We start from the raw sequence: 72,089 nt of genomic DNA, 5'->3' as shown, positions 1-72,089 counted from the left end.
AGTCTACAAGCTCCTTTCAACAACCAAGGGAAAATACACCTAGGATCTATCATCATTTACTTAATATTTTTGTGTGTTGTTTTTAATTAAAAAATTTTTTTTTACCTTATTAATTCCTTTTCTTTCTTCAAAATGACAAAACAAAGGAATTCACCCCCAAAAGAAAGAGCAGGAAGAAACAACATCTAGGGACTTAATCAAGACAGATACAAGCAAGATGCCTGAATAAAAATTTAGAATCATGATAATAAGAACATGAGCTAGGATTGAAAATAGATTAAAATCCCTTTTTGGGAAGATAAAAGAAGTAAACGTTAGTCAGAATGCAGTAAGATATGCTATAACTGAGCTGCAGTCTTGAATGTATGTCACTGCGGCAAAGATGGAATAGGTAGAGCGTGAATCAGTGATATAGAGGACAAACTTATGGAGAATTATGAAGCAGGAAAAAAAGAGTGTGACAAGGGCAAAAGAGTATGATTTAAGAATGAGAGAAATCAGTGACTCACTAAAAGGGACAATATCAGAATCATAGGGGTCCAAGAAGATGAAGAGAGAGGAAAAGGGGTAGAAAGGTTATGTGAGCAAATCATAGCAGAAAACTTTCCTAACCTGGGGAAAGACACAGACATCAGAATCCAGGAAGCACAGGGGACTCCCACTGTATTCAACAAAAACCGACCATCAAGAAGACATATCAGAGTCAAATTCACAAAATACTCAGGCAAGGAAAGAATCCTGAAAACAGCAAGGGAAAAAAAATAGTTCTTAACCAGCATGTGAAGGCAGATCAGGTTTTCAGCAGACCTATCCACAGTAACTTGCCAGACCACAAAAAAGTGGCAGGATATATTCAATGTGCTGAATTAGAAAACTTTGCAGCCAAGAATTCTTTATCTAGCAAGCCTATCATTTAAAATAGAAGGAAAGATAAAATGTTTCCCAGACAACAAAAATTAAAAGAGTCTGTGACCACTAAACCCGTCCTGCAATAAATTTTCAGAGGGACCCACTGAGGAGGAAATGAAAAAAAAAAAAAAAAAAAAAGAGGAGAGAGAGACCAAAAGCAACAAAGACTAGAAAGGACCAGAGAACACCACCAGAAACTACAACTCTACAGGCTGCATAATGGCAATAAATTCATATTTTTCAGTACTCCCTGTAAATGTTAATGGACTAAATGCTCCAGTCAAAAGACATAGGGTAACATAATGAATAGGAAAACAAGACCCATCTATATGCTGTTTACAAGACATTCACTTTAGACCTAAAGACACCTTCAGATTGGAAGTAAAGGGATGGAGAGCCATCTACCATGCTAATGGTCAACAAAAGAAAGCCAGAATAGCCACACCTATAGCAGAAAATCTAGACTTTAAAATAAAGACTATAACAAGAGATGAAGAAGGGAAATATATTATAATTAAGGAGTCTATCCAACAAGAAGATCTAACAACTGTAAAGATTTTTGCTCCAATGTGAGAGCACCCAAATGTATAAATCAATTAATCACACACATAAAGAAACTCATTGATAATAATACCATACTAGTAGGGGACTTCAACACTTCGATGACAGTAATGGACAGATCATCTAAACAGAACATCAATAAGGAAAATATGGCTTTGAATGACACATTGGACCAGATGGACTTAACAGATACATTCAGAACATTTCATCCTAAAGCAGCAGAATACACATTCTTCTCCAGTGCACAGGGTACGTTCTCCAGAATAGATTATGCCCTGGGACACATATTATCCCTCAACAAGTACAACGGAGTGGGTGTCTCCTGCCTCCTGGCTCCTTCCAGTCCATCGCCTTGCTGAGGCTGATGGACTGACCTGAGGTGCAAATCCGCAGAAGCTTAGACACATAATGCCTGGTCTACTCCAGACCCATTTTCTCCAGAAACGTCACTACTCTTGCATTTTTTCCTTGAAAACTCCCAAAATATGGGTAACTGAGGTTGTAAGTGGAACTCAAAGAGGAAGAGAAATTGCTCTCTCTCTCTGCTCAATATCTTGATCTCAACCCCTTGTCTCCACCAAACATCCACAAAACCAGAGCCTAAGTCTTCAGGCAATGGAAAGAGGGTGAAATCTCAGGGAGACTACCCCAGCCTTAAGGAGACCGTGAGTATTTCCAGGAACCAGGGGAGAAGAGGGGAAAAGATGAAGTTAGAGGAGCAAAGGTCCCTTTTCTTGATGTAGACAATTTCCACCATGATGCAAGGGACTTGGCCAGGAGAATTTGAGCAGAAACTTCTCAGTAGAGGCCTACGACGGCCTTGGTGGCCACAAGAGGGCGGCAGAGAAGGGCTCTCCCTGCAGAGCCAGTCCTGGGCCCTGGGTGCTAGTATAGGGCTGGGCTGCCCAGCCTGGGGGAGTCCTTGGCTCCAGAAAGAACCCAAATTTCTGAATTCAGGAAATGCCTCTTACTGCATTCCCACTGGCATCCCTTATTGTCTTTGGTCCCTGAAATACCATCACCCATACTCTCCTCTTCCCTTTCCTGGTCCCCTGCACTCGGGCTGCTGACACAGAAGGGCCACCCGGTTTTGTTTTGTTTTGTTTTGTTTTGTTTTGTGGTTGCTCAGCAGATGACATCCCAGCTCGCAGAGGTGATGCATCACCGGGTCCACCTGATAACTAGAGCCAGAACTGGAACCCAAGTTTTTTGAATCCCAATCCGGGGGTCTTCCCATTTTGTGCTGACTGCTGCTTCTAACAGAAAAGCATACTTTGTATTCCCAGTGGGAAGTCAGCTCACAACCCTTGTTATAAAAAATCCATGTCAAAGCTACACCCTTTCCCATGTGATACATGTTTACACTCACGACTGGTGCACACAGGACTGTTAACCACGAGCACAGACACATACACCACGAACAGCGTGCTGTGCACACCCTCACCCTCAGCACACACACCCCTCTGCCCCGCAGAGTCCCACAGCCCCTGCCCCCTCTTCCTACTTCCTGAGCTGCAAGAGCAACTTACACTCATCATTTGCTCTTTGTCCTGTCTTTCCAGAGGCTCTTCAGAGTTAAGGGCAGAAATGTACTTTCCCTGTACTAATCCTGGTCCCTCCCACCACACCCCTGACCACTGAGGAGGGGCCACCCGGGGTCCTCACCTTCTCTTCCCAGGGATCCTTTCTCTCAGGCCCTCACTGCTCTTTGCCTCTCCCATCCCTTTTCTGACCTGTCTACTCCTCCTCCAGCTCCTTCTTGCTGCCATTGACCCTCTTTTAACCTTAGAAGCAGGGTCTCCTAGGGTGGTGAGCACTGAAAGGAGAGAGAAGGAAGGACAGGAGGGACAGAGAAGAAAACCTAACTGCAGACCAGGGGACGGCTCTGTCCTGCTTCCTTTACCCTCAGCTGAACTTCGGGTTTGAATATGACCCCGTGTTCTGGCTAGCCTTACTTCCTCCCCTCTCCTGGGAGCTAAAGAGCTAGCAAATAGGATAGTAACAGCATTGAGTGCATGGACTCAATGGATTGGAGCCAGTTAGGGGTGGGCACATTTGCCAACTTGTGAGCTGATGGGCTGCAGGTGTGCATACAGCTGTGCCACATCCACCCCTTCCACGTGGCCCCCACTCACTTGAACTCCATGCTATTCCCCAATCCAGGACTCCTTCCTAGACAACAAGATGAAAAAAACATGCCAGGCTTTCAAACACCTTATTCCAACCTTCCTCCCATAGGGGAAACCCGAAAAGACAAAATCTCCCCTTCTTTCCATGTCACGATGTGCCTCCTAATCCACTCTGGTGTTTGCGTTTTCCCATTGGACCTTCTGAGTGCAGCTCCCCCCTCCCCACATCCCCAGAATGGAAGGGGGCCAGAGAGAGCCTCGTCCTTGCTAAGGACTGAGACAAATGCCAATCACCTCAGGACCTCTCAGGGTGCCCATTCTTCTATGAATTCCTGAGGTCAAAACCATTCTGATGTTTTCAAATACATAAATAAGCATATCAAGTGCAGGAAAAAATGACAAGGCAGCCAGAGGAGGAGGCCAGGAGTTGTCTTCATCTTCCTAGAATCAAGCTCCATGGGGCTAGAACCACACACAGAGCTTTACCGTTTAATTTAACTCCGTATATGGGCTGCAGCAATGAGGCAGGGGAGAAATGGTGCCTCAGAGGGAGGGTGCCTGCACTCAGCCCCCACACTGCCCCCTCAGAGCCAAGGCTGCTGGCTAAGATGTCCAAGTAGTGACGGGAACAGAGGGAGGGATGGTCAGGAGAATTCACTGATTCTTAGCCCAGCAATAAAGGGTGGTGGACTGGGTGGGGGGTGGAAGAGGAGGTATCATCAGGGGGGCTTATGAGGCACTGAGATTTTGGTTCTAGAGAGAAAAAAGCTCCAAAGCGTCTCTGGGTGAGACCAGAAGCACTCAGGCTTGTGGTGACGAACACTGCCCCCATCTCTCTCCCCAAGGTGCCCCCTCTACAGAAGAGAATAACAAGGGTCATGCTTGGGACTCAGCTTTCCCTCCCCTCAGCACCTGTGAATCCTGAAGCCCAAGCAGAGAGAGTTCTCCAGTGTGAACCACAGTCTCCCATGGTCTTCATCTCCACAGATCCAATGGGACGGGGAGAGGAGGAGGTAGAAGAATCTGAGGCAGAACTGCCAGCCCTCAAACCTCCCTCAGAGGCACCTTCCCCTGGCCACCTTTCCCATCTGCAGTTCTTCTAGCTTATGGTGGTTCTCTGCACTTCCAGTGCTCCAGGCAGGACTGCAGTTAGACCAGAGAAGGGACTTCCCCGATTAGCATCTTGCCCATAGCCACACACATGCTGGAGTAGGTAAGGCTGAGGCACCTGGGCTTTTCTGAATTAGCCTATGAGCAGAGCCTGATGAGTCCAGGGAGCCTGGGAAGAAGGGGGGCAGCTCACTGGGAGGGGGAGCTTTGTAAAAGTTGTGCACTGTCATAAGCAGTGGTATCGGAACACACTGTGGGAATTACAGGGAAGTTCTTCTAGGGTCAGATATCACCGTTTCCTGCTTTAGTTTCTGATTCTTTCCTATCTGGACTCTTTTGTGGAGGGAGAATTTGAATAGTGGGACAGAGTTTCAATTATTTCTCTCCATCTAGATGTGTCCTTCCTACTTGACTTTCCTCCCCTGCTTCCACTCTTAGGTCAGTCAGGAATTCAAAGCCTCTTTGATGAAATCTCCAATGTCAATGAGCAATTCTGAGGCTGCTCCCCTCTAAATGCCAACCAGGCCCTCTCCCTTTGCCTTCTCCCCAAGGGCCCCAACCCTGCAGTTCTCAGTATGGCCACAAGGTGGCACTGAATGCGCCGATGAACCAGAACTAGGCCTGGTGCCTCACCAGAGCCAGGACCCTCTCCTCCACCCAGATCTCCACCCACCCATCTTCCTCACCAGGCAGGAGGTCAACCCCAAGGGTCTCAGAACAGAGGGAGTTTGCTGAGAGAACGCAGGCTTTGGGGACAGGCAGTCTGTGTGAGGAGGGAGTGGAGAAGGAAAGGGAGGGTGGAAGAGAAGCCTGAGAGAAAAGAGGTCTGCAGAGACCCAGCCAGGATGCAGGTGGTCAGGTGGTGTGAAGTCCAAGTTGAGAAATCACAGCGGGACTGCCTGCCGCTCCCCACACCTGGCCCAGCCTCCCAGGGGCTCCAGGGCAGCAGCCTCGAGGGGCCTGTTAACTGGGTCAGAGGCAGCCAGGGACAGGAGGAGGCTGCAGCCCCGGGGGTGAGGCCTAAACCCCACTCTCTTCCCTTCCCCTCTGGGCCTCCTGCAGAGAATATGCTGTAAGACAGGCCCTGAGACTGGCATCCTCCCTTAGCTGAGGGGGTGTCCCCCCCCCCATCCACCTCCATCCAGCCCGACTCAGGATGCCAGGACACTGACCCAAAGAGCCCAGGCCCTGTACCCCCACCTCACCAGCCACACGTCCTCTCTTCAGCCCGGGCTCCCAGGTCTCTGACCCCTCACCTTGCACCTCAGGCTGAATGCTCCATTCTGGCAGAATCTTAGGACCTCTTTGAGTCACCTGGGCCTTGACAATCAACTTAGTAGTCTTTAAGCTTTAGGCAGGAACTTTAGCCACATGATTGATTAATGTTTCCTGTATACCTAGAGATCATGCATTCTTTCCTGGAAAACAAGAGAACACTTATGCACATAATGAAACAGAAGCCAGAGAAACCAGGCACTTGTGTTCAATCCTCCACACACCTGGCACAATGGAACCAGACCCCCTTGCACTACCTCAGTGTTATGAGATAATATCAGTAGCTGGTACCATTGGGTCTGCATGTAATCAAGAAATGTTAGGGACCACTACCCTCCTTTAACTGATTAATGGCCCTAAACTCCTTTAAAGACCCACCAGGCCAGGCAAAACTGTGAGATTTCTTTCAACAAGAGTCTGCCTTCTCCCCTGGTGACCGGAGTCCTGAATAAAGTTCATATTCTTTCTAGTCAAAAGTCTTCCTGGGGTGCCTGGGTGGCTCACTCAGTTGTGCCTCTGACTTCACCTCAAGTCATGATCTCAGGGTTTGTGAGTTCAAGCCCCACGTTGGGCTCTCTGTTGTCAGTGCAGAACCTGCTTCAGATCCTGTCCCCTTCTCTCTCTGCCCCTCCCCCCACTGTCTCTCAAAAATAAATAACAATTAATAAAAATAAAACCTCATCTCTTGGGTGTTGAGTTTTGAGGTGGTGTGCAGCTGAACGTAGATGTAGTTAACAAATTTGCAGGAGCAGCCAGAGCCATTGCCCCTGTGGCTTCCAATACCCTGGAAATCCAAAGATGGAGCAATTGACCTGCACCAGGCCAGGGCTACTTCCTTTGTCTCCTAGGCTAGTAACTTGGAGGACTGCAGGACGTTAGCTGTTCCGGGCTAGTTGCTCTCTAGGAGCGAATCTGGGCACAGCTGCCTAGGTACTTTGTCTCTGGAATACCCCCTGCTGATTCCAGACCTATGCTAGCTGCCTATGTTGTGTTTTGGTTGGAGTGGAAAAGGCAGGAATATTTGGAACCTCCCTGCTGACTCCAGACCTATGCTAGTTCCCAATGTTGTGTTTTGGTTGGAGTGGAAAAGGAAGGAACATTTGGGGAAGCTGAGGAGCTTCTGCACCAGGTAATGTCCTCGGAGTGCACGCTGATGCAAGTTTCTCACTCATGAAGCACTGTAGGTTTTTGTTTCATTGTCCGTGCTTTTCCTATTAGAAAGGCATGGCTTTTAGGAGAAACTAAAAGAGACTTGAATGATGGTCAATGTCTTTGGAATTTGGAACAAATCTGTTGTGGTGTTTTTGTGGGGGGTTGTTGTGTTGTGTTAAATGTGTGCATGATGGGAAGTTCTACCTCTACCCTACCTATTAGCCCACTGTACTGAATTAGGAATAAGTAAAAGGAATGTAGGCAGGAGCCCGTGACTAAGAGAAAGATCATTTTTATTGTAACACCACTTTGCCTTGAATGTTAGGCTCAGAGATAAGATGGCTATGAAATGGCTTTCTTGGATCTTTTCCTCCCATTGGGTTTCCTCCAAATAGGGGCTTTAGTTTGGTTTAGTCAGTGGAACTCTGACTTTGGTAGAGAAACCAGAAATAGGGAACCATTGGCTCAGTAAGACAAAACCCCTGTTTTGGGAGGAAAAACAAAAGCCAACAGAGGTAATCTAGGCTTCATTGTTTCCACTATGTTGATTCTGAACTTTTGCTCAGGAAGATGGGAAACTTCCTTCTATTCCCAAAGAAATTTCATTAGGACGTATTTAAAATAAATAAATGGTGTAGAGGATTGAAAAGCAATCAGAGAAAAAAAAACCACCAAAATCAACCAACCAACCAACAACAAGAACAATAACAAAAACGTGCTTTGCAGGAGGGACAGACAGGAGACCAAAAGAAAAAAAATATATTAGTCCAAACTTTGCATTTGCCTCTGACCTTTCTGGAGGCTCCCTTCACCTCTGCTTCCTCCTCCTCCTCCTCCTCCTGGTCCTGAACCAGCATGGCTGCAGCTTACATAACAGGCTCCTCTGCCATCCTCAGTGCCTGGGGCAGTGTGGGTCCCCACTCCTCCTACATCACTATCAAGGAGTAAAAAGCACCCCAATCTGTTGGGCCCCTTCCTTAAAGGGTTCAAGCTAAATTCCTCCCAAATCAACATGAAGGGGCCCCCAGACTACCTTGGATTTAAATTGCCCACCTCAGTATTTCTCACAGGTGCCCCATGTAAAATTTGACAGTGGGGGAAAAAATTGAGCTTTAGCGGAGACAGGTGCAAAATATTCCATATTACAGCTAATTTAGTATTTTGATGTAATTATTTTTTATTTTTTTTACTATTGCACCTTTATTGTCTCTTTATTTCATTTGTTAATTACAACAACTCTATAAAGGAAAGTGCAAAAATTGTGTACAACTTTGAATATCGATAAGGTGAACACACCTAAGTAATTATTTTTTTAATACTTTACTTTGAAGTTAGCTAACATACTGTGTATACCGTGTAGTCATGGCTTTGGGAGTACAGTGTTCAGTGTCTAGATCTTTTACCTCTTCGGTTAAGTTTATTCCTAGGTATTTTATGATTTTCGGTCCATTGCAAATGGGACGAATTCCTTGATTTCTCTTTCTGTTGCTTCATTATTGGTGTATAGAAATGCCACAGATTTCTATAGGTTGATTTTATATCTGTGACTTAGCTGATTTCATGTTTCAGTTCTAGCATTTGTTTGGTGGAGTCTTTCAGGTTTTCCATGTAGAGTAACATGTCATCTGCAAAGAATGAAAGTTTGATTTCTTCTTTGCCAACTTGAAGAAAAGTGTCTTTTATTTCTTTATGTTGTCTGATTGCTGAGGCTTGGACTTGCAACACTACAGTGAATAACATTCATGAGAGTGGACATGCCTGTCATGTTCCTGACCTTAGGGGAAAGCTCAGTTTTTCCCCATTGAGGATATTAGCTGTGGGTCTTTCATATATGGCCTTTATGATCTCGAGGTATGTTTCTTCTATCCCTACTTTCTTAAGTTTTTTTTTTTTTTTAAGAAAGAAAGGATGCTCTATTTTCTCAAATGCTTTTTCTGCATCTATTATGAGGATCATGAGGTTCTTATCCTTTCTTTTATTAATGTAATATATAATGTTGATTAATTTGTGGGTATTGAACCAGCCCTGCAGCCCAGGAATAAATCCCACTTTATCATGCTGAATAATTCTTTTAATGTACTATTGGATTCAATTTGCTAATATCTTGTTGAGAATTTTTGCATCCAGTTTCATCAGGGATATTGGCCTGTAACTCTCCATTTTAGTGAGGTCTTTGTCTCCTTTGGGAATCAAGATAATATTGGCTTTATGGGATGAGTTTGGAAGCTTTCCATTTCTAGTTTTTGGAACAGTTGGAAAAGAATAGGTATTAATTCTTCTTTACATATCTGGTAGAATTCCCCTGGGAAGGCATCTGGCCCAGGACTCTTGTTTTTTGGAAGTTTTGATAACAGATACATTGCTGTTCAAATTTTCTATTTCTTCCTATTTCAGTTTTGGTAGCTTGTGAGTTTCTAGGAAATTGTCCATTTGTTGCCCAGGTGGTTGGCATGTAATTTTTCGTAGTATTTTCTTAAAATTGTTGGTATTTCTGTGGTGTTGGCGGTGATCTCTCCTCTGTCATTTGTGATTTAAGCTACTTGGGTCCTGCCTCTTTTCTTTATGGTAAGTCTGGCTATGAGTTTATCAATTTTGTTTCTTCTTTTAAAGAACCAGCACTTAGATTTATTGATCTATTCTACTGGACTTTTGTTTTGTTTTGTTTCAATATCCGTTATTTCTGCCCTGGTATTTACTGTTTCCCTCCTTCTGCTGGCTTTAGGCTTTATTTGCTGCTCCTTTTCTGCCTTCTTTAGGTGTAAGCTTAGCTTATATATTTGTGACTGTTCTTGCTTCTTGAGATAGGAGTGAATTGCAATGTATTTTCCTTTTAGGACTGCCTTTGCTGCATCCCAAAGGATTTGAACCGTCATGTTTTTGTATTCATTGACTTCCCTGTACATTTTATTTCCTTTTCTGATTTCCTGGTAAACCCATTCATTCTTTAGTAAGATTTTCTTTAACTTTCCATGTATTTGGAGGTTTTCCAAATGTTTTCTCGTGGTTGATTTCAAATTTCCTAGTTTTATGATATGAACAAATGAATGGTATGATCTAGATGTTTCTGTACCTGTTGAGGGCTGATTTGTGACCCCATATGGTATCTATTCTGGAGAATATTTCATGGACACTTGAGAAGAACATTAGGGTAAAATGTTCTGAATGTAAGTCCATCTGGTCCAGTGTCTTTCAAAGCCATTGTTTCCTTGTTGATTTTCTGCTTAGATGATCTGTCTAATGCTGTAAATCAGGTATAATGTCCCCTACTACTATTATATTATTATTGATCAATGGGTTTCTTCATGTTTGTTATTAATTGAGTTCTATATTTGGGTGCTATCAAGTTGGTACATAAATATTTATAATTTTTAGATTTTCCTGATGCATAAACTCCTTAATTATGATATAATGCCTTCTTCAACTCTGGTTACAGTCTTTGGTTTAAAATCTACTTTGTTTGATGTAAGTATGGCTACTCCAGCTTTCTTTTGAACTCTATTAGCATGATAGATGGTTCTCCATCCCCTCACCTTCAATTTGCATGTGACCTTAGGTCTAAAATGAATCTCTTATAGGCAGCATATGGACGGATTTTGATTTTTTTATCCATTCTGATACCCTATGTCTGTTGATGGAACATTTAGTTCATTTACATTAAGAGTGATTATTGAGGTTGCCTGTGTGGCTCAGTCGGTTAAGCATCCGACTTCGGCTCAGGTCATGATGTCACGGTTCTTGGGTTCAAGCCCCGCGTCAGTCTCTGTGCTGATGACTCAGAGCCTGAAGCTTGTTTCAGATTCTGTGTCTCCCTCTCTTTCTGCACCTTCCCTGCTTGCGTTCTCTCTCTCTCTCCCAAATAAATAAGCATTTAAATTTTTTTAAAAAAAGAGTGATTATTGAAAGATATGAATTTACTGCCATTGTCTTACCTGTAGAGTTGTCATTACTGGTGATGTTCTCTGGTACTTTGTAGTCTTGGTTGCTTTGATTTTTTTTTCCTCTCAACTCAGAGTGTCTCCCTTAAAATTTCTTGCAAGGCCGGCTTAGTGGTCATGAATCCTTTAGTTTTTGTTTGTTTGGGTAGGTCTGTATCTCTTGTTTTATCCTGAATGACAGCCTTGCTGGATAAAGAATTCTTGTCTGCAAATATTTCCCATTCAGCATAATGAGTATTTCCGACCACTCCCTTCTGGCCTCCCAAGTTTCAATGTACAGGACTACTATGGATTTTAAAAGTCTACCCCTGTAGGTTAAGGACATTTTATCCCTACTCCTCTCAGAATTCTCTCTTTAGATCTGTATTTTGCAAGTTTCTCTATGATATGTTGTAGTGTTGCCCCGTTTATCTTCATTTGAGGGAGGTTCTCTGTGCCTTTTGGAAGTGAGTGCCTGTTTCCTTCCCCAGGTTAGGGTAGTTCTTAGCTATAATTTGTTCAAATAAACATTCTGCCCCTTTTCTCGCCCTTCTTCTGGGTATCCCATAATATGGATATTGTTTCATTTCATGGAATCAGTTAAATCTCTAAGTCTCCCTTGTGATCTAATAATTTCCTTTTCCTCTTTCTTCAGCTTCGTTATTTTCCATAATTTTATCTTCTATATCACTTATTCTCTCCTTTGATCTCCAATCCTTGTTGTCACTGTATCCAATTTGATTTGCATTTCAGTGATAGCAAGTTTTTAAAATAGTTTATGTGGTTTTTTGATGGGGGGGGTGCCTGGGTGGCTCAGTCGGTTAAGCTTCCAACTTCGGCTCAGGTCATGATCTCACGGTTCGTGGGTTCAAGACTCGCGTCTGGCTCTGTGTGACAGCTAGCTGAGAGCCTGGAGACTTCTCCGGATTCTGCATCTCCCTCTCTCTCTGACCCTCCCATGCTCACACTGCCTCTCTGTTTCAGAAATAAATAAAACTTTAAGAGAGAGAGAGAGAAAAAAAAAGAGAGAGAAAGTGAGAGTGGGGGAGGGGAAGAATAGAGAGAAAAGGAGGGAAAGAAAGAGAGAGTCCAAAGCAGGTTCCACACTCTCAGTAGAGATCCTGACGTGGGGCTCAGATTATGATCCAGGAGACCTTTACCTGAGCCAAAATGAAGAGTCAGACACTTAACTAACTTCTCACCCAAGGCCCCTAGTTCTAACAATTTTTTTTCCTGACTGGTTCTTAGGCATTTGTTCTCTGCATCAAGGTTTCTCGGGTGTCTTCTATGCTTTTTATCAAGCCCAGCTAGTCGTCTTACGACTGTTGTTCTAAATTCTTGAAGTTGCTTACATCTGTTTGAGAAAGTCCCTGTGTGATTTCTTCTTGACCTATTTTTTGGGGGAAGAATTCCTTTGTCTTGTCATTTTGGCTAAGTTTCTGTGTTTTATGTACTTCAAAAGCTTGTTATGTTTCCTACAACAGAGAGTACTACTATATTAAAACTGGGCCATACACTGTCCAGACCCTGGCACTCCAGTAAGTGTTTTGGTGTGAATTTTGGTATTGCATTTTGGCTGCTCTCTCCCGTTGGTCAGTCCTCTGCAGAGCTCCTCCTTGCTTGCAGTGGTGATGTGTTTGCATGTTTAACTAAGTGTGCTTTGGTTTGTTTGTTGAAGTAACCCTGGATAAAAGGGGTGAGGATAAAGCCTGTTCCCCCAAAAAATAGGAAAAAAAGAAACTGGATAAAACCAACCGGAAACTGTGAACCTGACTCCAAAGGGGAGGGGGGGTGGGAGAAGAAAGAAAAAAGAATTGCAGGTGTCATTTAGAAGCACTCCATTTTCAGGACACTTGATGTGTGGGAGGTGATGACTGTGCTGGTCTGGAAGAGAGGCCTGCTGCATTGGCTCAGAGTCAGTCCTGTCCCAGGAAATAAGCCTTTGCCACATAGGGACAAGGGTTTGGTGCATGCAGGTCCTGACTCCACTGGGGGTCACTGTCTGCTCTCTGAAGTCCTACCATGGTGGTGTTAGGGGGGAATGGCACCACCCCTGTCCCTGGTTCCAGTCTGGGAATCTCGCACCTCAGTGTGACACTGGCCCTGTGCAGATCCAGTCCCCTCCTCCAGAGTAGAGCTTCTCCATGCTGGAGGTTCTCTGTCCCTGAAAGAGCATCCCATGTGTGAACAGTGTTTGGAATGTATGGAGTAGCGCTGCTAAAAGCATCAAAGGTTATATTCCCCCTGAGTGTGCCTCTGTTCCCTGTTAATGAAAGGCTGGCACATGCAGGGAGTTTTGTCCTTGGGGAGGCATTACATCCTTTTCCAAAAGTGCTCCATGAAAGGGACTGTTTCTGTCCCAGTGTTTTCCAGAGATCTCTACACCAACGTAGCACTCTGGGGCCAAGTTCCTCCTCCCCAGGAGCACAGGCAACAGTTCTGCTCTGGAGAAGTTGCGCAATTTCAACATCTCAGAGTTTCAGCTCCAAATGCAAAAAAAAAAAAAAAAAAAAAAAAATTACTGGGACACTCAGGAGTTCTCACTCCCCAGTCCATGGCCCAGAAAGGTTTTCCTCTTGTGTGAACCTGATGCCACACTTTCTCAAACCAGGTCTCTTTCTCTCGCTTTTGTCTCTCCATGGAAAGGTTCCCTTCCCTCTACAAACTGCCGTTTTTCTAGCTCCCAATTGACTTTCACATACTTCACGCCTGCCAGGCTTTCTCTTCCAACTGTGGAGATCCTTCTGCCGCTCAGCAGATAGGTGTCCTGGGTTTTCCAAGTGATCTGACAGCTGTTTGAGGGAGAAGCAAAGCACGTGTTCCTCCTACTTCTCCACTATCTTAACTCCTCCTCTCATTCCTTCTTGATTCAGAAATCTCACTCCATAGCTCGATGCACAATACACAATACAAACCTGGCTCATAAATTCCCTTCAACTGTGAACACACATCCCTCACAAGAGCCTCATTCTTTCATGACTCCTAACAGTCCATGTAGCCTAGAATTACTGTCCCGTTTCTTTTTGAATTCACCTGTCCCTCTTCCATTTCCCAAATTACTCCATAGGCATCCTCCTCCAGGAAGCAACTCTTGCCTACTACCTCTTTCTCAGTTTCTACTCATACCATCCACCAAAGTAATGATATCTCAATACCTGTCCAGTTACTAATTCCTCCTACTTCAGTTCATTTTTTCTTCCCATTTAGGGTGTAAATTATTTGCCCAAAAGAACAGAAGATGCTGTCACAAGATTTTGGCACCTGTTCCTAAAAAAATCATCTAAAGGAATGGGTAAGTATAAGGGCAATCCTGCTCCTGGCAGGCTTCCCTGGGGTCACCTATTCTCTGTTGAAAAGAGGAAAAATTCCACAAATGAAAAAGTAGCTTCCCATCCCTCCTTTCCAGGGAAGTCATCATACATAAATACAGTAGAAAAACACTAGCTCTCATAGGCAAACCATAAAACTGTTCACGAAAATTCTATGTTGTGCTCAAGCTGAAGTCAGTCTCATCTTCAGAGATACCTTGGAGTCACATAGATTAGTTTGGATCCTCTATCAATTTTGGTATTTTGGCCCATCTCCAAGTCCGATGAGTACGGATGGAGCAAGACCAGGGGAGGTCGTGTCAGGGATTCACCCGCCCCAGGGCTGTTGCTCTTTGAGTGAACATCACTGTTCTTACCACTGGGTTAGAGGAAGGGCGTCTACTCCTTCTCCTGAGCAAGACTCCACTCTGATGGCACAGACAGGGCAGTCACCAAAAATCAGGCTGAGTCACACAAAGGCAAATCTAGAAGTGCTGAGGTAGAGTTGTAGATGCTGGGTACAGATCTAGATACACTTCTAGATATTGTTCTGGATGGAGAGAAATGCTGTTTGTCAAGGCAGTGTCCCAGAAGATAGTTTTAAAGGAGCAGCACAGTGGTAGCCTGAAAGGAAGGAGAATTTCTGTACCAAAGAAATGTGTAAAGCCCTATTCAATGTAACATGAATTATTAAATGCTCATTGTGTGCCTGGGCACAGGTCCATGCTCTGGGGGAGTGAACAAGATACACTCTTTACCTATGATCTACAATCAGAAACAATATACAAAAATAAAGACACTCAGATAACTGTGGTACTTTGGGTTTTTTTTAATTTCAGCTTTATTGAGGTACAATTGACATATAAAATTTAAATTATTTAAAGCATACATTGTGGTAATCTGGTATACATATACATTGTGAAATGATTCAAAATGATTTTCCCACTCTTATAGGATTAACAATGGTATTTTAAGATAAATGTTCATCACATGAACGTGTTCTAAGGGCAACTTTGTATCCTTTACTTTATCTTTCCACGTGGAGCCTTGGTTTTGTATATGTGGTCCCAGGACCAGCAGCATCAGCATCACCTGGCAGCTTGTTAGAAGTACATGTGTGGGCTTCACCCAGACATACTGAATTCCAAATGCTGGGGCCAGGGCCCAGCAATCTGTGTTCTCACAAGCCTTCAAGGTATGGTGACACCTGATGAACATTGAGAACCACATAGCGTACTATTCCTGGCCCCACCCCACCACTGCCCCCTCACTGTGACTTTGATTAGTGAGTTAAAGAAACAACAGGAATCATGCCCAGCTCAGCCTCTTCTTCCTTTTTTTAATTGGTTTTCCTTTTTTATCCAGTGCCAAACTGACCAAAAATACATGCATTAAAACCTGCTCATACATAAAAAATCTAATAAATGCAGAATCCTATCCATGTTAACTTGTGGGGGTTTCTTAGCACTACTTCTGATGAAGAGTATGTCTGTCTAATTTAGTGATTCAGGATTTGCAAGCCAATTGGGCTTTAGATCAAGAGCTAACAGTTTAATCACCTGTCTCTATGTCACGATTATCAGTTGGTTCCAAACATAGGAGCGAGAAATGGGGTGTTATTTATTGGATCTTTTTAGCTCCAACATGGGTTGTAGTGAAAAGTGGGCAGGAGGCAGGTTCAGATTGCCAGCAGTAGAGAGACCTAGCAGAGAGAATAACTAGACACAAGAACCAGACAAAATCCTAGAAATTTATAAGTGAACCTAACTTTAGAAATAATCAGTTCTCACTTCTCATATTACAGAAAAATAAGCAAAGCACTGAGGGAACCAAGAGGCTTGCTCAGGGTCACATTGCTAGTTAGTGGTGAGAACAAGAGCAGAGCCCAGGACACTTGGCTCTCAGCTGAGCATTTTCTGATCAAGTGGACCAAAGCCAACAGCAGTAGAGAAAGTTTCTTGTCCAAGTATACAGATATCGCCAAATAGAAGAAACATCCCCAGGGATTTTCGGCAAGGGTATTGGGTTCAAAACCAAGTGTTTTGTGCTCAGAGGAAAGCTCTGGCTCCAGTCCACCTGTGCACATTCTGTTACCCCCCCCCCCACACACACACAGCCAAGGCTCAGGCTACACTGTATGTTCAGTGTGTTCTGAACACTGCTTCAATTTCTTGTGCTTTTCCAAGTGTTGTTCTCTCTGCCTACAGTCTCTCACTGCTGCCCACATGTGGAAAATCCTAATACGTCCTTGTAGAGAGCCAACTCAAATGCCATTTCTCTACAAAATACCTGATTTGACCAATAAACCCTCACCACTGCACCAGCCAGAAATGATCATCCACCACTCTGATTTCCCAGAACACATTATTTGTACATGACTTATTATGACAACACTTCCTACTTGTGTTACAGCTATACTTTACACCTTGTATTAGAATATAAGCCCTGAAAGGCCAGGGGCCATATTTCATCTTTTTGTTTTGTGTGTTTGTTCGATTTTAGTTTCTTTTTTTATTGTTTTTGTACAAGTATAACTAGCATACCATGTCACTATATTATTCTAGGTGTACTATATAATGCCTCAACAATTCCACACATGTCACAGTGCTCATCAAGATAACTATACTCTTAATTCCCTCATCTGTTTCACCCATCCTTGTACCCACGTCACTTTAACAACCAACAGTTTCTTTGCTGTATTTAAGTGTACGGAGTTGTTTTTATTGCTTGTCTCACTTTTTCCTTTTTTGCTGTTGTTGTTTTATTTATTAAATTTCTGTAAGAGTAGAACCATTCGGTGTTTGTCTTACTCCAAACAGACGTATTTCACATAGTTTTATCTCTGTAGGTCCATCCAATTTATTGCAAATGGCAGAATTCCATTCTTTTTTATGACTGAGTACTATTCCATGATAGATAGAGAGATGGATAGATAGATAGATAGATAGATAGATAGATAGATAGATAGATAGATATTACATCTTCTTTATCCATTTATCTATTAAGGGACATTTGGGCTGCTTCCATGTCCTGGCTATTGTAAATTATGCCACATAATAATGGGGGTGTATGTGTCTTGTTGAATTCATGTAACTAAAAGGCTTTTGCCCTGAAAAGATAACCAGCAACAGAAGAGAAAAGCAACCTACTGAATAAGAGAAGATATTTGCAAATAATATATCCAAAAAGGAGTTGATACCAAAAATACAGAAAGAATTTATACAACTCAACATCAAAAAACCCCAACTAATCCACTTAAAAACTGGGCAGAGGCACTGAATACACATTTTTCCAAAGGAGACATGCAGATGGCCAACAGACACTTGGAAAGGTGTTCACCATCACTAATCACAGGGAAACCTAAATTAACACTACAATGAGGTATCACTTTGAATCTGTCAGAATGGCTAAAATCAAAAAGACAAGATAAGCAAGTATTGTCCAAAATATGGTGAAAAAGGAACCCTCATGTACTGTTAGTGGGAATGTCAGCTGCTACAGCCACTATGGAGAATAGTATAGAGGTTTCTCAAAAATAAAAGTACCTATGATCCAGTAATTCTGTTACAGGTTATTTTTTAAAATAATCTATACACACAACGTGGGGCTCAAGGTCACCACCCTGAGAGAAGAATTGCATGCTTTACTGACTGAGCCAGCCAGGCACCCCACAGCTACTGGATATTTAACCAATGATATCAAAAATCTTTTTTCTGGTTTCTTTTAATAATAATATTTTAAAGCTGGTAAGCAACTACGACACGATTCAACTAGACAAGTCAAAAAAAAAAAAAAAAGGGAGGGTGGAGAATGAGCAAAACACATCCTTCTCAATATACACAAAGTTCTATTAGTGTTTCCCCACCAACATCCCATGGGAAGCCTACCATCCAGTAGGATCAAGAGTACTCGATTATTGGGGTGCCTGGGTAGCTCAGTCAGTTAAGCGTCCGACTTCGTCTCAGGTCATGATCTCACGGTTCATGGGTTCGAGCCCTGTGTCAGGCTCTGTGCTGACAGCTAGCCCAGAGCCTGGAGACTGCTTTGGATTCTGTGTCTCCCTCTCTCTCTCTGACCCTCCTCTGCTCATGCTCTCTCTCTCTCTCGCCCAGAAAAAAAAAAAAAAAAAGAGTACTCCATTTTTATGCAGGGGGACTTGACTGCATTCAGGTGTGATGATGTCAAGCTGAATATGTACTGACACAGCTGTGTTCTAGTTCTACACTTTTGGCCCTAATTTAAATGGGGTCAGTGACCCAGCTGTGCTGGATCCCATAGGCAATGTAGGTAGCAAACCCAATCAACATCCAGATACCAAATAGGGCCCAGGTGCCAGATGTCATTTGCATCATAAGGCAAACATTCACAAAGATGCTCAGTAGTGGGAGGACAGGCAGAGCAGGGACCTTAAAGGGAAGGGGACTGGAGCTCTGTGGCTGTCTCCAGATGACCCCAGTGAGCCCAGTGATGAGCACCAGGAGCAGCACAAGCACTGAAATCCACACTGGGTCTCCAGAAAGCAGATCTGGCAACTGGGTCAGCACCAGGCAGAGAAGAATGATCAGCAGAACAAGCAGTGAAGAGCAAACATAGACAACCCGGCCAGAGAGTGGAGTAGGGTGGGAGCTGCCTGGAAAAAGTAGTCCCTGTAGAGTCAGCTTCTCTGCTACATGTCTATTCTCCTCCTGCACGTCTGCTTCATTTGTCTCATTCTTCCTCCCAGGCTGATACCTGATGATGAGAACACAAAGCGCAACCAAGGAGTGAGAAATCAGGGATCCAACTGACCCGAGGTCCAAGATATCAGTGACTCCCAAGAAGGATACAGTGACTGTAATAATTCCAAGAAGCACAATGGTCATGATAAGAGTGTTTCGGAGATAAGAGGCAGTGGAAAAGAAACGGAACAGGAGGCCATTCCTTGCCATCCTGTTTAACTCCCTAATTATCGGCTTCCATAAGCCCCGAAAGCTGTTAGAAAGAATGTACAGGAATGCTAAAGCTACAACATAGTAGGCAGGGACCCAGCCAATATGCAGAAATACCTCAGGCAAGGTGCTCCCAGGTTGGAGCTGGTAGTAAGGCACCATAAGTGTAAGTGCTAAAGAGACACCAAAATACACCAGAAAGCAGATGAACAGTGCAATCAAAATGCCCCTGGGGATGGAATGCTGGGGATTCTGGGCATTTTCAGTTTTGGTAACAATATAGTCAAAACCAATAAATGCAAAGAAATAGGTAGCTGCTCCATGGAGAATCCCTTTGAAGCCAAAAGGCATAAATCCTCCAGTGCCGAGAGGGCTCAACATAGACGTGTCATTGAGTCCAGCCATTATGTAGTCCTCTTCTGTGAGCTTCCAGTTGTGCAGGTGCCCCTTAATGAAGCCAGAGATGATGACAAAACTGAGAACCAAAAGTTTCACCAATGTAACCACTTTGGCAGTTGTGCTAGACCAAAATGATCCAATATACCAAACATCCCTGAATTGCATGAAGAATAACATAACACCCAGTACAACGAAATCTAGGTATTCCCGAACGACACTGGGAATGTTCTCTGAGATGGTCTCTTGCAGAGTCTCAGAGAGCCGGTTCCCACGCAGGTTGTCAAATGTTAAGATCCATGTGTTAAGCACAATGGCTATACCAACAACATAGGAGAGGATAAAGCTCCAGCCACTGATGAAGGCCCAGATTTCGCCTATAGTGACATAGCTGTAGAGATATCCAAAGGCTGAAAGGGGAAGACGGACAGCAAACTCTGCATAGCACAGCACAGCCAACATAGAAGATATGCCGGCCACCAAAACAGAAATCACAAAAGATGGTCCTGCTTGATTTCTGACCACCTCAGAAGCCAGGACATACACACCTACACCCACTGTGCGGCCCACAACCTCAGTCACTAAATCCAGAGTGTTCAGTGTTCTCTCTGGGTCATCCTCAGCCGCTGGTGCCCTCAGCGTAGGTCTGCGCACAAGTTTTTGACCGAATCTGTGAAGTGCTTGGCGCAGCATTCTAGCTGGAATCAAAGAGGATTCTGGGATCAGAGAGCTCTTCCACACCCAGGGAGCAGAGTCTGGGATCAGGTTCAGTGAGGCTGAGTGAAGCCAAATTGTGTTTGAGCTGCTGAGGTCCGTTACTCAAGCTTCAAAGCTGCTGCTTTGTATTTCATCTGGTATGTGATAGCTCTTCATAATGCCTAAATCAACAATAAATATTTAGCGAACAATGGTGTTCAACCAACTAACAGAAGTTCACAACCACAGCTCAGAAGTCCCATGTCACCTGTTGCAGCCCAAGTAACATAGAAATTGCTGCAAAAGATCATAAAAAAATCAACACTGCCCCCCCCCGAAAAGTGTCAAATATGTCCCAACATTCTCCTTTTCACACACCACATGACAAAATCCCATTTGAGTTTATCTGAATCCTGTAGCTTCATGGACTAATTAAGCTGTAGGATACAACAGGGCATGAATTTCTTGCGTAATAATTTACACACGGGATGTTTGTGTGGTGCTTGAGCATAAGTTATGACACATTAATTCATGGACTGGAAGGCCTTCTTGTAGTTACAGAGCCATTTTTTAAATATCATTTGATTTTAAGATACAAATATTGGTCCCACTCTCTTAAAACTCTTTACTCCCAAATCAGTACCCAACGTCAGATGGTCCCATTTCTCCTCACTCTGCATGATTCATTTAGCGGTATTGATGCCAAGGAATGCACAGTCCAACCCATCCCTTTACCCATCAAGGCCCACAGGGGGTGGTGTGAGAAGAGAGGAAGAGGGAGAGAGAGGCAGGGCCTTCATAACTCCCTGCAAGCACTAGAGAAACCAGGCTGTTGAGGAAACACTGGAGAAATAGGTGCATAAGCCACCAAGTGTTCACTATTAAGGGAGAAGAGCCAGAGAGGCCACTTTGTGAATTCTGACATTCAGTAAACCTCACCGAAAGGAACCAGACAAAACTTACTACAGTTTGTATGTCCACAGTTATGGGAGTGTGATGGGTAGGAAGGAATGCAGTCAGTCACCTAGCTCAGTCGCTCACAGCCAAAACAATTCCTTCTGTCTCCTTCCACTCTGGGTTCCAGGAGAGAAGATGAGCTCGCTTCTGCAGACAGTCTCCTCACTGCCACACTGTGCTCTATCAACACCCTGAGCCACCTGTGATGTCAGCTGCCAGCCACCTGGAGACTGTGCCCTGTTCTGTGAGCTTATATTTAAAAACAAGAACTTGTAACTCCCTATTAATATTCCACTATAGTTATTTTTCACTTGATCAAACCATGGTCTTAATATGCCAAATACATTTTCTTAATGAAGGAATCCTGCATGTGGTTCTTCCTCCCCCCTCCTTTGCTACTACTATTGAAATGGCTCCCTTTATCAAATGGAGCAAGACTTTGGGTGAACAATTCATAGCAATGCCCCAGAAATGAATAGAGGAGAACAGAGAAAACAAAGTCATGCAGCCTCCACTCTCCTCACTACTTAGGCTTTGGTTTTCAGAAAATTTTAGGAAATGTGGTCAGAAGTTTTTAAAGACAGAAAGATCAAGTCAAAATTGAAAAGTCTTATCAAAAGGAGTCCTAATGTTATGGGTCAAAGCTTCTGTGTATAAATTCATCTAGACTCCTTATGTGCCACCCATCTGTTACAATGTTATGATTTACTAAAAAACTCACAACGTAGAGTCAATACTTAACTCATGGAATCTTTCTACACTGTAAATGTCATTAACATGTTCCCCACCCACACTCGGCCTTCAAACCCTTCAGTGGTTCCCACTGCCTCTCCTTCATAGTTCTTCCTTCCTTCATCATCTGCCTGTGCTGCTTCCTCCAGCCTCATACCCATCCAGTTCCTGCTCTAGCTGTGAAATTCCACACTCACCCTGTTACCTGTCTCTAAGGCCCTCTTAGAGGGGGCCCTTAGAGCCCTTCACTGAGCTCACCCCCAGTTTCCCAGGAACCTCCCCGACCCTTATCCTGCCTTCCTATGTGCTGTAACAGCACCTGACTTACCACATGGGCCATTCATCCTAATGGATCAGAATCCAGCTCAGCTGCCAGTGTCCTCTATCAAAGTGTGAGTTAGATGCTCAATAAATACTGAACAAATACACAAACTGAGAATGGAAACCTGAAAGAGAACATGATTCAGAATTCCTATCTAAATGATTTTGAGATACATGCTTTGTAGCCAAACAATATTAATGATCCTGATTAATGTAAAGATATTAATTGTATTACTGTCCTTGTAGAAGGCAGGCAAAATGAAAAGTGTGAAGGAAAACAAACGGATGAAACCTTGATGTACATATTTCATGGCAGGTATAAGCCACACAGGGTGACAAAGAATTGTCAGACTTTTTGAAGGCATCATAGTCAGGCCCCAAAATGTAGGTAGGATGTCCTAAGGCAGAGGTTCTCACTTCGGGGACAGAAGGAGGCATAATGAAGACACTGGGGAACATTTTCCAATTCAGATCCTGTCCCTCTGAAGATTCTTGTCCACTAGCCCTGTCCTTCCCATGGCTGCTCTAAATCTCCCCAAATGATAAGAAACTGTCCCCAGTGTCAAAGAGAAGAGATTATGAAAGCTTCCTTCATGGAAAGCAGCACAGTTTAGCAGTTAGGAGTAAGGTTCCACTTGTACCCAGTTCAAGTTCAAATCACAACTCAACCTTATACCAGGTATTTTGGACAAATTAGTTACCCTATTGGTGCTTTTCGTTTCATTAACAGTCAAATGAGAGTAAAAGTACCTCACAGGATAATTGTGAGACATTAGAGAAATGATGCCTATAAAGTTGTTGGCTCAGTGCCTAGCAAACCATGTGTATTAATATAATTACATAATGATTAATATTGGAATCTGATCCAAATTCCCAAACTTTGAAAATCAATAGTCCTACTAAAATTTCTAGCCCCCAAATCATCTATTAAAATTCCAGCCTGTTAGTTAGCCTGTCCTCATGAGACAATGAAAACAGTTTTATCCATGTATTTTGCCTTGAAGTGCTAAGTACCCTAATTAGACACCTTCCTACATGGAGGTCTTAGGCTTACTGGGTTAGTCTTTGGCTTACTGGGTTAGTCCAGGAATCAAGAAAATGCAAGCCTCAAACATCATCATCGTCATCATCATCATCATTAATATTCTTGCCTATGGATGTCTCATCTTATCCATAGAAGAAGCAGTGCTGGGTACTATAGTGCTAAGAGCAATGAACATTATGTCAGAAATTTTTGATTTCTGCCTTTGCTCTTCCACTTCACTATATAAACCAGGATAATTTGCTTGATCTCTCTAAGCCTCATTTCCTCAACCACAAGGAACCTTACTTCACTTCCCTTACAGGATAACATAAGAATTTGATGAGAAGATACAAAATATCACCCACTGCTGGTGGGAGTGTAACTAGGGTCATCATCCTGAAGCACAATCTTGGCAGAATTAAGAATGCACACATACTCCCAACCCGCAATCTCTCTCTGAGATATACACCCCAGGGAAACTCTCCCCTGAGTCTATTAAGGAGTCTTACATGAGCATGTTCACCACAGGACTGTTTCTGAATTTTCAGCTGTGCCAGCCTCTGTTATTAAAGGCATGTATAGGTAAAATGTGCCATCTGTGCAATGAAATATTACACAGCAGTCCGAAATAAAAAGGTAGATTAAAGATAACAACATGTTAAGTTGCAAAGGTAGAAGTAGGATGAGGTATACAGCACAGTTAAATTTATATGCATTTATAATTTTTTAATGTTTTATTTATTTCTGAGAGAGAGAGAGAGAGAGTGAACAGGGGAAGGTCAGAGAGAGAGAGAGGTACAGAATTTGAAACAGGTTCCAGGCTCTGATGTAGCTAAATTCACATACACTTATAAAACAGCCAAAAAGTGGGGCGCCTGGGTGGCTTAGTCGGTTGAGCGTCCGACTTTCGCTTAGGTCATGATCTCGCGGTTCGTGGGTTCGGGCCCCGCGTCGGGCTCTGTGCTGACTGACAGCTCAGAGCCTGGAGCCTGTTTCGGTCTGTGACTCCCTCTCTCTCTGACCCTCCCCTGCTCACACTGTCTCTCTCTCTCCTAGAAATAAATAAAACATTAAAAAAATTAAAAAAAAAAAACAGCCAAAAAGTGATGGTTATTTGTCAAGGTTACACTATTACCTTTAAAAAAGGTCACATCATTCTCTGCTAAAACCTTCCACTGGTTTCTCTTTTTATTCAGAGTAGAAGCCAAAGTCTGCCTTTGCAATGACCTACAAATTCCTACAGTATTCGTCGCTGGCCCACCTACTACTCAGTCTCTGTTTCTCTCTCTTCCCATTTACATTTCTCTAGCCTCCTAACCATTCTGACCTCCTAACATACCAGCTAGACCTTACCTTAGGGTCTTTTACTTGCTGTCCCTATAACCATACCATTTCTAGCCCAGATAGCCCCATGGTTACTCACTTCACTTCATTTGGTAAAATAGCACATGTGTAGCACAGCCTTCCTCAATCACCACATATAACACTGCAATCTGCTCCTCACCACCCACAACACTTCATCCCCATGCCCTCATTGTCTTCATAGCACTTGTCACTATTCAAGGTACTATATGTTTTACTTAATGGTTTATTATTTGCCTCACACCAAAAGATGTAAGTTCCAAGAAATCAGGACATTTTTATTGTTTTACTCTTGGCCGTATTCACCACACTACAATTATGTATTTGTAGACTGAATGAATATATCTAAATACACATAGAGAGCATGGATTGGAAGGGCATTTGTTAAATACACTAAAGCAAGTGCCTCCAGTGAGGACGGGAAGTGAGAATAGAGATCAGGAAGAAAGGGGTAAAATAAAATGCATTGCAAAGGGGCCTGTCAGGAAGCAAAGATGCTAACAGTCCATGACTGAGGGAGGGGTTGACTCCACTCTGTGCACTTCAGATTCAACAAGAAATTGTATGAGATAATGTGAGTCTCAAGCCGAAGGGTAACTGGATCCTGTAATTGTCGGGACATGGAGAATACAGAGAAGCAACAACTGCTAGAAAGAGGGTGGAGAACAAGGGAACATGGGGCACCCCTCCTACCAGTTCCCGCTGAACCCATCTCCCTTTTCCCAATTCCTCTTTTCCCTTCAGCTCCTTCAACTGTCTCTGGAGGCTCCTTAGTGGGCACTAAGGATGCAGGTACCTCATTTCTTTCTCTGGGGAACCATCCCCAGCTACCTACCTCCCCACAAAGACATGACAGTGATTCTTAACATTCCTTGAATTACAGAGCCCTCTGAGTTTGGCCACCTCACATAAAATGTCCTACACCCTCTTGACGTCCATCCATGGAGCCTGAGCAGGAATCCCAGAGGAGGATCATGTGAATGGCAGGGTCAGAGATGGGTAATGATTTTGAGAATTCTGTTTCATTCAAATGTTTTATACGGGGTGGTCCTTTTTCTCTTCCTTCTTTTACTGGAGACGAGGAACACTGGGCCGCAGACAAAGTATGAAGATACCAGAGAAACAACCCAAAGAACAAAACATCTGGGAATGAAATAATCACATTTCATGATTCCAACATAAGCAGGCAGAAGAAATAAAAACAAGCAAGCTTATCGAAGACAAAGCAAACCAATGATTGGGAATCCTAAGACAGCCTAACACAAATCCAGCTGATAACAATGCACAATAACATCATCTCCAAACACTATTTTCACAAATTCCCTTTCTCTGTGCGATAATCTACAATTATTCCAATAGTTGAGATTCAATCCAGACTCCATGGCCCAGCTGTCAGTACCCACCCTATTCTCCCCCTACCCTCAGGCCCATCATCTCCTTCCTAACTCAGCACTTCACATCCTGACTTACCCTTCCTGGGACGAGCCCTTAGCCTGCGTAAGTGTCTGCCTTGCCAGGGATGCCCTCCTCCCTCCTTTCTGTCTAGTCTTGGTGCTCTAGGTCTTCTCAGTCCTTTTCTACAAATGTCCCCTTGTGTTTAGGAACCTTTCCTAAGTCATCCTGACTGCTCCCCATCTCCAACCTTCCTCCAATTCCTATCAGCACTTATAGACCATCCTGATGCTCAGCTAAAACTAATTTTCTCTTTCTGTCTGCTGGTGTCTGGGAGATGTCACTTAAATACCTTTATAATCTAAAAGTTACCGGAGATCAGGATCTATATACCTCCTCCTTCTGGATTCTACACTCCCACCTCCGAACTCACTACCCAGGAAAAGGATCTGCAGATATTTGTACAAAGCAACTTAAGAGGCATTTAGGACAGAGGAAATGCATTTATAGATGTAGTGATAGACTACTATATCTTGAGATTCTTAGAGGAAATTTGTTTTGTTGTGTATTTTGCTTGTTTATTTGGGTTTTTGTTTTTGTGTTTGTTTTTGAGGGACAGAAAGTGCCAAACAGTGGTGTAAACTGCAGCTAAAACAGGTACAATCATCTATTTCAAGCACATTTCCAGGGTGTGGAGGGCTCTGGGTCTGTGAGTCTCAGTCTCATTCGGAAACAATTTTTCCCAAAGGAGGTGCTTGGTACTGAAAGAAATGCAGAGGAGAGCCAGGGAACATGAAGCCAGCTTGTATGAATTCCATCATGCCCTCACCTCCCCCTTCCCTCCCTCTCCTCCGTGTATTCCTCTCAGTCTCTGAGCTCCTTCCAAACTCCACAACCAAAGTGCCATCCCAGGTCTCCCAGAACAACTCCTGTCAAGTCCACCAATCCACCCATTGAATTGCAGGCTGTCTTCCTCTCCCAGCCAGCCCCAACCACTCCACTTTGTCCTGGGGGTCATTGCGTTCACTCTTCTGCCTCTAAGAAGGCTATTGCCCTCACTCTGGATGTTTCCTTTTCAAAATAATTTCCAGCGCAGTAATTTCTACTGTCTCTCCTGGTTGGGTGTTAACCCTCTTGCCAATCAGGAAGTTGGCTTAGTGTTTCCCCCTGAATAACCTCAAAGAGAGTTTGGATACTACTTGCTTTGCTGGAAGTTTGATAAAGACTTGAGAGGAAGGCTAATGAGTCTGTTAAATAATTATTTTGCTTCTCAAATTTTCAGAGGAGTACACTTAAATACAACATCTGCAGAGATCATATCAATCCTCAGTATCCACGCATAGATCTTTTTTTTCTAACCTCAAAGTATATGAAAACTCTCTACCTCCTTAAAATTTACGGACAATGAACACTCTGGAGCTAATCAAACTAGTGGCTCCAAAACAATAAAGTATAAAGCTTTTTAGAAAGCTGAGGCTCCTCAGAGTCTCAAGTCCTAATGCAGGCAGTCTGGCTAATGATGTAGGGGGCAGTCATGAATACCGGAGTAGAGGCTTCCAGTTCAGGGCAAGAGTTTTATGTAAGTGTTGTGTAGGTGTACAACAGATCCAAAGGTGAAACAGTTCACAAGGCATATGTAAAGAAAAACAAAACAAAAGCCACCATGAACACTGGGTCTGAGTCTTATACCCAAGAGAAGAAATTACTATTACTTTCATTTGGCAAAATCAAATGAAAAATGAAAACTTTCCAATTTCTCTTACTGTTTGGCTTTTTCTTCAAGTCTGTGTCCAATCATGGGCTTTCATTTATTGGTTCAACAAATATACTGATTCTCATTTATTCAGCACTGCAGATAAAGCAGAAAAAGCACAGAAATCCCTCCGCACAAGTTGGTTACATCCTACAGTTGAAAGCAAAGAATCAATAAATAAGAAATATGAATATATATTGTTTGGATGGGCAACCAGTGCTGCAGAGAAAAGAGAAGCAAGAAAAGCCCAGGATGTGCTCAGAGTGTGTGTTGTAATTATAAAATGGGGGATCCAAGACAGGCTCAGTTCACACTGTGTGCAACTGTCACCACTACAACACTACACCTCTCAAATCCCATCCCAGTCTGCCTGAGGCTGAATTCCAATTCTGTGAAAACCTATCCTAATGCAAATCAACACCCTCCAGACTAACTGTCAGTAAACCAAATCCATCCACTCAGTAACAGGCAATAATCTATGTAAATGTAGAAAAAAACATTTTTGCTTCCTTCCCATAATATCTATGTCTGCTATATGCTGACACCACACTAGTATCATTGGACCATCCATGGGTGAACAATCAGATAGCCAGGGCTTCTCTAGAGGGCATATGGACTCCATATAATCTCATATTATCCTGGGATGGTTGTGAACAAGGCGCCCTTTCTTAGGCCTTCTGGGATACCTGCAGAGAATATAGAGTTAAGTGTGACCCTCCTCATTCACGATTTGACATATTTACAGGTTTAGTTTCAGTCAGAATCTAGTTTCGGAAATTCTTAACATTTCTATTACACCAAACAAGATGGTCAACCTGACAAATCAGAAAAGCCTGAACTTCTGCTTCTAGAGGTCTTCAGAAACCAGACGGGCTACCAAGAAGAATCAGAATTAGATTTTCCAAGCAGGAATCAAAAAGTGATCCGGGAAAATCCCGGATCGGTGTGCAATGAAGGGCTGGAAATTGATGTGATACGTCAATGTCAATGGTAAAAATCAATTTCTTCTCTGCTTCCCTTACATTTGACTACTCTTTCTTCCCAACTCTGAATCCTGTCAACACAGATCACCTAATAAAATTTCTCAGGAGAAAGCAGTAGAAGGAAAACCATCCGCTTGTCCACCATACGTTCCGAAAACCAAAAAACAAACACACAAAAACCTGCAACGTAGGATGGCCTTTGTCTACAATGAGCACTGATACACAATCATATTTTTCTATGAAGTCAGGCTAAGCATCTTTGTCCCCCCCCCCGCCCCCAATCCTTCCTTTCCTTGTAAAGTCAGATTCCAAATATCCATCTCATGGTCCCACCCAACACTATATCCTGTCTCTGCACTCAGACTAGCAGTTGTGAGTGGTCAGAGGCTATGGCTGCTTCTTCCATATATCTCCCCTCAATATATATCCCCAGTAATACACTGCATACAAGGTGGCTTAGGAAAGGCTGACTCTCTCTGGTCACCTTACTTCATATCTTCGAATAAGTTCTTTTGTCCTCCATGGAAGTACTCGGCTGTCTCTTTCTCTCTGTCCTCTCTCAACACACCACACTCGGTTCCCCTCATAGCCCTAGGTGACTATTCCACACTGCCATCATGTCCCTTGGAAAGGTAATTTGTTTTGCTTTGCTTTGTTGTAGGATAGACACTAGATCATCTGAGTCATATGAAACTTGTATCATGCCTCAAAGTCCTGAGTTCCTATTCAAATATAGATCCATATGACTTCTCCCTGAGGACTCATCCTCTGTACCCCAGCTGAGGCAACATAATCTACACCACTTTTTAAGGGACACTCTTTATCCCTCTTCCCCAGTTCTTTCTTATCCCCATTCTGTTCTGTGATTTCTGGGATAACACCAGGATAAAAAGAATGAGGATAAAATACAAATATAAAGCAAAAATCATATTTGTCAGTTTAGTGTATACATGTGAAGGAAATTGGCCTTTCCACATGATTTTGCTTCAACTAAGGTTAAAATGAATCTGCCTTCTAGAAGAACATAACACCTATCAGTTGATCATGGAGAGAAGTTGCCCAAGAACTAACTGTTGGAGGGACCAAGAAAGACAACCTAGAAAACATCATTTGCCACATATAATCAATAACACAGGTTTTGAGCATGGATAAGTGTTATCAGGGCTTCTGCGCTGGGGTCCAACCCATGGTGTACACGGTGCTGGGGAGGGTGGAGGGAGGAGAATAGTTTAAGATACCCAAGGCCTTTAATATTTTCTGATGTAATAGCAAACTCTCTTTTTCCTCTTGGAAACCCAGGATGCCAGACCTATTTCAGGCTTCTCCTCCAAGACTTTATCAATCAATAAAATATGCCTATCATGTACATGAAATTGATAGTTTTCAAGAAAAGAACAAAGCCATCAAGTTTCAAAGATTATTTAGCACTCACTCCTTTATAATAGATTTGGGACCACAGAGAAGCCTTCTTAAAGTGTTTTGAAAACCACTAAGTAGCCACACCCCAGGGGAACTTGGTAATCTTGCCTCCTACAGTCTGACCTGGCCTATAATCAATCCCCAGCATACAACTGTTTTTTTTAATTAGATATGAAAGGCAGTGAGATACATTCAGCTGTAAAAATAGATATCTAGCTCCTTGAACATGGAGGAAGAAAACCTTCAAATCTTCTCCGGTGATGGTGGACCACCTCATCAAACTAGACCTACTATTCTGCAAACTCTATGGTAATGTCCTCCCTAAGAAGATAGGACACAGACACTCTCAGAATCTCCAGGGAGAAAGTGGCAAAACATGAAGGAGGCAGCAGAGCCAGGTGGAAGAATCTTCATTCGTTCAAGGAACATATCTAAGCAGTCAATGTACTAGGCCCTGTGAGAAAGACAAGCTTTGCACCAGGTCAGAAAGGAAAGAGGCAGGAAGGAGGGCAGTGCAAAGAGGTAGGAAGGACTCTGGCAGAGATGTACCCAGGAATAACCTCCCCTACTTCATATTTTCCCCAGCAGGGCTGAGTACCTTTCTCCTCTTTCTGGAGAAGAACAGACCATAGGCCTCTAAATCCCTCTGACCCCAGCAAACCCACCTGCCCTTCCTAAACTCACAAGGCCTCTGGTCTGCACCCCTCTCCCCCAATCCCCTGCCTAGCTCTGGTGCCAGAAAATACCCTCTACTCAAACCCCATAGGCCTTCCACGGCCAGCTGTATTTCCTGCCCAGCCTTCTTCCTCTCTGGCTTTGGCTTAGTTTCACATCAACTCTAAAAACATGAGAAATCACTTATCCATGGGCTGCTTCTGTATCAGAAGAGAAAGACCTAAGAAAAAAGTGCGAGTCAAACCAAGAGAGAGGGAAGGAGCTTGGCCAAGCAAAGTCAGGACTTGGGGTGGAGCTTAGAGGGGTCAATCAAGGAGTTGGGGCAATGGGGAGGCTAGGACTCCAGAAAAGCAGAATCATCAGGAGGCGGGGCCATTGAGGGCTGGTATGCCTGGGAGGAGGGCTCATGAGAAGGGTGGGGAACTGTGAAGGAGGTGGATTAGGCACAATCCTGGAGGGAAGCTGGAAACGGGCAATGGAAGACTAGTGGGACCCTGCATGGGTGAGGAGGTCAACTGAGGGCTTCAATGGAACATTGTTGGAGACTTTGTTGACCCAAGATCTGCATTTAGTGGTAAACAAGCTATCCAGGGTATGGAGGAGGTCCTGGTTGGCAGAAAGAGAGTGTGGGGAGCCATGTGGAACCAGCCTATGGTGATTTGGAGGCCAGACCCAGATCCAGCTAAGGAGCCCAATCAGCAGTCCTGTAAACAAGGATAGAAGCAATACCACAGACACCTCTCAGAATCTGCTACTCCCTCATTCATTTTTCACTTCACTCCAGGATTAAAACTAAATGGGAACTTGCTTAATTTTCACCTCGAGTGATTTCTTGGGACATTCATTCAGCATTCAGTATATTCTAACTGAACATGCATTGGGCATTTTGTTGGAGAAAGTGAAGAAAAAGATACAGTCCCACCTAGAGAACTTCCTGCTCTAGACATTCAAAATATATGGGTTCCAATACCCTGAAACAGTGACTAAAGGACATTTCGGGAATGTTAATCATCAAACAGAAGCCAAGATATCTTCAGAGATGGAGAAAGTGGGGCCTACTTAATACCGAGAGCTGAATGCAGAAGTGATGGGCCCAAGAAGCCATCAGTCTCATGGAAAAGGGGCACCACTGCCTTCTCTTGATAGTGCTGAGATTCCCCTAAACTTAAATTAGGTCCCTTAAATACTGGGGTGGAGGTGAGGGAAGGGAGAGAAGGGCAGCAGCAGGACTCTAAAGGGACAGAGTCTATACTAAGACAGAACATTGAAATTTGAGCAGAAAGAACTGCTAGAGATATCAGGAAGGATCTCCAACGGAGGGAAGCCTACAAATCACATTGACCCTCCCCTAACACATCTCCAGTAAGCATGGGCCAAAGGCACTAAATAAGCACCTCTTTTCTCCAGGTACTATGCTGGGTAGTGGATGAGTGGCCCAGCCAGGATGACAGAGCCAAAATTCCTAGAGGCAAAGGAGATGGGCAAGAAGCAGAAGGATGGCTGTCAGGACAGAACAGTAGGGGAGGGGCACCTGGGGGTTTCATTTGTGTCTGTTCCAACAATCTTAGGCTTTCTTTCTCTGCCTCATGCTGGGATTTTTCTCCCCAAATATGCATCCTCATCAGGGAAATAAAGGAAAGTGCAGGGGAGGGTCTGTGTATCCTTGTATCTGGTCCCAAAAGCAATCTTTTTCTCTTTCTCCCTGTGCTAGTCACGCCTTGGGTAGAGGTGGGTGGCTGGAGAAATACCAGGGCCCCCAGACAGTCACCAGGTAATGAAAATACCAGATCAGGATCCCTCCTTCCCTATTTCCGATAGGCCAGCAGAGATGGTCAGGCAGCCTGAGGACCCTTGGGCCACATTTTAAGCTTGACCCAGTCTTGCAGGCCAGAGTTGGGGCCAGAGCCTGGGCTCTTCGGGGTTTGTGCCTCTGGCTCCAACTGAGCCCAGCTGGGCCCATCAGTAGCCAAAGCCATGTTTCCTTATTCCCTAGCACACTGCTGCCACCCCTTCCCCCAGCAGGGCCTGAATTTCCCTGGGGTGGGCGGACTCTTGAACACCTTCCACTCACCACAGAGTCACACCCAGACCCCTCTCAGGTCGGGACTGAGCTCCAGTTCCCCTTTTTGTCTCCCAGGGGATTCCATTCCAGGCTGAGCCAGCAACGCCGGTCAGTCCCCAGTCTCCGCAACCGGGCTCCTCCAGGTAGACTTGCTCTGGGTTCTTGCTGCCTCCCAGGAGTCTTCCCCACAGCTGCTAGCTACTCTAGCTCCTGCACACTGGCCCGGCTTTACACTTCACAATGGACACAGCCACTCTGAAATCTCTGCCCCTGCCCCCACTGGTGTCTGCGTGAGATGCCCAGGCCACACCATTGTCTCTGCGGACACCATCGCAGCAGCTGTGCCACTGCCTGGTAGCCACAATCTCAACGGTCACTGTAGCCCAGGTTGCACCTGCCTGTGAGAAGACAAAGAACAAGGGGCCCTACATGTGCTCCCTTGTTCCAAGGAGGTGCAGATGGCTACCACATCCCAAAACATCAGGGCATCCTCACATGAACCAAGGCCTGCAGCCAGCAGTCCTCAGGTGCTACAGAGATGCCCACGGTGGTACCCCTGAGCCCCCTGAATGTCCCCAGCTGAGCGAGCGGCGGGGGAGGGTGAGACTGCGGTGCTAGAGTTTGGGCAGTCACAGGGGCTTCAGGGGCCCTGGGCGGTGGGTGGAGAGTGACCAGGACCCACTCTAGAAAGTGCATCCTGGAGAAGCACATCTGTGACATGCACCGCAAGGCCTCACGATGTCTCCCACCAGAACCAAGACATGCTGTGGCTCCAGAAGAGGAGACCTACCCATGTCCAGTGTGCCTGCAGTGATGCAAGTGCAAGGACCCAGGGAGCTACCACGTGTGCGTACAGGACAGGATCATGCAGTGCATGAGCCCTGCAACTGCTCCCACTGTGGGAGAGCTTGTCCCTCATGATCGCCTCAGCAGTCATGGGATCCACAGAGGGCCCTTCAAATGTGACCCATGTGAAGCAGCTTTAACTAAGAAAGACCCACTGGGTGGGGGTATATGGCGCTACATGAGGAGAAGGTGCCATGTCATGTGTGTGTCAAGATGCTGAATTTGGCTTATATTTCAGACCACATGAAGGTAACTACCAGGACCCTCACCCTGTCTGTGAGCTCTGCAACCAAGGCATGGGTGAGGCCTGTCCTAGGGCAGCAATGAGGATGGTGGTGGACTTGGCAGTCGCTCCGCTCCCCCACTCTCCCACTCAGCTGTGAACTCCTTGTAGTGGCTGAGGGAATGCTATGACCTCTCAGACACTTCCTACCAGCCCTGTGAGCTCCACCTTGGTGGCAGAGAGAGTGGAAAATGGCAGAAAGTCCCTTAGAATCCTCTCCTCTTTCCCTCTCTCTTCCCACCACCTCCTCTCTATGACTGCACCAACCATATAGCCTCCAGAAGGAAAGGAAAAGGGGATCTTTCTTAGGGGAATTTGCTAGGTCTTCACAAATTGTTTCTCCTGCTCCTCTCTCTTCCCTATCAGACCTGACCCCACACACACCTGTCCCCTCACTTGTGTTAAAGCCCCCTGGACAGTGGGCAGGGATGGCAGAGGACAGGAGTGGCTGTGTTCTCACCCCCTTTCCTCCCTGTACCCTCCGTTTGCACTGCTGTACCAGGGGGATGTGTGAGTCTCTCCTTGATGGTTCCTGCTCTCCCCTTCCACCCCCACTCCTGACTGCTGCCTCTCCCTGGGGAGTTAGTGCTTTTCTTTTCTTTTCTCTTCTTTTCTTTTCTTTTTAAGGAGGGGGAGGATGAAGGAGGGGAATCAGAGATTCTGTCCCAGACACCAGAAAACTTGATACAGGAGAAAGGGAAGAAGTAGGAAAGGCACCTGTAGTAAGCTCATAAGATGGGGTTGTTTAGGGTCAGGCCCTAAACATCATTCTCCTAAATGACTATCAGGGTAACCCACGTTAAAGGGCACAAGAGGGACACAAGGGCCAGAGACAGGACGACAGATGGAACTGTAGGGTGCAGGACCCACGGGAGCATCCAGGGACTATAGGTGGGAGTGTGGGGTTGCAGCCACCATGTCCCCATCCCTCTTTCACACCAGCTCCAGTCTGGAGCTTCTCATCCCTCTCCCTTACGACAGTGGCTGTGGCCCTCCATGGTATTGTGTTCCTGCGTCCTGTGTCCTTCAAGTTCTCCACGCTTCACCCACTCCATTTGTGCGGAGTCTGTTACAATATTTTAAGTTAAAAAAAATAAGAAGAAAAAAAAGAACTAAGACTGGGGTTGGGGTGCAGAGGATACAGAGTTGGGGACATAATTCTCTCCTAGAGAAGGGGACACAATGTGGGAACTTGGAAAGTGGAGCCCATGCAAGTGATTTCACATGAAATATCTGAACCTTGAGGGGTGGGGGGAGGGAAGAGGTGAGGAGGCAGGGGTGTGAGCCAGAGAGAGTGGAAGAGGCTGGAAGAGACAGAGATAGAGAAGCAAGGGGGAGAGATGGAAGGGAGGGCAAGAGAGAGAACAGAGATGGGGAGGCAGCAAAAGGAGACAGACAGACGGGAGGAGATGTGTGAGGAGAAACTGAAAGGCACACAGGGTGAAACTCACATGATGTGATGGGAAGAGAGACCCTCAGAGACTGCGTGAGGGAAACAGGGAGGTAGAGAGCCAGAAGGGAGAGCTGGGGGCAGACTCAGTCCTAGGAAGTCTGAGACCACGAAACATGAGTCAGAAAGACAGGCCCAGGGACAGATCTTCCTGACAGAAAGTGATGGTGAAGGAGGCAAAGTAGGAAGGAAGAGGTCAGGGCTGCAGGGAGGAGGGGGGAGGAGGCAAGAAAAAGAGACAGAAGGAGGCAGGTGAGGAGGAGGAGGGGCCAAGCCAGGAAGGGGGACATATGTTTGCTTTATGATCCTCTTCCATCTCACCAGGCTCCCTGCTGAGCGTGGTCCCCTCTCAGGCACCGCTGGGTGTCGGATGTGCCTGGAGAAGTGACAGAGTGAAGGTGCTTCCCTCGAGGCCCAAGCTACCCCCCAGTGCCACCAGGGGATCCCAGAGACCCCTACATGGATATAAAAACTGCCTCTCCTACACTATTCTCCAAAATGCTACAATCAAGAGACACCTGAAGCTGAGTTCTGAATGTTTCAGACTTAACGTAGCCTGTAACAGCTAGTGCAAGGGAGGGGGGGCAAGGAGAAAGAGAAACAGAGGCAAAGGAGACTGACAAGCTCTGCAGAAAGTGCTGGGGACAGACTGGCTAGGGTTAGGTGGAGAGGAGGGAGGAGAGGGTAAGGACAAGGATTATATTTGCAGTGAGATCTAGATAAGCACCAGCAAAGTAAGATACTAGTGACTGTCCCTTATTGTGGAGTCAATAATGTAGAGACCTTCTGAGCAGTCACCATCAATGCCTTCAAGCAGCTTAGAACAGAACAGAAAGATTCCTCTCCCCCGCCCCCCTTCCCACCCCCTACCCTCGTCACATCCCTATGCAACCTATAAAAGGAAAAACTGAGGCAGAGAATAGAGACCTTGAGACCTGTGTATGGGCTTGAATCTAGGTTTCAAGGGACTGGTGAAGAAGCAAACAGCCAAGTGTATAAAGACCTAACACTGGCCCCTGCCCTTTCCCACAGCCTTTCCCGGGGCTCTGCTACGTCTAGCTCCCCAGCTCCTCTCAGGGCCAGGGCAGACCTTAAGTACATTTAACTCAAGCAATCTAAAGGGGAATTGTCCTCCCTGCCCCCGTCCCTGGCAGCCACATTTGAAGGTCCCAGGGACCACACATCTGGTGATAGTCAGAGGCCAAGGAGTCTTTATAGCATCAGCAGGGAGGGTGGAGAGGGAATCTTCCAGAAAAGCCCTGCTATGAACACTAGGGAGCAAAACCCATCAGGTCCATCCCACCTCCATGGACACTTAGACGTTTAATAAATTCCAGACTGTCCAGAGCTTCCATGTAATTTTAGCCAGGAGCTGGGTACTTACATTTCTTCTCCAAGTTCTACCCTGTACCCTCCCCCTCCTCCATGGACACACATCACTTATGAAACACACAGAACCAGATCCTGGACTCCAGCAACTGCCTCCACTGAAGAGATGGGTTCAATTTTAGCAAAAGAATTTAGAATGCACTTGAAAAGGATTTCCATAGAGCAGGGTTAGTGAATGCTAAGAGCAGAGAAACACAGAAACACACACACACACACACACATACACACACACACACACACACGAAAAGGAAAGTACTCTCTTGACTGCTATTTCTTTCCCTGTGGGATTGACCTCCAGATAGTGTGCCCCACATCAGGACACAAAACATAGTCTCTCTGAACTTTACACAAGTAATTCTCCTCTAACCCTATGTTCCAGGAAGGAGATGATTGTTTTCCTCTTCCAGTTATGGCAAACATTCTGAAGAATTACACCGCCTATATAAGACCCCACACGCAGAAACCTAGATTGCTGTCCAATCCCCCAAGGCCTCCCTCTCCTATTGGCTCTCAACCTGTCTGCACCTCTCAGTATCCATTCTTTGGACTCTTCCTATGAACCTAAGCCAGGGAGAAGGAAAGCACCCAAAGGAGGAGAAGGCAGGGCCCTGTTTTCTGGGATGTGAGAAGAGAGACACACAAGAAAAGTAACCCTGGGGTGGAGGCAGGGGAATCACATAAGTTAATAGAGTGTATCCAGAACCTTCCACTGCTGAGGGACCTATGGAATGAATGATGGAAACAGAGATTGAGAATACCAAATAAGATCCGAAGGAAGCAAATGCCAGAGTTAGAGGCTGGAGTTGCAATGAGCTAGGGGGACAGAAGACTAATGTGTCCACCAGGTATGGAGAGCATCAGCTGAGAACATATCAAAGATGAGGACGAGGAAGTGGAAAATGCTTAATACCTTTATTTTTTTTAATTTTAATGCAAGTTAGTTAATATACAGTGTAGTCTTGGCTTCAGGAACAGAATCCATCAATTCATCACTTACATATAACGGTCCATGCTCATCCCCCCAAAATGCCCTCCCTTAATGCCCATCCCCCATTTGTCCACCCACCTCCCCTCCAGCAACATTCAGTTTGCTCTGTGTATTTAAAAATCTCTTATGGTTTGCCTCCCTCTCTGCTATCATCTTATTTTTCCTTCCCTTCCCCGTGTGTTCATCTGTTGTGTCCTCTAATTCAGCACATGAGTGAAATCATATGCTGTCTTTCTCTAACTGACTTACTACATTTAGCATAATAAATTCGAGTCCCATTCACCTTTCTGCAAATGGCAAGATTTCATTCTTTTCCATCACTGAGCAGTATTCCATTGTACCTACACAGTACATCTTTCTTATCCACTCATCAGTTGGTGGACATTTGGGATGTTACCATAATTTGGCTATTGTTGATAGCACTGCTATACACATTGACGTGCATGTACCCATTCGAATCATCATTTTTTGTATTCCTTGGCTAAAAGCCTACTAGTGCAATTGCTGGGTCATAGGGTGGTTCTATTTTTAATATTTGGGGAGCCCCTACACTGTTTTCCAGAGTGGCTGCACCAGTTTCTAGTCCCACCAGCAGTGTAAAAGGGTTCCCCTTTCTCCACATCCTCATCAACATCTGTTGTTGCCTGTGTTGTTAATTATAGCCATTCTGACAGGTGGGAGGTGGTATCTCATTGTGGTTATGATTTGATTTCCCTGATGATGAATAAGTTCACCATCTTTTCATGTACCAAAATAACACCAGGATTCTTCACAGAGCTAGAGCAAACAATCCTAAAATTTGTAGGGAACACGAATAGCCAAAGTTATGTTAAAAACGAAAAGCAAAGCTGAAGGCACCACAATTCTGGAGTTACGCTGTATTACAAAGCTGTAATGATCAAGAGAGTATGGTATTGGCACAAAACCAGACACATAGAGCAAAAGAACAAAATCGAGAAAATAGAAGTGGACCTGCAAATATATGGCCAACTAATCTTCGACAAAGCAGGAAAAGTATCCAATGGAAAAAGGACAGTCGTCAGCAAATGGTTTTTGGAAAACTGGACAGTGACGTGCAGAAGAATGAAACTGGGCCACTGTCTTACACCACACACAGAAATAAATTCAAAATGGATGAAAGACCAAAATGTGAGAGAAAACCATCAAAATCCTAGAGGAGAAAATAGGCATCAGCCTCTTTGATCTCAGCTGCAGCAATTTCTTACTAGACATATTTCCAGAGGCAAGGGAAACAAAAGCAAAAATAAACTATTGGGACCTCATCAAGATAAAAAGCTTCTGCCAGCAAAGAATCAGCAAAAGTAAAAGGCGACCTGTGGAATGGGAGAAGGTATTTGCAAACGACATACCGGATAAAGGGTTAGTATCAAAAATCTATAAAGAACATACCAAACTGAATACCCAAAAAACTAATAATCCAGTGAATAAATGGGCAGCAGACATGAATAGGCACTTTTCCAAGCAGATATCCAGATGGATAACAGACACATGAAAAGGCCTAGTACATTTAAATTGATAAACCTTTACAACACATTTCTTTTGCATGTATTTCATTTTCTATTCAAAAACAGACTACAGAACCAGGTATTAGTTTGCTGTTTTACAGATAATGAATTTAAGGCACAGACAACTTAAGTAACTTGCCTAGAGTCACAGAGCTGGGAAGGGCAGAGGAAAGAATCAAATGGCTGCACGGTGGTGCCCCCTCCTGGAGGCTCTGCCCTGGGAAGCAGCCCGGCTGGGGGCCTGTTGTGTGAGGGAGAAGTCATTCCCCAGAGGGCAAAAGACCTGCCTCTTGGGGCCCTTCTCAGCATGTCCTGCCCAGGAGAGCTTAGCCAAGTTGAGGCCTCATCTGCGAAGTGGGGAAGTCATACGTTTCCCTCTGAAGGTGAAAGGCAGATCATTTATTGCAGATCTTGGAGCTTTAAAACCCAGGATTCAGTCCATAGCAGTGGTGGGTGAAGGGGATAACCAGGAAAATGTTCTCAAAGCCTCAGTCTTCTCATTACCCCTCCCACCCCCACCCCTGTCTTCTTCTCCCATTTACTGTCTCCTGGCCCCCAGGCTCCTCTGCCCCCCCCAGGCCTGGCAGCTGTGTTCCCCCCCCCATGGCTCAGCAGCCTGTGCAGTCCAGGCTCGCTCATCCTCACGTCATAGGATGTGTCATCCCACCGCGGAGCTACAAGCAGGGCACATTTCACACTCCTGCCTCACATCCAGCAGCTCCTGCCTCCTCCATCCCTCTGACTCCATAACACAGTTTCCCTAACACACTCACACACACGCACACACACAAACACACACACTCACGCGCACACACACACACACACTCTGAGACACCAATCCTACCTAACCACAAGGAGACACACAAATGAACAAAATCACTCACACATCCAACGTGCCAATCGACCACACAGATGGAAAGCCAAGAGCCCGGGTCACAAAGCCCCTTGTCACAAAGCAACCTGGATGTACAGCTTCTCCCCCTTAACAAACACACACAGAAGGCATGCCAACCGGGGCACACACTTCTCCAGACAATTGTGTGCATACACAACACTGACTAAACATCTCACGGCACCCTCCAGTGGCCCCCACACTGTCCCCACAAATTCAGAACACCCAGCCGGCCATGAGATCTGCCCCCCCCCCCCACTCCCCTCCACTGGTTCCCACTCCAGGTGGTTATCCAGGCCAGCAAAGCTGTCTCCTGCCTGCATTACGGTTTGTTCCTCCTTCTTCAGAAGCTACAAGAGAGGCTCTCGTCTTCTCTTCTTCCTCCATCTCATACCCTGTTGAGTTTCTTCCTCTACATCCCACTCATGAATCCCCTCCTACAGGAAGCCTTCCCAGGTAAACTAACTGGCCCTGATTCAGGATGTGCCCTTGTCTTTGGCACTTGTGGGTCTGTGCTGCATGAATGTCACCAGTTACGCTGCATTTCAGTTGGCAGGGAGGGGACTGCAAACCCCCCAGGGCAGGACCACTGGATCCAGTATCTCAGGCAAATGCAGTTCTAACTCTCCAGGACCGGCTGGGGATGTTTCTGGAAACACTACTACTAGGTATTCATGAAGGGACAGGAAAATTAATCTGGGCTCCAGCAGCCACCAGGAATGTCTCCTTTGTCACATGCTGCAAGATCTTCTTCATAATAACCTTTCAGGGCCATTTGGTGGCAGAGCACATTCCCCGCTCTGTCTTCCCACATTCACCTTATATTTAACTGGAAATGTGGCTTCCCAGCTGGGGCCTCACCTTATTCTCCAGCCTCAGAAAAACACCTTGGCAGTTTTGAAAAATCATATACACCCTAAGGACAAACATGTGTCTCTGGTGAGGATGCTCGGAGCTGTGCTGCAGGCCGGGAAGGCGATCCCCACAGAGGATGCCAGGGGACCAGGCACCTGCAGCAGCTGCTGTCAGTGCTCCTGTGAAGGAGACGGTTGTGTGGAACAGGTTCACTGTACTTGAAACAAGAGAGACCCAAGGTCACCCTTAAAAGCGCTCACTGACCACCTCTGCACCTCCCCACAGGGTTGTTTCATCCCAGCCCAGCCTCTCTGGGGAGATGGTGCCCTACTTCCTACTCCTGTCCCCTCAGCTGCTTCTCAACAGCCTGTCTCCCTCCCTGCCCCTCTCTCCCTCCTGCAGTGAGAGGCCCCTCCCTCTCCCTGACTCTGCACACCCGCCTCCATCATCTTCCTTCTCCTCCTCTGTCTCTCTCAGTCTTCTGTCCATTTCTCTACTCCCTGCTCCACTCTCAGTTTCTCTCCCTCTGGTCTCAGTCGGGGCTCTGCCATTTGTCTCCATCTCAGTCTTTCTCTAACTCACATCTTTTATTTATTTATTCATTCATTCATTCATTTAAACATTTTTAAAGGTTTATTTATTTCTGAGAGAGAGAGAGCGCGAGCATGAGCAAGAGAGGGTCAGAGGGAAAGTGAGACAAAGAATCTGAAGCAGGCTCTAGGCTCTGAGCTAGCTGTCAGCACAGAGCCTGACGTGGGGCTCAAAACCACGAACCATGAGATCATGACCTGAGCCAAAGTTGGACACTCTACCGACAGAACCACCCAGGCGCTCCTCTAACTCACATCTTGTTCCTGTTCTCTTGCATCCACCCCCTGGGCCCAGAGCAGTCCTGCAGAGGGAGGGGTGTGGGGTCTCCTTCAGCACCAGAGGACTCCCATTTGGTATGGAGCTCTGAACTGTATTCCTGACACACACACACACACACACACACACACACACACACATACACACACACACACACACCAGCAGAACCCTTGACTCAGAGTCTGCACCCCACCCTCTGCAACCTCTACCTGCCCCTTCTTGTTGCCTCCCTCTCTGGCCCCCACCTCCTCTCTTCCCTTCTCTGTCTCCCTCTCTCTCCCTCTCTGTGTGCAGTTCCCTGGCTACCTCCTGAGCCCTGGCCCTGTGTCCCCAGATCTGTCTTTGGCTTTGGGTCTACGGGTGTCAGACCCCTTGAGCTGGAGGCCACTCCTATTTTTGAGTCCCTGTGTGTCTCTAGTCTTTCTGGCCTCTGAGTGTCTCTCAGTGTCTGTCTTGGATCTTTCTCTCTGCTTCCCTGATGCTTGCGTTCCTCTCTTCTGTCTCTGAGTCTGACTGCCTGTCTCTCTGTTCCACTGCCACTGTCTCTGTTGACTCTGTGTTTTGGTCTCTTGGACACTCCAGGGTGCTAGGACCAGCTCTGCCTTACTAGTCCCATCTGTTGGACTTGGCTTAAATTTACTGAGCCCTGGTGTCCCTGTGTCCATCTCTCACTTTTTGTGTACCCTTCCCCTGCGTCCTGGGATTCCAGGGGTGGGCTGGCTCGGAGGACACAGAGATGAGGTGGGCAGCCGTTTGTGTGGAAGGTGGTCTGTGCCAGCTTAGGAGGCAGTTCCAGCTTTGACTCCAGCACTCTGCTCCTCACAGAACATTCCCCAGGACACCAGGTGCAGGTCACTTCCCTTCCTACTGTGCTGGCCTGACAGGCCTCGAGACTGGGCCCTTCCCCACCCTAATCCTTCTGTTGGGAGCCACTGAAGACTCTGCAAGGGCACTCCAGGTTCCCTTTGGCCAGGTATCTGCATGACATGAGTATTCTGTGAGTAGAGGAATGAGGAGGGGCAGGGGACCTATTGCAGATGTTCTGCCAGAGGGGGCAGGGTGTGCAGAACAGAAAGTCTGAGACCTTTCCCTCTGCATCCTGGACCGGAACTGCCCAGTAGCTCTTTGCACCCCTCAGAAAGGCCTACATGGGTCAATCAGTCAAGAGAGGAGATGGAGGTGGGCTTCACATATGGGAAGGGGTACAGAAAGTATGTGTGTCCCTCTTATAATCCCTCAGGGCACCTGTAACCCTTCTTGTACATAGGAAGCTCTCAATAAAGTCATTGGCTCATATTTTATCAGGTCTCCAAAAAAGTGCCTTAATCAGTGGAACTCACCTCTTTAAATTCTCCTTCTCACCCCACCTCCAATCGCTGACCTCCAGCAAGTCCATATTGGCCCCCAGGACAGTTTGCCCTGCTGAGCCTTCCATGTAGCCCAGAGATCAAGGACCCAGTTGGAATCCCAGTCATTCCAACTCCTCCTCCTCAGTCATTTACCTGGTGTCCCTCCCTGCTCTTCTCCCTGCTTGCCACTCAATGCAACTTGGCCCCCTGTGTGTCTCCCCAATGACAGGCAGTCACTAATGAGCACTGAGCACTAGAAGGGGAGGGTCAAGGGAAGCCTAATGGGTGGGAGGGGATTCCTGAGCCAGTACATAAACAGTTCTGTCAGCATCTGTCAAATATGCCATCTCCCTCCAGCATCCCTGCCTCTTGCCTCCTGGTTCCTGCCATCCGTCTCCCTGCTGAGACTGGGCTCAGGTGCAAATTTACAGAAGCCTAGGCTCATAATGCCTGGTCTGCTCCAGACCCATTTTCTCCAGGACAGTAACAATTCCTGAAGTCTTTCTTTAAAAGCTCCCAAATTCAGGGAATCTGAAGCTGTAGATGGAACCCAAGGAGAAAGAGAAATTTTTCTCTCTGCTCAGTATCTGATCTCAGCCCCTTGTCTCCACTGCACATCCCCAAAAGTAGAGCTTACATCTTCAGGCAATGGCAAAGAGAAAGAAATCTCAGGATGAATGTCCCAGCCTTAAGAAGATCGTGAGTGTCTCCAGACACCACAGAAGATGGTGGGAAAGATGAGGTTAGAGAACCAAAGGTCCCTTTTCCTGATAGACAATTTCCAGCAGGTGGCAAGAGACTCTGCCTGGAGGACTTCAGCAGAACCTTCTCAGTAAAAGACTGCGATGGGCTTGGTGGCCACAAGAGGGTGGCAGAGAAGGGCTCTCCCTGCAGAGCCAGCCCTGGGCCCTGGGTGCTGGGATAGGGCGGGGCTGCCCAGCCTGGGGGAGTCCTTGGCTGCAGCAAGAACCCATGAAATTTCCGAAATGAGGAAACTCCTCTTACAGCCTTCCCACTGGCATCCCTTATTGACTTTGGCCCCTGAAATACATCACCCATCCGGCCCCTTCCCCTTTCTGGTCCCTTGAACTGGGGCTGCCGGCACACAAGGGCCTCCCGGATTTTCCATTATGGTTGTTCAGCGGATGACATCTCAGCTCACATATGTGATGGGATACAGGGTCCACCTGATAACTAGAGCCAGAACTGGAACCCAGGTTTTCTTTATTCTCAAATCAGAGAAATGGTAAGACCACTTGCAAGGATCCCTGCTCCTAAGAGAAAAGCATACTTCGTAGGCCCCAGTGGGAAGGAAGCCTGCTCACAACCGTGTTTAAAAATCTCGTCAAATCTGCACCCTTTGCCATGTGACACATGTTTACATACATGAGAGTGCACACAGGACTGTTTACCACGGGGCACAGACACATACACAACAAACACTGTGTTGTGCACACCCTCAGCACACACACCCCTCTGCCCCGCAGAGTCCCACAGCCCCTGCCCCCTCTTCCTACTTCCTGAGCTGCAAGAGGAACTTCATTCATCATTTGCTCTTTGCCCTGTGTTTCCCAGGATTCCTCAGCTGTAGACAGAAAAGCACGTTCCTGTTCTAATCTTAGTCCTTCCCACCAGAGCCCTGTACATATGGAGGGGGGACCATCCAGGGTCCTCACCTCCCTCTTCCCAGGGAAAAGACCCAGGCTCTTCCAGACCCTTCTCTGCTCTTTGCCCCTCCCATCCCTCTGCTCACCTACCTGCTCCTCCTCCAGATCCTTCTTGCTGTCACTGACCCTCCTTTAACCTCAAAGGTGGGTCTCCTAGGGAGGTGAGCACTGAAAGGAGAGACAAGGAAGGAGAGAAGGGACAGGGAAGAGAACCTAACTGCAGACCTGGGGAGGGCTCTGTCCTATTCCCCCAACCCTCAGCTGGGAACGTCTGGTTTGAGTGTGACCCAGTGCTCTGACTAGCCTTACTTCCTCCCTCTCCTGGGACCTAAAGCTGAGGAAGGTAATACTACCTAGATTGAATGAATTGACTTATTGGAATGGAGCCAGTTGGGGGGGGGTGGAGACATGTGCACACTTGTGAGCTGATGGGCTGATTGTGTGCATGCAGGAGTGCCACATCTATCACTATGCATAGTCCCTCTCACACATGAACTCCATGCCAGTCCACAATCCAGGATTCCTCCATTATAAAACGAGAAGAGAAAAACATGCCATCCTTCCAAACACCTTACTCCAACTTTCATCCCATAGGGGAACCTGAAAAGACAAAACCCGCCCATTTCTTTTTCTCTCCCCATGAGCCGTCCTGTCCACTCTAGTGTTTGTATTTTCCCCTAGACCCTCTGGGTGCAGCCCCCACACACCTTTCCCAGAATGGAAGAAGCAACAGACACAACCTCCTTCTTGCTAAGGACTGAGACAAATGCCACTCACCTTTAGTGGCCTCTCAGGGTGCCCATTCTGCTATACATTCCTGAGGTCAATCCATTCTGATGTCGTCCAATACATAAATGAGCCTATCAGGTAGCAGGGGAAAATTATAAGGAGCCAGAGGAGGGGGCAGGAATTATCTTCACCTTCCCCGAATCAAGTTCCATGGGGCTAGAGCCACACACGGAGCATTACTGTTTAATTCAACTCAGTAAAGTGGGTGGCAGCACACGATGCATGGGGAGAAATGGTACCTCAGAGGGAGGATGCCTGGACACAGCCCCTACCCTGCACCAGAGTCAGACTCCTGGCCAAGATGTCCAAGCAGTGAAGGGGAAACAGAGGGAGAGATGGTCAGGAGAATTCAGGGATTCTCAGCTGAACAATAAAGGCTGTCAGACTGGGTGGGTGCTGGAGGAGGAGGTATCATCATGAGGGCTTATGAGGGACTGGGATTTTGGTGCCTGAAGAGTAAAAGCCTTCAAAGGGACTCTGGATGAGACCAGAAGGACTCTGGCTGATGGAGACAGACACTGCCCCCCATTTTCCCTCCCCAAGATACCAACTCTACAGAAAGAATAACAAGGGCCAGACTGGAGCTCATCTTCCCCATCCCCCAGCACCTGTGAATCCTGAAGACCCAGCGGAGACAGTTCTCCAGTGTGTGACCCCTCTGTCCAAGGTCAGGTCTCCACAGACCCAGTGGGGCAGGGGAGAGGAGGATGTAGGAGAAACTGAGGCAAATTGCCCTCCCTCAGAACCTTCCTCACAGGGTCCTTCTTCTGGACACCTTCCCATCTGCAGGTCTTCTAGCTATATGGTGGCTCTTTCCACCTCCAGTGTCCAGGGAGAACAGCAGTTACACCAGAGAAAGGACTTCCCAGAAGTGTGGAGTAGGAAAGTCTGATGAATCTGGGCTTTTCAGAATAGGCCCAATGGGCTGAGTGTGAGGAGTCCAGGAAGCCTGGGGAAGGGGGGGCAGCTCACTAGACATGGGGGGGGGTAGCTTTCTAAAAGTTGTACAACTGTCAGAAGCAGTGTATCTGAATACACTCTGGGATTTATTGGGAAGTTCTCAGGTCAGATATCACCTCTTCTTGCTTTACTTTCTGATTGTTTCCCTTATAGGACTCTTTTGAGGAAGGAAAATTTGAATAATACATTTGAGACTTGAGGACAGATTTCAATTATCTCTCTCCATCTAGATGTGTCCTTGCCACTTGACTTTCCTCTCAGGCTTCTATGTCTACTTCTAATTGGGAGTAGTTTCAATTCCTAACTGACTACTCCCAGGTCAGTTAGGAATTCAAAGGTTCCCTGAGGAAATCTCCAATGTCAATTAGAATTCTGAGCCTGCTCCCCTCTGAATGCCAACCAGGCCTTCTCCCCTGGGGTCCCAACCCTGCAGTTCTCAGTATAGCCACAAGGCAGCAATGAATGCACAGATGAGCCCAGGCCCAGCCTGGTGCCTCACCAGAGCCAGAACCCCCTCCTTCACCCAGATCTCCACCCACCCATTCTCCTTACCAGGCAGCAGGTCAATCCAAGGGTCTCAGGAAAGAGAAAGCTTGCTGTGAGAACTCAGGCTTTGAGGAAGCCTTCACTCACAGTGAAGGGCTGTGTGAGGAGGAAGTGGAGGAAGGAAAGAGAGGCTGTAAAAAAAACCTGAGAGAAAAGAGGTCTGCAGAGACACAAACAGGAAGCAGATGGTAAGATGCAGTGTGAAGTCCAAGTTGAGAAGTCATAGCCGGACATTCTGCCACTTCCCCCAGCTGGCCCAGCCTCCCGGGGGCTCCAGAGCAGAAGCATCGTGAGTTCTGTTAACTGGGTCAGAGGCAACCAAGACAGGAGGAGGATGCAGACCTGGGGTGAGGCCTAAACCCCAAGAAAACACTAGATACAGACAGGGAAGGGTCTGCACTGCCACCTCCCTCCTTGGGGTGAGACCCGATTGGACATCATTATCCCTGCCAGTCCCAGAACACAGAGAACAGGGAATTCTCCAGTGCAGTCCGACTGGGTGGTCTCAGGCTATGGGCTCATGAGGGATGGTACGTAAGCACATAGGCAGGCTCCCTTCCCTTATCATGAGGTCTTTTTTGACCACTTTCCTTAGGGAGGGGACTCTACCACACGTTCTGGCCAGCTCCCCACCCTGGACCCACTCGTTATGTATGTCCCTCCCTGGTCAGAGCAGCGCCTCTCAATACTTCCAGTGCAAGCACTGACTGAAGGCCTCAGGTCCAGTCTAACCCCCACCTCAGATCCTGAATGCCATCCTCCGTGCCTGGCAGGGCAAGAGGCTCCCACTGCCCAGACTATTCAACCCCCCCACACCCAAGCACTAACAGCCCTCCTCTTCTGGCGTCCCACCTCACCCCACCCAACACCACAGCCTGAAACCTGCTGACGTTTGCACAGATCAAATCACAGACGTCTTCAGCCATGAGTCTTCAGGCCTCCCTGAGACAGCACACACTCACACACACAGATTCACTCATGCACCTGCACACATGCAGATACACACACACACAGATGCACACATACGCCTGCACACATGCAGATATAGATATACATGCAGATGTTCACACTCATACACCTATATACCCTAAAATACACACATGTACACACATATGTTACAAACATTATTACATCTATGAAACACAAAGACATATACTCACAGACATACATTTACAGACAGGCATACACACACAAACTTACACACTTCTGTACACTCATCCAACACATTTGTACACATATACAAAACACTCTATTCATTTCGTTAAGGATCCAGAGCTCAGTCCTACAGATTGGAGATCTAGAATGTCCAGGAGAAAGCATGGGCAAGATAAGACACAGTAGAGGGGACAGAGGGGATGGGTGGGGTGGTGGGGGTGGGACCTCTCCCCCCACTGCCTAGGTGGTCGCCTCAGTTCCTGTCCAGATCAGGCCTTGGTCTGAGTGGAAGTGGCTCCGGAGGTCTTATCCTCACCTTCTTGGGACCCTGCAAGGACCACAAACACCCTTGCTTTCCCTGCCGCCGCCTGCACTCCCTACATTCCTCCCAGGCTCTGACTCTGAACTGCTGTCTTCCCCTCCCCCAGGGGGATCCTCTTCCAGGCCTCCTTGCAGACAACCTCCACCCTGACCATCTCTGAGTTCCCCCTCCTGGTTCCTCCACCTCCCTGCCCTGCCCTGCCCATCCCCCATCCCTCTGACCCCCCCGCACTGCCCACCTCCCATCTTGTCCCCTCCCACCTTCACCAGCTTTCGCCCATCAGCCTGCCTCCCTCCCCTCCTGGCTCACCTCCCCAGACGAACTCACCTCCCAGTAGACTCCTCTTTCCCATTACCTCCATCTCTCCACCAGCTGCATCCTACCATTCTGCGCCATTTCAAGTCAGTCTACACATGCCTTTGCACCTACCCACCCTTCAGAATCTAGGGAGTAGAGCAGGGCTCTGAGCCCAGTGAAAGGAGGGACATTTGCTCCTTTCTGGCTTCCTGCCCTCTGCCTACGGTGTCTTCCTCTCATATATGTGCTGCCAAAGCAAGCACTCTTCTCTCTTCCTCTGGGCAAACTCTGTCGGGTGCTAAGGAGAGCTGAAGAGATGTCTCTCCATCCACGAAGTGACGGGCATGGATGCTCAGAGGAATAGAGTGACCAAGGAAAACCTCCTAGGCAATTCAGTCCCACCTGGGGGAAGCCCTGACCCCTCCTGAGAGGCTTTGAGGAGAGGGGACACCCCACAGCTCACACTGCCCCAGGTTAGAAGGCAGCTCTGGGACCTCAGGAAAGGCCTGATTGTCTGGTCATCCCAAAGCCGCACCGTCTCAGGAGAGGACAGAGGCAAATGGTGACTATTGCCACAGGTAGTCCCACCACCTGCGCCTCCACTCCTGCTGGAGGGAGACTCCCCCTCAGATGTTAGCGCGGGTTTGTGGTGGAGGAAGGAACCTGTACAGCCTCTGCTGCATCTTTTCTCCTCCTCACCAATAACTGAGAGCCCTGCAGACTCCGCATAACTTCACAACCACAGTGCGTGTGCAGGTCAGGACTTAACATCTCCACATGGAAGCCAAAGATTCCCCCAGAGTCTCACCTTGTTTCCTGCCCGCTTGCTTCTTGTGGCCTCCCCTTCCCCACCACACCTCGCTGCACCCCAACACTCATGGGGTCAAGATCTCCCTCTACGAGTTCCTTTTCTCCTTGCTCCCTCCCTGTATCAGGCTGAGGATTCTGCCTCAGAAAACAAGCCCCTCTGTCTGCTCTTGGGAAGTTCTTCCAGTCCTCTCACTTGAATCTTTTTTGACACGATAGCCATCATCCTGTCCCCAGGAAATTGTGGGGCTCTCTCCCAACCTTCCCTTCCCCCACGTCTTCAGGGTCTCCACGGTGTGTCCCAAGTACCTAGGCTCCAGATCCCAGGTTTCCGAAGAGGCTTCTGGGCTCGGAGATCGACCCAGAGGCTGTGGGGTCTGAGGATCTGTGTGGGCGGCAAGGGGAAGGCAGTGGTTCCTGGGGTGAGAATGACCCAAGAATACTTTGAGGCTTGGTCCACACAGTGGGTGTGTAATAAGTGTGACATCTCATTGAGAAGCTGGCCTCAGTGAGGTGAGGGAGAGTAGAGGGGAAGGAATGAGGCTGAACTGGTCTGAAGTGTCTGCTCCCCATTCTCTTCCCTCCCCCTCTGGGTCACCTGGAGAGAATATGCTCTAAGACAGAACTTGAGACTGAGTCCAACCTAAGATGAAGGGGGGTCCTCCCTCCATCCACGTCCACCCAGCCCAGCTCAGGACAACAGGACACTCAACCCCAAGATCTCAGGCCACTGTACCTCACCCCACCAGCTGCACACACCCTCTCTTCTACTGGGGCAGCTAGATCTCTGAGCCTGCCACTAGCACACCAGGCCGAATGCCTGGACTCTAGCAGACTCTTAGGTGATCTCTTGAAGCATCCTGGGCCCCTCCAGTAAGCCCAGTAATCCCGAAGCATTTGTCAGCACCCTTAGCCTGCATGAGTGATTAACTAACCCTTCCTTGTACTCCTAACATAGATCTTGACTTCTTTCCGAGAAAAGAACAGAGCCCTTCTGCACATCATGAAACAGAAACCAGAGTCCCTTGCACAACCTTTTACCCATCGTCAAGAAACCACATCCGCCTGCACTGAGATAACATCTGTAGCTTGTACCAGTCAATCTGCATGTTCCAGAAATGATACACACCACTGTACTTTTTTCTTAAAATTTTTTATGCCTTTATTTTTTGGTTTTGAGAGACACAGACAGAGAGCAAGTGCAGGAGGGGCAGAGACAGAGGGAGACACAGAATCCGAAGCAGGCTCCAGGCTCTGAGCTGTCAGCACAGAGCCCGCGACGCGGTGCTCGAACCGACGGACTGTGAGATCATGTCCTGAGTCGAAGTCGGACACTGCCTACTGAGGCACCCAGGCGCCTCAACCGCTGCTCTTCTTTAACTGAGGAAAGTTGCTAAGCACCTTTAAACTCCTGGGCCAGCCGAAAACCTTAGATCTGTCTTTTGGATAAGAGTCTGCTTCTGGGCAGACCTCCTGAATAAAGCTCATAATCCTTTCCAATTAAAACTCTTCCCTTGAGGGGCACCTGGGGGGGCTCAGCCAGTTCAGCATCTGACTTCATGATCTCAAGGTTGGTGAGTTTGAGCCCGAGTCAAGCTATGTGCTGACAGCTCAGAGCCTGGAGTCTGCTTCGGATTTTGTGTCTCCCTCTCTCTCTGCCTCTTCCCCACTGGTGCTCTGCCTCTCTCTCTCTCTCTCTCTCTCTCTCTCTCTCTCAGAAATAAATAAAAATTAAAAATAAATTTTTTAAAAAGCCTCTTTTCTTGAGTATTAGCAATTGGAGTGGTGGGCAGATGCACTTGGGTTAAAGTAAAGAAACTGGTGAGCCAGCCAGTAAAGCCAACATCCCTGTGGCATCCATCCAGTTCCCCTGACTCCCAAGTTGGAGCACCTGGTCTGTACCAGGCCAGGGCTTCCCCCTAATCACCTGGGCTAGTAACTTGGACTACAGCAGGAGGTTAGCTTCTCCAGGCTAGTTACTCTAGGGGAGAGATTCTGAGGCATCTGTTCCTGCAGCCACCCAGACTTTCTGTCTAGGAGAAACTCCCTCCTGATTCCTCACTGAAACTGACTGCCACGTTTGCTTTTTGGTTGGAGTGGAGAGAAAGGGGCATGTGGGGAAGCTAGGAGGCTTTAGGACCAGGTAAGTATCTCTGAGTGCGTATATACGCAATTTTCTCAAGTGTGAAGCATTGTGTGCTGTTGTTTTCCTGTCCATGCTTTTCCCATTAGAAAGCCTCAGCTTTCCTGAGAAACTAACAGGGATGTGACTAATGTTCAATTTATTTGGAAGGTGGAACAGATCTGTTTTGGTGTGTGTGTGTGGGGGGGTGGTTTAAATGTGTAGAGAATATGAAGTTCCATCTCTATCCCAGCAGTTAGTCCACTGGACTGAAACTTTAATACATGGAAGGAATATACACAGGAACCTATGACTAAGACAGAGATCATTTTTATTGTGGCATCACCTTGTCATGTATGTTAGGTTCAGAGGAAAATGTCCATGAAATGGGTCTCTTGAGTCTTTCCTCCAACTGAGCTGTTTGCAAATAGACAGTTTGGGTTTGGCTGTAGGCTTGTCTAGGGAGACCTTTGGTTCAGACAGTGGAAATATGACTTTGGGGGAGGAACCAGAAACTAGGAAGCCATCTGGTTCAGTCCGACCTGCCCCAACGCTGGGGGAAAAGGTATGCCAGCAGATGTACTCTGGGCTTCATGGAGTCACAGTTTGCTTCTGTGCTTTTTCTCAACTTTTGCCCAGGAAGAAAATGTGATTCTCCTGTTCCTAAAGAAAGTAGTCCATCAGGAAATATTTTAAATAAATGGTGCAGAGGACCTTTTTTCCCCTTTTTTGCAGGAGGCAGACAGAAGACCAAAAGAAGAAAGAAATGTTAGTCCAAACTCTAGATCTGCCCCTGGCCTTTGTGGAGGCTCCCTTGTACCCCTGGCTTCTTGTCTTCCTTCTGCTTCTGCTCCAGCATCGGCAGGACTCACATCATGGGCTCCTGAACCCCTTCCTGCCTGGGTGTCGAAGGCTCCTGCTCCTCCTACCCTCACAATCAGGGAGCAAGAAGCACCCCAATTTAAATTTAAACTTGTTGGTTTATTAAAATTTAAGACACATCTTTAGATATTAGCATTACATATATAATTTTATTCTACCAAGATTTGTTAAGGTCAAATGAGCTTATATTCTCTCTGTTGCCATTGGCCAGCAAAAAGGTGACCTAAATGATGATTAATTATGCCTGTCTCATAAAGTTTTCATGAGTAATTCTTCAGAATAAGTTGATTTAAGAAATAAAAAGGTGTATGGGCAGAGCTTTCAATCCATTCATAATTTGAAATTTTTAAAGTTGTGATAAGTGAAATGAAATATTAGTTTGTATTCACTGGATAGCTAAATCTTTTCCAAATAAGATAAAGCACTAAAGCATTGGTTACTGAACCTCTTTGTGAGTCTTTTTTGCTTCAAGGCAAGTGCAGTTTTTGCATAAGTTCAGTATCAAGGTGTTCTGCTTATAACAGGACACCAGTGGAAATACTGGTTACTGTACCAAGGCTTACACTAGACTATTGTCATGTTTGACAGAGTCATGCATAGATTCAGAGATGATCAGGCAGCTTTAAGGAACTAAGGATGACTTTATGGAGTCTATAAAGCCTCTTAAAATGTTGGCCTGAGAAAGGGAAAAATAGTTAAGGACAGGGAGGGAGGCAAACCATAAGAGACTCTTAAATACTGAGAATAAATTGAAGGTTGAGGGGGTTGGGGGAGAGGGGAAGAGAGGTGATGGGCATGAAGGAGGGCACTTGTGTGGATGAGCACTGGGTGTCATATGGAAACCAACTTGACAATAAACAAAACAAAACAAAACAAAACAAAATTTTTTAATTAAAAAAAAAGAGAAATGTTGGCCTGATAACTTGCTTGCAGAGTTCCCAGCAGCCTTTCCAGGTGATTGAACAATAAGACTTCCTGGTCTGTGTGGGAACCCTCAGGATATCTGGGGAACCTGCAGAAGAGAAATTCACCCAAATCTATAATCATCACAGGCAAATCTTATGACAGGTATTTGGCTTGGCCTTTGGCCTCGAGAGACTATTAGAAGTTCAATCAAGAGAGTCCTTATGAAAAGTTTCAACAAAGCAAGTTTAAAAGAATCTATAAGGTCAGTCACTATTTTTGCTGAGCTTACATAAATAATGAGGTCACCTTTGTTAAAACTGGACTTCTTTTGGCACTCGTTCCCAGGCATCACACGGAAAAGATCTGAAGCCATAGGAAACCGTACCACACCCAAGAGATTGGGAGAGAAAGGACGCAGATTCCACTGAGAAAGACTTCTAACGTGAGTGCGAACTGGGGAAGTAAAAATCAGGCCTGGATTGGCGACTGGAGAGATGGGCCACCCCCTCTGTGGGGAGTGAGAGGGGGAAAAAGAGTCCGAAACAGAAAAACCTCCGCTCCGGGGAAAAACCTCCGCTCGGGGTGTAGAAAATCTTTGCGCACAAAATACCTGCATGTCAGGCCCCTCCAAGTTCTAAGTCGCCCAGGAGGGGCTGCGCTCCGATTTGCTTCTTTGTGCGGGCTCCTGGCTGGCTGGGAGAGGTTGCGCCCCTGCAGCCATTGCCCTCGAGGTGGGCTTGGACCCCTGAGGAGGCGCGCAGGCACCAGAGGCCCTGCTCCTAGCTGGCTGGAACTCTAGAGGGAAGGCAAAGCACTAAAAACTGGCACATGTGACCTCGAGTTCGTGTTTTGGGTGATTGAGATACAGAGGGAACTTGATTTCCTCACTCCAGCGGGCTCAGCGCGCTGGCAGACAAAGCCCCCCGCCCAGGGCCCCAGGAGGAGAAAGGAGCAGAGGCTTCTGGCTCCACCCCCATAGCTAGATTGGAAGATTGGAATCGCCCTGAGGGGAAAGCCAGGGGATTGCCTGAGGCAATTTCAGCAGGGTGCTTGGCCTAGGATTTGGAGGCTGGGACTGGCCTGGGTTGAAAAGCACAACAAACTTTGCCTGAGCCCCTGGCTCAGGAAGTTTACACACCTATAAAAGCGAGGTGGAGCGCCTCCACTCTACTCTCTACAACCTCCAGGCAGAACTGCCGCCTGACTCATTGGATCACACCACGCCCATCCCTCCTTGAGAGCTTCCCTCCTTCCTTCCCCCCCCCTTTTTTTGTGTGTATTGTTTCTGTTTTTTTGTTTTTTTGATTTTGGTTTTTTTTTTTTTCTTTTTTCCGCAGAACACTGACCTGATTACCTCTGGTCACCGGCGTACTTAAACAATCAAACTTAGTCCATTCTGTAGATGTAAATTCTACACCTCCCAACCTTTTCATCTCTTTCTCTCATGAGTAATTAGACTATATAGTTTCTCTGGATAATACCAGCATTCTTCTCTCACCTATCCAAACATATTCTACCCTTTACCTCTTTCAAAAAAGCTTCTTATCCCTTCTGCCTGTTCATTCTATTTCCAATTGTGCCTCATCCCGCCCTGTCTTCTCTCTCCTTCTCTATGCTCTTCAACCAGCACTGCATACACACGGCTATTTAACTGTAGCTGGGAAATCCGGTTATATGCTTTAAACTGTTCTTTGTCCATCGGTTTTCTTCTTTTTTCCTTTTCTTTTCTCCTTTTATGTATTTTATACTCCCCATTATTCGCCTTCCCTCCTCCGTCTTTTCTCTTAACTTTTTCATTATCCCTCTTGCTTCACATGTTAGTTGAATTAGCCTGTGTGTTTGTGTGCTCCTGCTCCCTGCGTGTTTCTCTGTCTGTTTTCTTTTCCAGGGCTACCTCAAGAAACAAGCTACAGTACACAAGGTGGAGAGCTCCAATTATCACTACGAATAGGAAAATAAAATAACCAAGGTCTCAACAAGAGAGACCAAGAGATACCATTCAAAAAACACTCTCTGAAAGGATAGGCCCTGGACAGTCAAAGAGTCTTCTTGTATAAAGCAGCGCTCACAGATACAGAGAGTTAACAGGTCTTTAAAACCAACAAGAGCCAGAAAGCTAAATAAAATGGCGAAACAAAAGAGCTCTCCTCCAAAGAAACTCCAAGAAGAAATGACAGCTAATGCACATTACATCAACAAAAGAAAAGATAAAAACCATATGATCCTGTCAATAGATGCAGAAAAAGCATTTGACAAAATACAGCATCCCTCCTTAATAAAGACTCTAGAGAAAGTCGGGATAGAAGGAACTTACTTAAACATCATAAAAGCCATCTATGAGAAGCCCTCAGCTAACATCATCCTCAACGGGGAAAAACTGAGAGCTTTCCCCCTGAGATCAGGAACACGACAGGGATGTCCACTCTCACCACTGCTGTTTAACATAGTGCTGGAAGTCCTAGCATCAGCCAGCAGACAACAAAAGTAAATAAAGGGCATCAGAATTGGCAAAGAGGAAGTCAAACTATCACTTTTTGCAGACGACATGATACTCTACATAGAAAACCCAACAGACTCCACCAGAGGCCTACTGGAACTGATCCAAGAATTCAGCCAAGTTGCAGGGTACAAAATCAACGTACAGAAATCGGATGATTTTTATACACCAACAATGAAGCAACAGAAAGAGAAATCAAGAAACTGATCCCATTCACAATTGCACAAAACCATAAAATACCTCAGAATAAACCTAACCAAGGATACAAAAGATCTGTATGATGAAAACTACAGAAAACTTATGAAGGAAATTGAAGAAGACACAAAGAAATGGAAAAACATCCCATGCTCATGGATAGGAAGAATAAATATAGTTAACATGTCATTACTACCCAAAGCAATCTACACATTCAACGCAATTCCAATCAAAATTGCCCCCCATACTTCTCAAAGTTGGAGCAAACTATCCTAAAATTTGTATGGAACCACAAAAGACCCCGAATAGCCAAAGTAATACTGAAAAATGAAACCAAAACGGGAGGTATCACCATCCCAGACTTTAACCTCTACTACAAAGCTGTCATCATCAAGACAGTATGGTATTGGCACAGAAACAGACACATAGACCAATGGAACAGAATTGAGAACTCGGAAGTGGACCCAAAAGTATACAGCCAACTGATATTTGACAAAGCAGGAAAGAATATCCAATGGAAAAAAGACAGCCTCTTTAACAGATGGTGTTGGGAGAACTGGACAGCAACATGCAGAAGAATGAAACTAGATCAATTTCTCACACCGTACACAAAAATAAACTCAAAATGGATAAAGGACCTGAATGTGAGACAGGAAACCATCAAAACTCTAGAGGAGAAAGCAGGAAACAACCTCCTTGACCTCTACCGCAGCAACCTCTTACCTGACACATCCCCCAAAGCAAAGGAATCAAGAGCAAAAATAAACGATTGGGACCTCATCAAGATTAAAAGCTTCTGCACGGCAAAGGAAACAACCCACAAAACTAATAGGCAACCAACGGAATGGGAAAAGATAGTTGCAAACGACATATCAGATAAAGGGTTGATATCCAGAATCTATAAGGAACTCACCAAACTCCACACCCAAAAAACAAACAACCCAGTGAAGAAATGGGCAGAAGATATGAACAGACACTTCTCCAAAGAGGACATCCAGATGGCCAACAGACACATGAAACGATGCTCAGCATCCCTCCTCATCAGGGAAATACAAATCAAAACCACACTGAGATACCACCTCACGCCAGTCAGAGTGGCTAAAATGAGCAAATCAGAGAACTCTAGACGCTGGCGAGGATGTGGAGAAACTGGCACCCTCCTACACTGTTGGTGGGAATGTAAACTGGTACAGCCCCTCTGGAAAACAGTGTGGAGGTTCCTAAGGAAACTAACAATAGAACTCCCCTATGACCCAGCAATAGCACTGCTAGGAATTTACCCAAGGGATATAGAATAGCTGAGGCAAAGGAGCACATGTGCCCCAATGTTCATAGCAGCACTCTCAACAATAGCCAAAACATGGAAAGAGTCTAAGTGTCCATCAACGGATGAATGCATCAAGAAGATGTGGTTTATCTATACCATGGAATCCTACATGGTAATGAGAAACAATGAAATCTGGCCATGTGTAGCAACATGGATGGACCTTGAGGGTGTTATGCTGAGTGAAGTAAGTCAGGCAGAGAAGGACAAATATCATATGTTTGCACGTATAGGAGGATTAGGAGGAATTTAACTGAGGACCAAGGGGGAGAAGAAGGGCGGAAATGGTGAGGGAAAGGGAGAGAGGCAAACCATGAGAGACTCTTGAATGCTGACAAAAACTGAGAACTGATGGATGTAGGAGGTAGGGAGGATGGGCACGGAGGAGGGCACTCGTGGGGATGAGCACTGGGTATTATTGGAAACTAATTTGACAATAAACTATTTGTAAAAAAAAAAAAATGGAACCATAAGTGCTTCTTAGTTAGACTTCTAGGGGAAACTGATATAATTTCAATTGGTTTTCAGACTGCCACTGGTCCATCTCTTCAATTTTTTTCTTTTTAATTTTATTTTTCTTGTATACAGAAAGTAAAAATTTTATTTTGATTTTTATTACTTTTTAAATTCTATTTTACTTTCATCATTTCATTTTATTCTGTTTAAATTCATTTTTCAAATTTTCAAACGTTTTCCTTTTTTTTCCTTTCTTACCTTTCTCGTTTTTCTCTAGACTACCAAGCTTCTTTCAACAACCAAACCAAAATACACCTAGGATCTACCAGCATTAATTTGATATTTTTGGGTGTTGTTTTAAATATTTTAATTTTAATTTTTTTATCTTGTTAAATCCTTTTCTTCCTTCAAAATGATAAAACAAAGGAATTAACTCCAAAAAAAAGAGCAGGAAGAAATGACAGCTAGGACTTCATCAGCAGAGATACAAGCAAGATGCCTAAAGAAGAATTTAGAATCATGATAATAAGAATACACTCTAGGATTGAAAATAGATTAGAACCCATTTTTGCGAAGACAAAAGAAGTAAAACTAGACCTTGTGGATGAGCCAGTGCTGCTTGAGGTGGTGGGGCTGCACAAACTCCATGCCGCACTCAGAGCAGATGTAGGACCATATGTCTTTGTGCTTCATCATGTGGTTCTGAAGCTGGCTCAGGTACTGGAAGTTCGTGTCATACTCAGAGCAGCTGTACTGGATGGGGCTCCAGTGTCAGAATAGAGCTTGGCTTTCGGAACTCATGAGGCTCATGACCTTTCCTTGCTGAGCCAGTTACTGCATCCTGGTGACTACATCAGAGAAGGCCTGAAGTCGTAGGACACTGAGCCACAGGAGTTTGGGAACAGAAAGAGACAGAGTACACTGGAAAGGAAACCTCATAAGTGCGGCTGCCTCAAGAATCAAGCCAAACTACACATGGTGGAGAGTCCTAAATACCACTAGCAGTAAGGAAACAAAATAACGAGTGTCTCAACAAGAGAAACCAAGAGACCCCATCCAGAGAATACTTCCTGAACAGACATGCCCTGTACAGTCAAAAGAGCCCTCTCTAATATAGCAGAACTCGCAGGGGCAGAGTGTACAACAAGCATTTAAAATGAACAAGTGATAGAAAGCTAACCAAAATGATAAAACGGAAAAACTCTCCTCCAAAGAAACTCCAGGAAGAAATGACGGCTAGAGAACTTCTCAAAACAGATGTAAGCAACATAACTGAACAAGAATTTAGAACAATAATCATAAAATTAATCGCCAGGCTTGACAAAAAGCATGGAGGATATCAGAGAAACTGTGGCTACAAACAATATGGAGCTTAAAAATAGTTATGGTGAATTTAAAAATGCGATAAATGAGATACATAATAAACTGGAGGCGTCCAATGCACGGATTTAAGAGGCAGAAAGGAGAATAAGTGATCTAGAAGACGCTATTATAAAAAAAGAAGAAACTGAGAAAAAGAGAGAGAAACTGATCCAGGAACATGAAAGAAGATTTCGAGAGCTCAGCAATACAATCAAACGGAACAATATCTGTATCATAGGAATTCCAGAAGAGGAAGACAGAGGGAAAGGTGCAGAAGGAGTCCTGGAACAAATTATAGCAGAGAACTTCCCCAACCTGGAGAAGGAAGTAGAAGTTGAAATTCCAGAGGAACAAAGAACTCCCCTTAGACATAATTTGAAACGATCTTCTGCACGACATATCATAGTGAAAATGGCAAAATATAAGGACAAAAAGAATTTTGAAAGCAGCTGCGGAGAAAAGGACCCTAACGTACAAAGGGAAACCTATCGGAGTGGTGACAGACCTATCTACTGAAACTTGGCAGGCCAGAAAGGAATGGCAGGAGACCTTCAATGTGATGAATGGAAAAAATATGCAGCCAAGACTCCTATACCCAGCAAGCCTGTCATTCAGAAGAGAAGGAGAGATAAAAGTCTTTCCACATAAACAAAAATTGAAAGAATTTGTCACTACTAAGCCAGCCCAACAAGAAATCCTGAGGGGGACTCTCTGAGGGAAGTGTTCCAAGGAACGCAAGATATCAGAGACACCACCACAAGTATTAATCCCACAAAGGACACAATGACTCTAAACCCACATATTTCAATAATAACACTGAATGTAAACGGGTTGAATGCTCCAATCAAAAGACATAGGGTAGCAGAATGGATAAAAAAACAAAATCCATCTATTTGCTGTCAACAACAAAACGCATTTTAGACTGGAAGATACCTTCAGATTAAAAGTAAGGGAATGGAAAAATATATATCATGCTACTGGAAGTCCAAAGAAAGCCGGGGTAGCTATACTTATATCAGAGAAACTGGACTTTAAATTAAAGACAAGAACAAGGGATGAAGATGGGCTATATATAATAATTACAGGGTCTATCCATCAGGAAGAACTAACAATTATAAATGTGTATGCACGGAATATGGGAGCACCTAAATATTTAAAACAATTAATCACAAAGAGAAACAGGCTCATAGATAAGAATGTGCTAATAGCAGGGGACTTTAATACCCCGCTTACAGCAATGGATAGATCAATCAGACAGAAAATCACTAAAGAAACAATGGACTTGAATGACACATTGGACCAGATGGATCTGACAGATATATTTAGAACTCTACATCCTGAGGCCATGGAATTCACTTTCTTCTCAAGTGTTCATGTCACATTCTCCTAGATAGATCACATACTGGGACATAAAGCAACCCTCAATAAATATAAAAGAATTGAGATCATACCATGCACTCCTTCAGATCATAATGCTTTGAAACTTGAAATCAATCACAGGAAGAAGTCTGGAAAACCTCCAAAAACATGAAGGTTAAAGAACACCCTACTAAGGAATGAAGGGGTCAACCAGGCAATTAGAGAAGAAATTAAAAAATATATGGAAACAAACGAAAATGAAAATACAACAATCCAAAATCTATGGGATGTGGCAAAGGCAGTCCTAAGAGGAAATACATTGCTCTCCAGGCCTATTTCAAGGAATTAGAAAAAGCGCAAGTGCAAAATCTAACAGCTCACCTAAAGGAACTAGAGGCAGAGCAACAAGAGCACTCTAAACACAGTAGAAGAAGAGAAATAGTAAAAATCAGAGCAGAAATAAACAACATAGAGACCAAAGAAACAATTGAACAGATCAATGAAATCAAGAGTTGGTTTTATGAAAAAATGAACAAAATTTACAAACCTCTAGCTAGGCTTCTAAAAAGAAAAGAGAGAGCACCAAAACACACAAAATCATGAGTGAAAATGGACTGATTACAACCAACCCCTCAGAAATACAAGCCATTTCAGGAATACTATGAAAAATTATATGCCAACAAATTGGACAACTTAGAAAAAATGCACAAATTCCTAAACACACACTCACTACCCAAATTCACAAGGGAAGAGATAGAAAATCTGAACAGACCCATAACGAGTGAAGAAATCGAATCAGTGATCAAAAGTCTCCCAACAAGTAAGAGCCCCGGACCTGATGGCTTCTCTGGGGAATTCTACCAGACGCTTAAAACAGAATTAATACCAATTCTTCTCAAGCTTTTCCAAACAATAGAAATCGAAGGAAAACTCCCGGACTCATTTTATGAAGCCAGCATCACTCTGATTCCCAAGCCAGACAGAGACCCAGCAAAAAATAAAGAGAACTGCAGGCCAATATCCTTGATGAATACGGATGCAAAAATCCTCAACATGATACTTGCAAATTGAATCTAACAGCACATGAAAAGAATTATCCACCAAGATCAAGTGGGATTCATTCCTGGGTTACAGGGCTGGTTCAATATTTCCAAATCAATCAATGTGATACCTCACATCAACAAAAGAAAAGATAAAAACCATATGATCCTGTCAATAGATGCAGAAAAAGCATTTGACAAAATACAGCATCCCTTCTTAATAAAGACTCTCGAGAAAGTTGGGATAGAAGGAACCTACTTAAACATCATCAAAGCCATCTATGAGAAGCCTTCAGCTAACATCATCCTCAACGGGGAAAAACTGAGAGCTTTCCCCCTGAGATCAGGAACACGACAGGGATGTCCACTCTCACCACTGTTGTTTAACATAGTGCTGGAAGTCCTAGCATCAGCCATCAGACAACAAAAGGAAATCAAAGGCATCAGAATTGGCAAAGAGGAAGTCAAACTTTCACTCTTCGCAGATGACATGATACTCTACATAGAAAACCCGACAGACTCCACCAGAAGCCTACTAGAACTGATCCAAGAATTCAGCCAAGTTGCAGGGTACAAAATCAACGTACAGAAATCGGTTGCATTTTTATACACCAATAATGAAGCAACAGAAAGAGAAATCAAGAAACTGATCCCATTCACAATTGCACAAAAAACCATAAAATACCTCGGAATAAACCTAACCAAGGATACAAGAGATCTGTATGATGAAAACTATAGAAAACTTATGAAGGAAATTGAAGAAGACACAAAGAAATGGAAAAACATTCCATGCTCATGGATAGGAAGAATAAATATAGTTAAGATGTCATTACTACCTAAAGCACTCTACACATTCAATGCAATTCCAATCAAAATTGCACCAGCATACTTCTCAAAACTAGAACAAACTATCCAAAAATTTGTATGGAACCACAAAAGACCCCGAATAGCCAAAGTAATACTGAAAAATAAAACCAAAACGGGAGGTATCACCATCCCAGACTTCAGCCTCTACTACAAAGCTGTCATCCTCAAGACAGTATGGTATTGGCACAAAAACAGACACATAGACCAATGGAACAGAATTGAGAACTCAGAAGTGGACCCAAAAGTATACAGCCAACTGATCTTTGACAAAGCAGGAAAGAATATCCAATGGAAAAAAGACAGCCTTTTTAACAGATGGTGTTGGGAGAACTGGACAGCAACATGCAGAAGAATGAAACTAGATCATTTTCTCACACCATGCACAAAAATCAACTCAAAATGGATAAAGGACCTGAACGTGAGACAGGAAACTATCAACACCCTAGAGGAGAAAGCAGGAAACAACCTCCTTGACCTCCACCGCAGCAACTTCTTACTTGACACATCCCCAAAAGCAAGGGAATCAAGAGCAAAAATAAACTGTTGGGACCTCATCAAGATTAAAAGCTTCTGCACAGCCAAGGAAACAACCCAGAAAATTAATAGGCAACCAACGGAATGGGAAAAGATAGTTGCAAATGACATATCAGATAAAGGGTTAATATCCAGAATCTATAAGGAACTCACCAAACTACACGCCCGAAAAACAAACAACCCAGTGAAGAAATGGGCAGAAGACATGAACAGACACTTCTCCAAAGAGGACATCCAGATGGCCAACAGACACATGAAACGATGCTCAGCATCCCTCCTCATCAGGGAAATACAAATCAAAACCACACTGAGATACCACCTCACGCCAGTCAGAGTGGCTAAAATGAGCAAATCAGAGAACTCTAGATGCTGGCGAGGATGTGGAGAAACGGGCACCCTCCTACACTGTTGGTGGGAATGTAAACTGGTGCAGCCCCTCTGGAAAACAGTGTGGAGGTTCCTCAGGAAACTAACAATAGAACTCCCCTATGACCCAGCAATAGCACTGCTAGGAATTTCCCAAGGGAACAGGAGTGCTGATGCATAGGGGCACATGGACTCCAATGTTCATAGCAGCACTCTCAACAATAGCTAAAACATGGAAAGAGCCTAAGTGTCCATCCACGGACGAATGGATCAAGAAGATGTGTTTTATCTATACGATGGAATACTACATGGCAATGAGAAAGAATGAAATCTGGCCATGTGTAGCAACATGGGTGGACTTTGAGGGTGTTATGCTGAGCGAAATAAGTCAGGCAGAGAAGGACAAATACCATAAGTTTGCGCATATAGGAGGATTAGGAGGAACTAAACAGAGGACTATGGTGGAGAAGAAGGGGGGAAATGGTGGGGAAAAGGAGGAGAGGCAAACCATGAGAGACTCTTTAATGCTGACAAAAACTGAGGACTGATGGATGTGGGGGGGAAGGGGGTATGGGCATGGAGGGGGGCACCTGTGGGGATGAGCACTGGGTGTTATATGGAAACCAATTTGACAATACTATTTGTAAAAAAAAAAAAAAGATGTGTTTTATCTATACGATGGAATACTACATGGCAATGAGAAAGAATGAAATCTGGCCATGTGTAGCAACATGGGTGGACTTTGAGGGTGTTATGCTGAGCGAAATAAGTCAGGCAGAGAAGGACAAATACCATAAGTTTGCGCATATAGGAGGATTAGGAGGAACTAAACAGAGGACTATGGTGGAGAAGAAGGGGGGAAATGGTGGGGAAAAGGAGGAGAGGCAAACCATGAGAGACTCTTTAATGCTGACAAAAACTGAGGACTGATGGATGTGGGGGGGAAGGGGGTATGGGCATGGAGGGGGGCACTTGTGGGGATGAGCACTGGGTGTTATATGGAAACCAACTTGACAATAAGCTATTTGTAATAAATAAAAAAACAGTAAAAATTGTAAAATAAAAAAGGAAGTAAATGCTAGTCAGGATGCAATAAAATATACTATAACTGAGCTGCAATCTTGAATGTATGTCACGGTGGCAAGGATGTATGAGATATAGCATGAATCAGTGATACTGAGAACAAAATTATGGAGATAAATGAAGCAGAGAAAAAGAGAGAGACAAAGGCAAAAGAGGATGATTTAAGAATTACAGAAATCAGTGACCCAGTAAAAAGGAACAACATCAGAATCATAGGCGTCATAGAAGATGAAGAGGGAAAGAAAGGGGTAGAAAGGTTATGTGAGCAAATCATAGCAGAAAGCTTTCCTAACCTGGGGAAAGACACAGACATCAAATTCCAGGAAGCACAGAGGACTCCCACTATGTTCAACAATAACCGACCATCAAGGCGTATCATAGTCAAATTCACAAAATATTCAGTCAGGGAAAGAATCATGAGAGCAACAGGGGAAAAAAGTCCTTAACCAGCATGTGAAGGTAGATCAGGTTTCCAGCAGACCTATCCACAGAAATTGCAAGAACACAAAACTGTGGCAGGATATATTAAATGTGCTGAATTAGAAAAGTATGCAGCCAAGAATTCTTTATCCAGCAAGGCTATCATTCAAAGTAGAAGGAGAGATAAAAAGTTTCCCAGACACACAGAATGTAAAGGAGTTCATGACCACTAAACCAGCCCTGAAAGAAATTTTAAGAGGGACTCTCTGAGGGGAAAAAAGGCAACAACAACAACAAAAACAAAACAAAAACGTGAGAGAGAGAGACCAAAAGCAACAAAGAGTATAAAGGACCAAGAGAACACCACCTGAAAATACAACTCTACAGGCAGCATAATGGCAATAAATTCTTATTTTTCAGTACTCACTCTAAACGTCAATGGACTAAACGCTTCAATCAAAAGACATAGGGTATTTCCGTATCCCTTGGGTAAATTCCTAGCAGTGCTATTGCTGGGTCCTGGGGGAGTTCTATTGTTATTTTCCTGAGGAACCTCCACACTGTTTTCCAGAGGGGCTGCACCAGTTTCCATTCCCACCAACACTGTAGGAGGGTGCCCGTTTCTCCACATCCTCGCCAGCATCTAGAGTTCTCTGATTTGCTCATTTTAGCCACTCTGACTGGCGTGAGGTGCACATGTACCCCAATGTTCATAGCAGCACTCTCAACAATAGCCAAAACATCGAAAGAGCCGAAGTGTCCATCAACTGACAAATGGATCAAGAAGATGTGGTTTATCTATACCATGGAATACTACATGGCAATGAGAAAGAATGAAATCTGGCCATGTGTTGCAACATGGATGGACCTTGAGGGTGTTATGCTGAGCGAAATAAGTCAGGCAGAGAAGGACATATATCATATGTTTGCATGTATAGGAGGATTAGGAGGAACTTAACTGAGGACCATGGTGGAGAAGAAGGGGGGAAATGGTGGGGGAAAGGGAGAGAGGCAAACCATGAGAGACTCTTGAATACTGAGAAACAAACTGAGAACTGATGGATGTTGGGGGGGAAGGGGGAGATGGGCATGGAGGAGGGCACTTGTGGGGATGAGCTCTGGGTGTTATATGGAAACCAACTTGACAATAAACCATTTGTAAAAAAAAAAAAAAAGTCATAGGGTAACAATGAATACGAAAACAAGATCCATCTCTATGCTGTTTACAAGAGACCCCACTTTACACCTAAAGATACACCATCAGTTTGAAATTAAAGAGATGGGGAACTCTGTATCATGATAATGGTAAACAAAAGAAAGCTGGAGTAGCCATGCTTATATCAGACAATCTAGACTTTAAAATAAAGACTGTAACGAGAGATGAAGAAGGGCATTATATCTTTTTTTAAATGTTTTATTTATTTCTGAGAGAGAGAGAGAGACAGCGTGAGCAGGGGAGGGTCAGAGAGAGAGGTAGATACAGAATCTGTAATAGGTTCCAGGCTGTGAGCCAACTGTCAGCACAGCAGAGCCCGACGCGGGGCTCGAACCCACGAACCGTGAGATCATGACCTGAGCCGAGGTCGGACGCTCAACCGACTGAGCCACCCAGGCGCCCCAGAAGGGCATTATATCTTAAGTAAGGGGTCTATCCATCAAGAAGCCCTAACAACTGCAGACATTTTTGCTCCAAATGGGAGAGCGCCCAAATATATAAATCAATTTATCATACACATAAAGAAGCTCATTGATAATAATACCATACTAGTAAGGGACTTCAACACTCCGCTTACAGCAATGGACAGATCATCTAAACAGAAAATAATTAAGTGAACAATGGCTTTGAATGACATACTGGACCAGATGGACTTAACAGGCATGCTCAGAACATTTCATCCTAAAGCAGCAGAATACACATTCTTCTCCAGTGCACAGGGTACGTTCTTCAGAATAGATTGCATCCTGCGACACATATCAGCCCTCAGCAAGTACAATGGAGTGGGCGTCTCTTGCCTCCTGGCTCCGTCCAATCCATCTCCCTGCTGAGGCTGAGGGACTGACCTGAGGTGCAAATTCGCAGAAGCCAAGACACATAATGACTCGTCTGTCCCAGACTCATTTTCTCCAGAAACGTCACTACTCTTGCATTTTATCCTTGAAAACTTCTCAAATATGGGAAACCGAGGTTGTAGATGGAACCCAAGAAGACAGAGAAACTGCTCTCTCTGCTCAATATCTTGATCTCAGCCCCTTGTCTCCACTACACATCCGAAAAGCAGAGCTTAAGTCTTCAGGCAATGGAAAGAGGGTGAAATCTCAGGAAGACTACCCCAGCCTTAAGGAGGTCGTGAGTGTTTCCAGAAACCAAAGGAGATGGGGAGAAAGATGAGGATAGAGGAACAAAGGTCCCTTTTCCTGATATAGGCCATTTCCATCATGAGGCTGTTGTGCCCTATTCGCGAGTCCCCAGAGACCGCCAATGAGCCGACACCGATGCAAGTACAAAAGGGTCTTTATTACAAGCTCGAGCCAGGGCTCATCCGCCTATCGGTGTAGTGGCAGCAAGGTGAAGCCCCGAACAATAGCAAGTAGGGTTTTTATGGGGTCAGGGATGGTGGTGTTACAGTGCACACGTTGTACGTATAGCATCATCACATAAGCACCAATCACAATTGTACAGCAGTACCCATGGTAACACCTTTGACCACTCAGTATCTGTGAGGTGTTCATTACTTTTGGTGGGACCCAATCATGACTTTTGAGAATCCTTTGAAAATGACCAATTATGAGGTGAGATCAATGGGCCCACATGGGGTTCAGGTAAGTGGTGAGAAATTGGCTAGTTTGTATAAAATAACTGTCTATAGTTCCCAGCCTTGGCTCAGACCATAGGAATGTTTTTTTGATTAGCTGATCTGAGGGCGGTCCAAGGATGGCTTTAGCCTTTCCTGGTACTGGGGCTACCTGCAGCCCGAGGTTGCTCTTAATGGAGGTCTTAATCTCAAAATGACGTTACTTAGGCTCTTCAAGGCAAGGGACTTGGCCAGGAGGATTTGAGCAGAAACTTCTAGGTAAACACTTGCGACGGGGTTGGTGACCACAAGAGGGCGGCAGAGAAGGGCTCTCCGTGCAGAGCCAGCCCTGTGCTCTGGGTGCTGGTTTAGGGCTGGGCTGCCCAGCCTGGGGGAGTCCATCGTTCCAGCAAGAACCCATGATATCTGAATTCACGAAATGCCTCTTACAGCCTTCGCACTGGCATCCCTTATTGTCTTTGTTCCCTGAAATACCATCACCCATCCAGCCCCCTTCTTTTTTCTGGTCCTCAAACTTGGGCTGCTGCCACAGAAGGGCCACATGAGTTTTCCTTTATGGTTGTTCCGCAGATGACACCCCAGCTCACAGAGGTGATGCGTCACAGGGTCCCCCAATAACTAGAGCCAGAACTGGAACCCACGTTTTTTGAATCCCAATCCGGGGGTCTTCCCTTTTTGTGCTGACTGCTGCTCCTAACAGAAAAGCATACTTTGTATTCCCAGTGGGAAGGCCGCTCACAACCCTGGTTATAAAAAATCCATGTCAAAGCTACACCCTTTCCCATGTGACACATGTTTACACTCACGACTGGTGCACACAGGACTGTTAACCACAAGCAGACACATACACCACGAACAGCGTGCTGTGCACACCCTCACCCTCAGCACACACACCCCTCTGCCCCGCAGAGTCCCACAGCCCCTGCCCCCTCTTCCTACTTCCTGAGCTGCAAGAGCAACTTACACTCATCATTTGCTCTTTGTCCTGTCTTTCCAGAGGCTCTTCAGAGTTAAGGGCAGAAATGTACTTTCCCTGTACTAATCCTGGTCCCTCCCACCACACCCCTGACCACTGAGGAGGGGCCACCCGGGGTCCTCACCTTCTCTTCCCAGGGATCCTGTCTCTCAGGCCCTCACTGCTCTTTGCCTCTCCCATCCCTTTTCTGACCTGTCTACTCCTCCTCCAGCTCCGTCTTGCTGCCATTGACCCTCTTTTGACCTTAGAAGCAGGGTCTCCTAGGGTGGTGAGCACTGAAAGGAGAGAGAAGGAAGGACAGGAGGGACAGAGAAGAAAACCTAACTGCAGACCAGGGGACGGCTCTGTCCTGCTTCCTTTACCCTCAGCTGAACTTCGGGTTTGAATATGACCCCGTGTTCTGGCTAGCCTTACTTCCTCCCCTCTCCTGGGAGCTAAAGAGCTAGCAAATAGGATAGTAACTGGTTCGAATGCATTGACTCACTGGATTAGAGCCAGTTAGGGGTGGGCACATTTGCAAACTCGTGAGCTGATGGGCTGTAGGTGTGCATACAGCCGTGCCACACCCACCCCTTCCACGTGGCCCCCACTCACTTGAACTCCATGCTATTCCCCAATCCAGAACTCCTTCCTAGACAACAAGATGAGAAAAACATGCCAGGCTTTCAAACACCTTATTCCAACCTTCCTTCCATAGCGGATACCTGAAAAGACAAAACACTCCCTCTTTCTTTCCATGTCACGATGTGCCTCCTAATCCACTCTGGTGTTTGTGTTTTCCCCTTGGACCTTCTGAGTGCAGCCCCCACACACCTTCCGCAGAATGGAAGGGGGCCAGAGAGAGCCTCCTCCTTGCTAAGGACTGAGACAACTGCCAATCACCTTAGGACCTCTCAGCGTACCCATTCTTCTATGAATTCCTGAGGCCAAAATCATTCTGATGTTTTCAACTACATAAATAAGCATATCAGATAGCAGGGAAAATATTTTAAGGCAGCAGAGGATGAGGCCAGGAGTTGTCTACATCTTCCCAGAATCAAGTTCTATGGGGCTAGATCACACACAAAGCATTACTGTTTAATGGAACTAAGTATGTGGACTGCAGCAAATGAGGCAGGGGAGAAATGGTACTTCAGAGGGAGGACCCCTGGACACAGCCCTCACCCGCTCCCACAGAGCCAGGGCTCCTGGCTAAGATGTCCAAGTAATGGCCAGGAGAATTCGGTGATTCTCAACCTAGCAATAAAGGGTGCCAGACTGGGTGGGGGTGGAAGAGATGGTATTATCATGGGGACTTACGAGGGACTGGGATTTTGGTGACTGGAGAGAAAAGGGCTTCAAAGGGACTCTGGGTGATACCAGAAGGACTCAGGCTGATGGAGACAGACACTGTCCCCCATCTTCCCTCCCCAAGATGCCCACTCTGCAGAAGATAATAACTAGGGTCATACTTGGAACTCAGCTTTCCCTCCCCTCAGCACCTGTGAATCCTGAAGCCCAAGCAGAGAGGGTTCTCTGGTGTGTGAACTACTCTCTCCCATGGTCAGGTCTCCACAGATCCAGTGGGGCAGGGGAGGGGAGGATGCAGGAGAAACTGAGGCAGAACTGCCCTCCGTCAGAACCTTCCTCACAGGGACCTTCCCCTGGCCACTTTCCCATCTGCAGTTCTTCTAGCTTATGGTGGGTCTCTCCACTTCCAGTGCTCCAGGCAGGACTGCAGTTAGACCCGAAAAGGGACTTCCTCGATTGGCATCTTGCCCACACACATGATGGAGTAGGGAAAGCTGAGGCACCTGGGCTTTTCTGAATAGGCCCTATAAACTGAGTGTGATGAGTCCAGGGAGCCTGGGGAAGGGAGGCAGCTCACTGACAGGAGGGCTATGTAAATGTCATGCAATTGTCAGAAGCGGTGGTATTGGAATACACTGTGGGTTTTATAGGCAAGTTCTTCTCAGGTCAGATATTACTTCTTTCTGCTTTAGTTTCTGATAATTTCCCTTTTAGGGCTCTTTTGGGGAGGGAGAATTTGCATAGTAGGACAGAGTTTCAATTATCCCTCTCTGTCTAGATGTGCTCTTGCTACTGGACTTTCCTCCCTGGTTTCCACTCCCAGGTAAGTTAGGAATTCAAATGCTCCCTGAGGAAACCGCCTATGGCATTTAGCAATTCTGAGGCCTGCCCCCCTCTAAATGCCAACCAGGTGCTTGCCCTTTGCCTTCTCCCAGGGGAACCCAACCCTGTAGTTTTCAGGACAGCCACAAGGTGGCAGTCAATGGACAGATGAGCCCAGAGCTAGACCTGGTGCCTCACCAGAGCCAGGACCCTCTCCTCCACCCAGATCTCCACCCACCCATCCTCCCTGCCAGGCAGGAGGTCAACTCCAGCGTCTCAGAAAAGAGGGAGTTTGCTGAGAGAACTCAGGTTTTGGGGACAGGCAGGCTGTGTGAGGAGGGAGTGAAGAAGGAAAGGGACTGTGGAAGAGAAGCCTGAGAGAGAAAAGAGGTCTGCAGAGACCCAGCCAGGATGCAGGTGGTCAGGTGGTGTGAAGTCCAAGTTGGAAAATCACAGCGGGACTGCCTGCCGCTCCCCACACCCGGCCCAGCCTCCCAGGGCCTCCAGGGCAGCAGCCTCGAGGGGCCTGTTAACTGGGTCAGAGGCAGCCAGGGACAGGAGGAGGCTGCAGCCCCGGGGGTGAGGCCTAAACCCCACTCTCTTCCCTTCCCCTCTGGGCCTCCTGCAGAGAATATGCTGTAAGACAGGCCCTGAGACTGGCATCCTCCCTTAGCTGAGGGGGTGTCCCCCCTCCATCCACCTCCATCCAGCCCGACTCAGGATGCCAGG

At 45.7% G+C, this 72,089-nt stretch overlaps 1 protein-coding gene across 9 annotated transcripts; it reads right to left on the bottom strand.

Annotated features, from left to right (window-relative positions):
• Positions 1-18,536: 18,536 nt before the first annotated feature.
• Positions 18,537-47,615, bottom strand: LOC120236002 (cationic amino acid transporter 3-like). 9 transcript variants are annotated; one of them, XM_039238583.1, is made up of 4 exons: positions 47,472-47,615; positions 45,948-46,030; positions 27,930-28,069; positions 18,537-20,560 (listed from the first exon to the last, which is right to left on the bottom strand). In XM_039238583.1, exon 4 carries the CDS (start codon positions 20,373-20,375, stop codon positions 18,597-18,599), a length of 1,779 nt encoding a protein of 592 aa, XP_039094514.1. In that variant the 5' UTR covers positions 20,376-20,560; positions 27,930-28,069; positions 45,948-46,030; positions 47,472-47,615; the 3' UTR covers positions 18,537-18,596. The 9 variants fall into 9 exon arrangements, with proteins under 9 accessions (XP_039094514.1, XP_039094511.1, XP_039094513.1 ...); XM_039238580.1 differs by having other exon boundaries at positions 18,537-20,376; XM_039238582.1 differs by having other exon boundaries at positions 18,537-20,376; positions 27,930-28,015.
• Between the last annotated feature and the right edge of the window lie 24,474 nt (positions 47,616-72,089).

The sequence above is a fragment of the Hyaena hyaena genome, unplaced genomic scaffold (assembly GCF_003009895.1).
Source record: "Hyaena hyaena isolate Hyena2069 unplaced genomic scaffold, ASM300989v1 scaffold_143, whole genome shotgun sequence".
In the NCBI taxonomy this organism is placed as follows: domain Eukaryota; kingdom Metazoa; phylum Chordata; class Mammalia; order Carnivora; family Hyaenidae; genus Hyaena; species Hyaena hyaena.
The sequence above is the reverse complement of the archived record's forward strand: the minus strand, read 5'-3'. Positions and strand labels throughout refer to the sequence as shown.

What these genes read in the sequence shown, in the direction of transcription:
- LOC120236002 (XM_039238580.1), bottom strand. Translation starts at nt 27,964, where the DNA reads ATGATTGGACACAGACTTGAAGAAAAAGCCAAACA. An exon ending in CTTGAAGAAAAAGCCAAACA is followed by an intron (nt 20,377 to 27,929) that starts GTAAGAGAAATT and finishes GATTCCAGCTAG; the next exon opens with AATGCTGCGCCAAGCACTTC.